The sequence below is a fragment of the Lynx rufus genome, unplaced genomic scaffold (genome assembly GCF_022079265.1).
Source record: "Lynx rufus isolate CCGP_SWC_20201006 ecotype Redwood Valley unplaced genomic scaffold, mLynRuf1.p SCAF_10, whole genome shotgun sequence".
NCBI classification, from domain to species: domain Eukaryota; kingdom Metazoa; phylum Chordata; class Mammalia; order Carnivora; family Felidae; genus Lynx; species Lynx rufus.
In genome coordinates this window covers 80,122,877-80,183,824 of record NW_025814824.1, presented here as the reverse complement: position 1 = coordinate 80,183,824, position 60,948 = coordinate 80,122,877, and the positions used below count along the sequence as shown (strand labels likewise).

Sequence of the window (60,948 nt, the reverse complement as noted above, 5' to 3'; positions counted from 1 at the left end):
GGGACAAACCTTCTCATCTCTTTGGTGGTCTGTAAACAAGGGAGTGGAACATTCAAACGCCTTTCTACAGCTCTAAGAAGGTATCTCATAATCTTATGTTGGGAAACAGAAAACAAAACCACATGGCATGTAAGCAAGGCATGTATTTCTTTCTGGAAGTAGGAAGGGAGCTCAGAGAAGTGAGTGAGTGTGTGAGCTAGAGGGCTTTCCGCGGACCTCCTAAAGACCGGGCGGGATTTGGGTAGGGAGAGGGAGGCAGAAGGATCTTTCTGGTTGAAGGGAAAAGCATAAGGCAGGTTTCCCCTGGAGGCAGTAAGAAGATTTAGATGCTACAAATGAACGCTATTCATTTTAATGGCTAGATGTTTATTTTTTTTTTTAAGTTTTTACTTTAATTCCAGTTAGCATACAGGGTTATATTAGTTTTGGGTAGGTGATATAGCGATTCAGCTATATGTTTGTGTTAACATATATTAGAAAAAATACAACTAGCGCCTCAAAACCACGATATACAATTTTTTTCAAAAATAAATGTATCTGTCAAAAAATAAGTCTATTTAAGGAAAAGTTTTAAGTAAACAAAAGTATAGGTTGTTCTTGGGAAAATCATGAGGTTGGCATGCACAAGATTGACGTTTAGGAAACTCTGTCTTAAGAAAATATGTGGAATTGACAGTGTGCCAAACTTGAGACAGGCAGCCTCACTCCATTTTCCTCAGTGAGGAATCCTGAGCCAAAGTCATGTTCAGTCTTACCTCCCAGCCCCGATGATGCTAATTTATTCAGCAACATCCAACAAACATGCCCTGATTGGTAATTGTAGTCTAAGCCCAACTCTAGGCGCTTGGTACCCAGATCCCCACCCTGATGGAACTTCGATCCCGGATGGAGAGACACATCATGAACAGTAAAGACAATACCTGGGCACCTGGCCCTGACTGTCTGAAGGGGATAAGAACTATGAGGAAAAGAAAAGGAGAACAGAGTAAGGGAGCTGAGGAGTAGCTGAGGAGGGGTTTCCATTATCAATAGAGTGGTCTGGTCAGAGTGGGCTTCAAAGTGAGACGTGAGCAGAGGCTTGGAGGTGACGAGAGAGGGAGCCAGGTGGCCACCTAGGGGAAGAGTGTTCCGGGCAGAGGGAGCACTGAGTACCCAGGCCCAAAGCAGGAGCAGGCCTGGTGTCTTACAGGAAGAGCAAAGAGGCTGGTGTAATAGGAGGAGAGTGAGGCATAGGGGAGGTGGGTGGAGATGAGGCCAGAGACTGCATAGAGACCAGATCAGGCCTGTGACGGACAGGGTATTTGCTTTCCGCTTTACTCAGAGGGAAAGGGGAGCCATTGCGAGGTTTTGAGCAGAGGAGTGCAGCAGGAGGCCACTGTAGTAAAACGGACAAGAGATGTTGCGTCAACCAATCGAACGAGGCAGAGGTCATTGACTCTGCAATGAAAGAGAACACACAGCACGGGAACCATAGAGCTTCTCAGAAAAGGATGTTAGGACTTATTACAGGATTTGGGCTTGTGGTGAATTATTTTAGGGAGGGTTTAAGGAAGGAAGGCTTTGCTCCGGATTGGACGCTGTCAGGAAGCAGGAGTAATCTGCTTTACTTCCATAAGCCTCTGTCTTCACATCTGAAAAATGGGAGCACTCAGATTTCTTATCTAAGTGGAAGGAAAAGAAGTAGCAGTCACTCACATTAGCCAGGAAAGGGGGAGGTGTTTGCTCATTTTTGTGGTTTGGATACTGTTCCTATTTTCTGCTCTAACGTGATTATGGCAAAGTTTAGGCTTTTTTTTTTTTTTCTTTTTTCCCATGTTGATCCATTTTGTGTGATGTTTGTGTTCTGTGACATCAGACACAGACAACAGGGTAGCCTGACTCTGAATACCAGGTCAACTCCTACGGTCACCAAGCCCAGCTACCAATCCAGCACCCAACTGTCTTCTCTCGCATAGACTCTTTTTCCTAGAAAATGCACATTCACAAACAGTGCCCAGATCTGCGTCCGATTCCAGGAGCCCCTGTGAAAGTCCACGCGTGGGCCCGACGCCTGCCTCAGGAGCTGGGATTTCAGCTGCCCGATGGGAGAAGCTCTCAGAGACATAAGGCAGCTCCGTGTCATGTTTGCATAGGTTTCTCTGCTCCTGAAAACAAACTGATTCTGCACGCTTGGTGTCATGTGAGAAATGAGTCACCAGGGACATGATCTTTAACTCTGATGGGGAGATTGAAATGTGGCTTTATGGTTCTGAATCAGAAAGGAATTGAGGAGGAAGGAAGGAAAGAATGAAAGAGAGAGGGTGGAGAAGTGCAGGAAGGGGAAGGGAAGGAGGGAGGGAGGGGTTTGTTTTAAGACAAGATGAGAACTCCATTTCTAAGAACCTTCTGGATTCTTCTCAGCTGGCAGGGTCCCCACCCTGACAGACATGTTGGCAGAAGCAGATCTGTTCCTTGGAACACAATGTCCACTCCTTCACTGTTTCCATCATTATAATCAGATATGTGTGCATAACACACACAGAGACTCACGAATTATATGATCTGAAATGTCCAAGCCAGGAAGGACCTAGAGCCCATCGCATCCAATTCCTTCATTTTCACCTGGGAAAACAGGCCCAGAGGAGCAGCTGCTGGTGGTCAGAAAGCTGTTAAGTGGAAGGCCTGGGACACCAGCCCAGGGCATCCGACTCTTAGCCCAGCATTCTTTCCGCCACGCAGATGAGGGGCGGTTACAGAGAAACTGATTTGGGCTCCCTCCAGAGAAGCATTTTCTTCCAACCAGAGCCCTTCAAAGACAGAGTAGGCTCTGGTGGAGGAACCAAGTGTCCCATCACTAGCCCCTTCCGGGAGTGTTACAGGAACCATTCGGTGTGGGAGGTCTGCCCCGAGGATGCCCACTGTGCCTTCGGCTCAGAGAGGTCATTAGTAGAAACGAAAGCATCTGCTTTACTTCCGTAAGCCTCTGTCTTCACATCTGAAAAGCGGGAGCGCTAAGAATTCACCCTCGGGAGGATTTCTGCGAGACTTCAGCGGGAGAGCGCACAGAAAGTGATGCGCACAGGGCCTGGCATGACGAATGTAACTTGGGGTGGCTAAGAACACATCCCTGGCACGCCACGGATGGTGACGTTAACACGTTTCTTGCCCGGCGCCACACTGATTGCATTTCGTGGAGCATCTATCGACATTTCACGGCCCTGGGATGATTGCCACCATTCTTACTTTTAGGAAGGAAACAGCCGAGGGTCTGGGAGGCTGCGTTGCCCTAGGTCACACACCTTCACAAGTGGTCGGGCATCTTTTGGGCCCCGGGGCCCAGGCTCTTAGCCACCGAGGTACACTCTTCCCTCTTGTTAGGGCCTGGTGTCCCCTCCCACCAGCTGGGCCTCACCGGCCAGCACAGGTCAGACAGAGCCCCCTGTGGGGCCCAGGGCTAACAGTTTCAACAGAGGAGATGTGAGAAGTCAGGACTATCCTAGAAAGAGGGTTTTCTGTTTGGCTGGAGTTGGGGTGGTCAGGTGTGTGTGTGTGTAAGAGACAGACACAGGACCTGTTACTAAGGGGAAGTAACTATGGTGAAGAAGTAGAACTGCTGTTGTTTGTGACCTCGGGAATGTTCCTGAACATTCTTCTGTGAAGACAGAGTAGCATTGTCAGCCTCGGAGGGTTTCGAGGATTAGAAATAGTACCTCAGTGCCAGCCCAGGGAACACAGTCTGTGGTGGCCAATGGCAGGCAGCCGGCTGTGGGGTTTCTACCCCTCGTAACTCTCTGTGCCTCAGTTCTCTCTTTTGGAAACGAGGTGAGCCCTTCTCCTGGCTCAATCTACAGGGTGGTTGCAGGATGAAATCAGATCAAACACATGAAAGAATTTATAAGCTGTAGGATTTTGAATAAATATGGAAATAGCATTAATAATCAAAAGCATCTTTGTGCTAAGATGCCAGAGGCAGAGGCTGCGTGACGTGCTTTTAAAAGGCTGGGAAGCGGTGTGCTGTCTTAAAAAGCCGTCTCCCCCAGGGCCTCAAATTTTCCTGTTTGGGCTTTATTCCTTTGATCCGAGAGGCTGTCTTAGGTCAGCATCCCCATCACCCTGTGGAAATGCAGATTCTCAGGCCTCACCTCAGGCCTACTGAACAGAAACTCTGAGTGGAGCCAAGAAATCTGTATTTTATTTTATTTTTTTTTCCCACGTTTTTATTTATTTTTGGGACAGAGAGAGACAGAGCATGAACAGGGGAGGGGCAGAGAGAGAGGGAGACACAGAATCGGAAACAGGCTCCAGGCTCTGAGCCATCAGCCCAGAGCCTGACGCGGGGCTCGAACTCACGGACCGCGAGATCGTGACCTGGCCGAAGTCGACGCTTAACCGACTGCGCCACCCAGGCGCCCCGAAATCTGTATTTTAAAAAGATCTCCAGGAAAAGCAGAGGCACATTAAAGTTTAAGAGGAATTGTTTTGGAGCTCGTGGAAATGCGGGCTCTGATTCTGTAGGTCTGGAATGGCCCTGAGATTCTGCGTTTCCCAGATGATGCCTACAGTGCTGGTTCTCAGACATAGCAAGGTTCTAGAAGTGTCCCATAAAGTCAGGATTTTTGCATGAACGGAAGCCACCCCTTAACAGCCAACACTTTAGTTAAGAGTAATGGTGCCTGGGTCTTTCAGGAACGGGTTGCAGGAAAGGCTGAGGGATTCTGGCAGCCAGAGAAACATGAGGCAACAATGAGAGATCTTAAGAAAAAAAGAGAAGGGGCGCCTGGGTGGCTCGGTCGGTTAAGCGTCGGACTTCGGCTCAGGTCATGATCTCACGGTCCGTGAGTTCGAGCCCCGCGTCGGGCTCTGTGCTGACAGCTCAGAGCCTGGAGCCTGTTTCAGATTCTGTGTCTCCCTCTCTCTCTGCTCCTCCCCTGCTCGTGCTCTGTTTCTCTCTCTCTCAAAAATAAATACACATTAAAAAAAAAATTAGGGGCGCCTGGGTGGCGCAGTCGGTTAGGCGTCCGACTTCAGCCAGGTCACGATCTCGCGGTCCGTGAGTTCGAGCCCCGCGTCAGGCTCTGGGCTGATGGCTCGGAGCCTGGAGCCTGTTTCCGATTCTGTGTCTCCCTCTCTCTCTGCCCCTCCCCCATTCATGCTCTGTCTCTCTCTGTCCCAAAAATAAATAAAAAAACGTTGAAAAAAATTAAAAAAATAAAATAAAATAAAAAAATTAAAAAAAATTAAAAAAAAAAAAGAAAAAAGAGAAGGTAGGGGGTCATTAAGGGAAATGTAGGCTACCCTTGTGGAATGTGTTCAGGGCAGATCATTCATTAAATCCATTCGCTCACTAAGTGCTGTCTATATGTTAGGCACTGTCTGTGCTTTTTGCATTCATCAACTCACTTAATCCGCTAGGAACCCAACGAGGCCGGTACTTTCATTATTACCATTTTACAGAGGGGTAAACTGAGGAACAGAGAAATTAAGAAATTTGCCCATGATCACTCAGCTCGTAGGTGGTGGAGGCGGGATCTAGAACTGAGGCAGCCTCACCCATTAGCACTAGACTCTTCTGCCTCAAATATAGCGTCTGCCATCAGGAAGCTCACAGTCGTCCCGTGAGGAATAAGAGCTAGGAGGAGTAATGGCCAACACTTGGATGACGCCGACCATGAGCCAGGCACAGTTCTGAACGCCTTACACACATCTGCTATTTTAGCCCTTGCAGCAATTTTAGGAGACAGGGCAGGGCACTGCTGAATGGGCCCGGCTGTGTGCAGAACTGTGCAAAGCAGGTGCACAGATGCCGAAAGTTCCAGACTCCAGGTTCTAAGAAAAAGAGCTCCAATCCAGGAATAACCTTTGCAAAGGGGCCTCCAGTATACCGGGTGCAAGCCCTACTGTGTGTGCTCGGCTTCCACACCCTCTCCGCTTCCTGACCTGGCCTCCAGAACTAGGCCCCGCTGTACCAAAAGGCAGGTGTAACTGCCAGCTACTCCGCTCAGCCTGGCTCCTGCAGCTGCACCCAAGTTCATGCAGCGGGTGAGGCCCCCTGCGTGTGCGGCTCCAGGCAGGTCTGTAGAGCCAGGCTGTTGACCCTCCTGGAATGGGTGGCCCGCTGAATGGTTGGTCCCTGCTGCCGCTGAGGCCTGACCCACCCGTCCATCCCTGCCATCCCAACTTGTGTCTCACGCCCTCCGTCCCTCGCTCCCCCACACACCAAAAATCACTACCTTGGCACTTGGGATTCAAAAAGTTGCCTAACAAATGAAAACTGACCTTACATCTTTGCAAACCACTTCTGGCAATACATTTTATGAGCCAAAATATGTTTCTATCCCTTGATCCAGGAATCCTCCTCCTCTTGGATTATTTATAATAAAATAAATTTCCAAAAGTGGGTAGGGAGAGGGGGAGTTCATACACAAAGATCTCCTGTGCAGGATTAATTATTCATTTGATAAATATTTATTGAGTTCCTCCTGTGTGCCAGACACAGTTCTAGATGGTGGAACCAAGATAAGCAAGGTCCCTGCTCTCCTAGGAATGACATTTTAACTGTGGAAAAAGACAATAAATACCTACATAAATGAGAAAAGTAATCTATTTACAAAATTCTCTGCAGAGAATTAAAATAAAGGTCTGTGGTAGAGAATAACTCGGTGGCTGCTTTTGATTAGGTGGCCAGGGATGGTCTCTTAAATGTCACTAAATAAGATGAGCTTTAAGCTGAGATTCTCAGGACAGGAAGGGGCAGCCATATGAAGGTCCAGAAGAGAGTATTCCAGAAAAGGAGGCCAGTGTTCCAGGGAACTGCAAGAAAGCTGATCAAAGAAAGCAAGTGATCCAAAATGGGTTCGGAGGAGGGGAAAGGGCCAGATCAATATGATCTTGCAAGCACGGGTGAGGTGTTTGAACTTTGTTCAGTAGATAATAAATACTAAGCAAGGGCATGAGACCAGGTTGTGGATGAGAAAGGGGCAGTTAGGAGCTCTTGCCGCTGTTCCCGTGAAAAGGGATCGTAGCTTGAACCGGCATGGTGGAAACGAAGAAGAAGAGAAGTTGATGGATTTGCGATATTTTTGGAGGCAGGGCTAGAAGGGTTTGTGGAAGGAATTGGGATGGGGTGATGAAGGCAGAGAAGTCAGGATTACTCATGGATCCTCGACTTGAGCTGCCACAGGTACCAATTATACCGTTGGGAAGACGGGAGAAGATCAAAATTTGGGAAATGAGAAGGGAAGACGTTATGGGTTGAACTGTGTCCCCCTCAAAAAGCCACCTGGGTGGCTCATTTGGTTGAGTGTCTGACTTCTGGTCAGGTCATGATCTCATGGTTCGCGAGTTTGAGCCCCACATCGGGCTCTCTGCTGTCAGTGTGGAGCCCGCTTTGGATCCTCTGTCCCCCACCTCTCTGCCCCTCCCCTGCTCGCTCACTCTCTCTCTCAAAAATAAACATTAAAGAAAAAAAGAGAGAGAGAGAGAGATGTTGCAATCCTAACCCCCAGCACCGCAGAACGTTACCTTATTTGGAAATCAGGTTATTGCAGATGTAACTAGTCAGGGTAAGATGAGGTCCTGCTGGAGTAGGGTAGGCCCTTTCTCCAACATGCCTGGCGTCCTTATAAGAAGAGAGAAATTCAGACACAGAGACAGAGACACACAGAAAGGAGAAGAGCATGTAGAGACCCTGACGCTTGAGGAGAGCCAGCCACATGAGGAGGGGGCAGAGATTGGAGTGAGGCATCCATAAGTCAAGGGATGCCATGAACTGCCAGCTCGTCATCAGTGGACAGGAAAAGGCATAGCAAAGGTCCCCCCTCAGAGCCCTCGGGAGGAACCAATCCCGCCGAGACCTTGATTTCAGACTTCTCATCTCCGGAACTGCAGGAGAATACATTTTTGTTGTCTTAAGCCATCCAGTTTGTGATACTTGGCTATGGCCCTAGGAAACCATACAGAAGAGAAGTAGGATTTCTGCTTGTTATGTTTACACGAGAAGCCTTTTAGACGCCCACGTGGAGTCACTGAGTAGCCATGGGATATACGCGTCTAAGGCTGTGGTCTGTAAAGTAAGGCACCGGCCTTCATACTTTATACGATATAGCTTTATATTTATATATATATATATATATGTACTTTATACGATAGAGCTACATGACATACAAAGTGATGTCCTAGAAAGGGAGAAACAATTACATAAATGATGGCATACACATTCTATGAAATGGTAGGTCGCCTCTGAAAGAGAATCATTCTAAAGACAGGTAGGAACCTGGAAAATGCTTATGATACTGTTACGCACACAGAGCCGGCGACTGCCATTACGTAACGGCCATCTGCGTGCGGATGAGAAGTGTCGAATTGTCTGATTCAGAGTGTCTACCACAGGCCAAGCATTGTGGCAGCATCAAAGATTAGACTTGGCAAGGGGCGCCTGGGTGGCTCATTTGGTTAAGCATTGGACTTCAGCTCAGGTCATGATCTCACGGTCCGTGAGTTCGAGCCCCGCATCGGACTCTGTGCTGACAGCTCGGAGCCTGGAGCCCGCTTCGGATTCTGGGTCTCCCTCTCTCTCTGCCCCTGCCCCGCTCATGCTCTGTCTCTCTCTGTCTCAAAAAATAAATAAACATTAAAAAATTAAAAAAAAAAAAAAAAAAAAGGATAGACTTGGTGAAACCTCCAGTAAGCCACCCTCTGTGAGCACACCTATGCTGGAACTCTCACCACACACCGAGTGTCCTGATGGCTTATCCGTGTCCTGTCATCGCTATGTGAGCTCCTTGAGGACAGGGGCTCCTCTCTGTATCCCGAAGCACAAGACCTGGCACAGGGCAGATATAAACTGAAGGCTGTTACATTTAGTAGAACAGGAGAATCAGAATTTGATTGTCATACAGGAACGTGCAGCAAAGGAAAATAGATACCGAGTCTGTTGGCCCGTGGACATGAGGCTCCTTAAAATCTCCCTCAAGGTAGGAATCTGAAGCCTGAAGCCCAGCTCAACATTTAGTGCCCGTTAAGTGACTTTATCTAGGGGGAGCACGGGGACTTAACTGCTTTGGAAGAAGTGATAGAAGCAAACGCTGGTGAGTAGAAAAATATAACCGAAGAAGACATCCCACTTTACAATAGCAAAGAGAATCAATCCATTGAGTAAGTAAGACTCACAGTGTATAATCATAAATCAACTTAATTTCATTTCCCAGCCCCCCAAAGGAGGGTCGCCCTTTCTCTGCCCTTCAATGAGACTTCAAGCATCCTCCAAACCTGTCTGCCACTCCCAGGAAATGAAAAGTCCGATGACCACTTCAATCACCAAACAAACGCTATTCCTAAATGAGATGCTCAGTCCCAGACAAAAGCAAAATCCCAAATTTGATTTAAAATTCTGCCTTTTAGGGGCGCCTGGGTGGCTCAGTCGGTTAAGCGTCTGACTTCGGCTCAGGTCATGATCTCGAGGTCCGTGAGTTCGAACCCCGAGTGGCACTCTGTGCTGACAGCTCAGAGCCTGGAGCCTGCTTTGGATTCTGTGTCTCCGTCTCTCTCTGCCCCTCCCCCCACCCATGCTCTGTCTCTCTCTCTCCTTCAAACATAAATAAACATTTAAAAAAATGTTTTTTTAATTCCACCTTTTGTTCCAACAGGGCTTGCTGCAGGTAGGACTGCTATAGCTGGGGACAGGGGCGTGGACAGCTGCTTCTTTTCCCCACTTTGCTAACTGTGATTCTGACTTCTCCAGGGCTAGTGGGGTGGGGAGTGGCGAGGTGAGGAGAGGCAGAAGAAAGGAGAGCAGGAGGGGCGCCTGGATGGCGCATTCGGTCGAGCGTCCGACTCTTGGTTACGGCTCAGGTCATGATCTCGTGGTTCATGGGTTCAAGCCCCGCATCAGGCTCTGTGCTGACAGCTTGGAGCTTGGAGTCTGGAGTCCGCTTCGGATTCTGTGTCTCCTTCTCTCTCTGCCCCTCCCCTGCTCATGCTCTGTCTCTGTATCTCTCTCTCTCTCTCTCTCAAAACTAAATAAACACTTAAAAAAAAAAAAAAGGAGAGCCCTTACCTGACCAACACTATCATAAGATGGCTTTAAAGCTAACTCTTGGGGCGCCTGGGTGGCACAGTCGGTTAAGCGTCCGACTTCAGCCAGGTCACGATCTCGCGGTCCGTGCGAGCCCCGCGTCGGGCTCTGGGCTGATGGCTCAGAGCCTGGAGCCTGTTTCCGATTCTGTGTCTCCCTCTCTCTCTGCCCCTCCCCCGTTCATGCTCTGTCTCTCTCTGTCCCAAAAAATAAATAAACGTTGAAAAAAAAAATTTTATAAAGCTAACTCTTGTGTGGACACATCCATGGGCTTTTCAGACACTTGCCCCACAAGCTCTGAGGACCTCTCACCCTAATGTGGGCATGGCACCACCTTGTATCCCATTGTTCACTCCTTCTGCGACCTAAAAATCCAGAGATAACTTCAGCTCGTGCCCCCCGTTAGACACACCTAACAGGCCTTCACATCAGTTCTTCCAATGCATGGCCCACTTCTAGTCCCTGGGAACAGCATCCTTTGCACAAACCATCTTGGGGCATTCAGGCCGATCTGACAGTGCCCCCTCCCCTTTGTCTTGTTTGCCTAAGATGGTACCCATCTATCATCCCTTGAATCTTTTTTTAATGTTTTTTTTTTTAATTTTTTTGAGACAGAGAGATACAGCCGAGCAGGAGAGAGGCAGAGAGAAAGGGAGACCCAGAATCTGAAGCAGGCTCCAGGCTCCGAGCTGTCAGCACAGAGCCCGACGCGGGGCTCGAACTCACGAACCATGAGGTCATGACCTGAGCCGAGGTCGGATGTTTTAACCCACTGAGCCACCCAGGCGCCCCTCTCATCCTTCAGATTTCTATGCTGGCTGTGAGATGCCAGTCCCCCTGTCTCCCCGTCTCAAACTACCACAGACACATATTAAGCTTTTTGAGTAGACTCCAGGGAACATCTGTCTCTCTCCGTCCTTCTCTCTCTCTTTCAGTATAATTAACATACAATATTATATTAGTTTCAGGTGCAAAGAAGCCCCTCTTTCTTGACTTGAGAAAGGGGGCCGCACAAGAGCTCACTCCAACACAAAATTTGCTCAGCTCTAATCTAAAGGCAGCCCCAAGGGTCTCGGGGCGTTTGCCATTACACCATACCGCTAAGTAGTATGAAGGACACACACACACGTGCTCACACAGGGGAATCAAAGGTGCCTCCACCACTGTTTCTCAAGAGTTCCGGTCTCTGAGGAGAACTGGCACATGTATCCGTAAGGCCAGCCCGAGGCAGCATGGTCCCTGCTGGACGCAGTAGAGAAGGTTCCATGGAGAAGGCAGCCCCTGAGCTGGGTCCTAAAGAAGGAGGAAGACAAGCAGAAGCTGAAACGAAGTCTTTTCAGAGAGGGGGAACTGTGTGGACACATGCCCAGTGGTGGAATCGAGGAGGAGTGTATAGATTACCACTAAGTAGTTTGTTTAAACGGGACAAGTGAAAGATAAGGCCGAGCCAGACCCGACATGAACAAGACACGGGGTTTGGATCTTTGTCTGCAGGAAGTCAGTCCTGAAGGTTTCCAACGGGGCAGGCAGCAAGATGGAGGGCGGGTTGAGAAAGGCAGTGACTAATTCTTGGTGAAATGTGTTCTTCATTTCCTTGAGTCATTAACCAGGGTCCCATTAAGAAGAAAAACAAAACAAAAACCTTCCAGGACTTGCTTTCTTTTCCAGGAAAACCCTTGCCCTTTGGATCTTCTCCTGAGTTCAGTTTATAAAGACACCCAATCCTCTTTTCACTCTTAGTTAAGGGGTCTTGGCACAGCTGCTCGTCCCAGGACCCTCCTTCCAGCCCTGGGGCCCTCAGCTTCAAGCCTGACGGAGCTGCCCAGCCCATTGCCCCGGGGCCCCCAAGCTGCCCTCTGCGAGAGGCCTAGGGGAGGGCCGTCCTTTCTGAGCAGAAGGGCCATAAAAACCTTGTGTCCATGGGCCCAGCCACAAAATCTTCACCCTGGGCCCACTGAAGCCAAATGGGAAAAACCTAGAAGCCTGCAAAGCCAAGAAAACAGCAGGTTCGGATTCAAACCCCAGCTTTGCCCCTACCCTTTCCCTCAGAGACTACCCTCAGCCTCTATGCGTTAACCTGTAAAATGGAGACAAAACCACTTACCTCAGCAACGAGGCTGCTGTGACAATTAAGCGAGAGAGATCTTGTCCACACAGCTACCACAGAGCCGACGCTCAGAGAATGTCACTCCTGCTCCTTCCCCCAACCTCTCTCCGTGTCTTGATTTCCTCGCCAATTAAATGTGATGGGGAGTCAAGGAAAAAGTTGAAACTGACCAAGTTCCCAGACCTCTGCCTTCTGCCCCACACAGAGGCCAGCGAGAGCAGCGAGCTTTTTCTGCCATGTTCGAGCTCTGGAAGCTCTTTCTTCTCCTTCTTTTTTTTTTTTTTTTTTTTTAGTTTATTTTATTTTTAAATATAACTTATTGTCAGGTTGGCTAACATCCATCGTATATGGTGTGCTCTCGGTTTCGGGGGTAGATTCCCGTGATTCATCGCTTACATACAACACCCAGTGCTCGTCCCACAAGTGCCCTCCTCAGTGCCCTTCACCCATTTTCCCCTCCCACAGCCCCCCCCCCATCAACCCTCAGTTTGTTCTCTGCATTTAAGAGTCTCTTAGAGGTTTGCCTCCCTCTCTGAAACTATTTTTCCCCTTCCCTTCCCCGATGGTCTTCTGTTAAGTTTAAAATCACAAAGCCACTTAGTTGTAGCACACATTGGCACATACTTGGAAGCAGCCTACCTTCCCCAACCTCACCCCATTACCACCGCCTGACTCAGTTTCCCCCTCTGTAAAGTGATTGCATCTGAGACAGGTCCCGTCTTTCCCCCTCTGCAACTGCCCACTGGGTTGGGAGGACCGAGCCCGGCAGAGGGCGTGCTGAGCGTAACCTCTTGGCCAAGGCCCTGGGGAGAGGCGTCCAGCCAAGGAAAATTCTAGTGGAAAAAACGAAGAAAGGATTCCAGGTTTATGAGTCCCAGACTTTGAAAAACAAAACTGCTGAGTTGTCTCCTGAGTTAGGGAAAAAGAACACCACAGCCGCCTTGAGATTTCCAGGAAACGATTTGTGAAGGTTTTGGGCGAGGCTGGCAGGGGGGCTCAGGGAGGCCCAGCTCGGTTGGATGCCCTGGGAGGTGGGGGACGGGGGCAGGGGGGTGTTCCCGTGGGAGGCTGAGTGTCCAGGTGTTCCTGGGCATGGTAGAGTTAGGTGACTCTACGTGGGTTCATAGGGACTGTCTATGCACACTTGTCTGTTTGCCTGAGGACAGCCCCCCCAACCAAGTATTTATTGAGCACTTTCTATGTTCCACTGTGCCCTGTGCTAGGGGATGGGGACGCAGCGACAGATGAGACACAGTCCCTGAGCGCAAAGAGCTGAGTTTAGCAAGGGATGCAAATCAGCAGGCTTTCAGTTGGGAGTACAGGCACCTGGGAGGCGGTTTGGGTGGCCATTCACTAGCTTTGTGGTCTGCAGCCCAAGCAGCCAGCCACACGCTAGCTACTTGACTTTGGAGATGACACTCGGTCTCCTTAGCTGGAAAGTCAACAGACTACGATGACGTCGTAGGAGATAGCGAGTGTATGTAAACGTCTGATGACTTCTCTCCATCACGTGCCTGCAAGGTCTGCACCTGGGTAAGTACACAGTTCGTGCAAAGTCTGGGTGAGCTCTGGGCAGGGCTTGCCTGCCTAGGTCACGTGTGTGCCAGGCTCCATCAGGGGGTGCAAGTAGGAGCCCACAGTTTGTGGGGACGCTCGTCCAGTTTGGATTTGTGTTTCGGCTCACGGAGCGTTCTAAAAATCAGGACGTTCTGCATAAAAATCCAGATTTCCAGTCTTTCTTCAAACCTTGGAAGACCTGGCCATCCTGCAAGCCTGCCACGGTCTCTGCTTCCCATGGATGCGTCCTTCCCAGGAGCACCCTCGCTCCTGGCTGGTCTCCAGGTCTGTCCTTGGAGGGATTCCAAGCTGGTTCAGGAGGGCTTGTGTGCAGACATGTTCTCTCTGAAAGGAGAAGCAACACTGCGCAGAGGCTGGTGCCAGGGCCCCAGCCTCCCCGGGCAGCTCCAGCTGCAGGCATCAGAGGGGCAGAGAGAGGCCTGCAGACCCTACCCAAGGCTCAGGCTGTGTGGCCGGACACTGGTTACCAACGATAGTACCCGAGGATGGCAGCCACAAAGAATGGCTTTTCTGGCCTATTCGATTTTTACATTTCCAAAATGCATCAGTTACAGCTCCCAAATGATTAAGACAACGTTTTCCCCCAGAAAGTGTTGCTGAATGTATATACTATGGTTCTTTTTAAATGAGCAAACACGGGACACCTGGCTGGCTCAGTCAGTCAGTAGGGCATGCGACCTTTGATCTGGGGGTTGTGAGTTCAAGCCCCACGTTGGGTATAGAGCCCACTTTAATTTTTTTTAATGTTTATTTATTTTTAAGAGACAGGGAGCTACAGTGTGAGAGGGGAAGGGTCAGAGAGAGGGAGATACAGAATCCGAAGCAGGCTCTGGGCTCTGAGCTGTCAGCACAGAGCCCAACGCGGGGCTTGAACTCACAAACCATGAGATCATGACCTGAGCCGAAGTCAGACGCTTAACCGACTGAGCCACCCAGGCGCCCTGAGCTCACTTTAAAAATAAATAAATAATAGGGGCTTCTGGGTGGCTCGGTCGGTTAAGCATCCGACTCTTGATTTCAGCTCAGGTCGTGATCTCAAGGTTCGAGAGTTCAAGCCCCGCATCGGCCTCTGTGCTGACACTCGGGAGCCTGCTCAGGATTCTCTCCTTTCTTCTCTCGGCCCCTCCCTTGCTTGCTCTCTCTCTCTCAAAATAAATAAATAAACCTAAAAAAAAATAAATAATAAAATAAAATGAGCAAAGAGGCTCATGGTTTAAGCTAAAAGTGTATTTGTTAAAATTCACGCTGGGAGCCTACAGGTGTGAATGGTAGGACGGATATCTTCCTACTATCCCTGGATCCTCTTAAGATGGAAAATAAGCCGCTCATAACAGATAGTTACCGGGCCCCCACTGTGTGCAACATGCAGGCTGGAACAAGACAGGACGGGGTATTACTGAGACATCTTGGGACAAAAGAGCACCAGAACATAGAGGAAGACCCCTCTGGACCTGTGACTTGCTGTGCAAGCTCGTTCCCCTCCCTGGGCCCCCATTTTCCCTTCTGTAAGATAAGAAGGTCAGAAGAGATGAACAAATACCAACCCCACACTCACAACCCTCCCCAGCCCCGAGCTTGGGCATTGTTTTCTTATTTCGACGGAGTACTAGCTATAGCCGTGATTCTTAGCCTCTTACTCCCCATCCCACATTCTTGCTGCCAAGTCTTGGCTTGTGCTGGGAATTCATCTGGCTCGAGCTCTGAAAGAAATTCATCAGAGGAGGTTTTTCACATTGTTTTCTCTTATTAAAAAAAAAAAAAAAGTCTGGAGTCCAAAAAGACGAGGCATCCGGTGGAAGCTTCCAGCATCCGTTATAGAGGTGGTCCTGGTCCAGGTGGGGAGAGGAGCCCCTAGACAGGTGGGAGAGCGGTACCCCTTCTCCAGCACCAGGGCGTGAGTGGCTAAAGGGTTTGCCCTAAAGGATTCCTCTGAGGTCATTCTCCCAGTTCACAGATGGGGGAAAATGAGGCCCAAGGGTGGATGGGACTTTCCCCACAGTCCTGAATCCTAAGCAAAAGTTTTCCCCACTGCCTGATTTTTCTCTCTCAGGCTGAGTCCTCAGGACGGAGTGGGATATGCCCCTCCTCAGCCTGAGGTTGACTGCCGTTGAGCTAAAACATCCAGTTTTCTTGTTTTGCACCAGCCGAGAGCCTGGGAAACCCAATCTCTCAAAAGTATGTGTAAAGGCACAGCAGTGTGTCTGTAGCCCAGGAAAAGGCCTTGGAGGCCCGGGGCGTCCACCTTTAGGAGAGTCTTGATGGCCAGATCCCGTGAAAGAAGGAATTTAACACACGTAAAACCAAGCTTTTAGAGCGGGGTACACAGGTGACCAGAGACAGCGAAGAGAGGGAGTAGGTGACTGGTATTAATCCAAAGATGTTTGCCGTCCTCATTATTGGCCTCTTAGGAGCTTGTCCTTATCAAAGGGTCCATCGGTCAAGCTCTTTGCCTAAACCACGTCGCTATCCCCACAAGTATCACTGGCATTTGTGTCATAAATTGAATTCCCCATTGCAGTTTCAAAGTGGCCAGTCCCACAAATAATTGGGAACCCCCTAGGGACAGCTGTGAAGACTGCAATTCAAGGAACTTCAGAGGCACTTTGTTCCTGACCTTACAATCTGAAACTCTGTGGAGAGTGGAAAACTCACCATTTTAAGATGGTGAAAATCGCCAGACTTAAAAACTCCCTTCCACAAACAACCCCAGATTTCTTATCAAATTTATGCTACCTCTGTCATCACAACACCCTAAAAACGGCCAAGTCTAAGATACTGAAATGTGTTCTGATGATGCATCATTAACGATGCTCGCCTTCCCTGAAAATGTGCACAGATCATGTGTTACACGGTAGTCCCCATGGAACAAATGTTTACCGAACGCCTCCCATGTGCCAGGCACTGTGCTAAGCCGACAACAATAATGAAGAAATCAAATACAATCCTACTTTCATGCATCTAATTTCCTATATTCCCATAACTCCTATACTCTAGTGGGGCCACAAGAAAAAAAAAAACTTGTAAATAGGCACATGTTGTAAATTGCCTCTTATATTATTCCTACGGAGTAGGAATTATAGTGTATTATAATTTTTATATTATTATAAAAATTATATGTATAATTTTTATATTATTATAAAAATTATATGTATTATAATTATTTTTATATTATTATTAAAATTATTAAAAATTATATGTGTTATAATTATTTTTATATTATAAAAATTATATGTATTATAATTATTATAGTGTATTATAATTTTCCTACAGAGTGTTAACGGAGGCTGAGGGAAGGAAACTCGGGGGACATTTTTCATCATCACACCAAAGCAGAGAGGCTATAGTTTTCACAGAATTATTTGGTGTATTTCTTTATTTTGTCGCTGATGTCCTTTGTACAGAAGTTACCCGGGAGAAGTACGGAATTTGGGTGGAAGCACCCAGTATAATTTGGTCTCCTCCTCTCCTAGGTGACCGCTAGCCTGTAATCATCTGTTTAATTACATTTCCTGGCGCAGGAATCAGCAGTTATCAGAGGGGATTAAGATAATGCTAACGGGAAAGCTGTTCACTAACTGTTTTTACTAAACACAGGCTGTGAATATGAGGAACAAGGCAGGTTACTGGCAACGAAAAGAAGGAATATAAGGGAAAAATCGGGAGCCGTCAGTATTTCGAAGCAGAGGGAGGATAGCCCATCCCGGGCTCCACATTTTAAGGGTTGTTGACAAATAGCAGCATGCCCAGTTGGCTGTCATTAGCTGACTGGATTCACGCAGTTGGTTCATGTACATCCAGATGATAGCCATGATGGGCTAGGAGCCATGTCTGTGTCATTCACAGCGGTAGAGTGGGGCCTTGCTTATGGCCTAACACCATGTAAATGTTCAGTAAATATACGCGGGGTGAGGTCATTGAAAATGTCTGCAGCAACTGTGACGCACCTTCTATCCTCCCCCAGAACGGACTCTCTGAGTTCCTTCTCCTCTACCAGCCCGCCCTCAGGAAGATTCCCCCTGACCTTTAAATGGATCACCATGACTCAGCTCCTCTCCTCTCCCCGAAGAAGACATTAAGGTGTCTCTTGTTAAAGAAATGTCCAGAATTAAGGGGCTGGAGGGTGAGCTGCCATATTGGTCTGGATCAAGGAGTCGGGTGGCCCCACTTCACACACCTGTACCCTAGACCTGGATTCTGTAAACTAAAAGTCATGGTGTGCAAAGGATCCCTGAGGGTATCTGTTCCCCTCTTGTCACTGTTATCATTTTTACCATAACCACAGACCCCAATCCTCCAGACGCTTAGGCTGACACCTGATCCTGCCTTCCCCCAGAAGGCTGATGACCCCGTCCAGGGGAACGTCTCCCTTCCTCTAATGCCCTGGGTCACCAGCAGCTGAACTCCATAGCGCATGTAAAGTCACGGTTGTCAGAGTTCGGGGTGAACGGCCTGGGACAGCTGAGGCAAGTCAGACCAGGAGAGAATCCCGGTTTCCGCATGTGGGACCTGAGAACATCTCATTAGGTCCATGATTTTCTAAAGCACATCCCCAGAGCCCAGAGGTCAGGCTAGGGAGGACAGAAGGCCAGTGCACAGGCTCCGGGCCACCTGCTCTGTTTGACACAGTCTCTGCTCCTTGCATTTTTATCTATTTGGGTTCCATGAGAGAAAGCATTCAAAGACACAGTCCTACAGCTAATACGAAGTTTGAAAAAACCCAACCCATTCTATGGTCTTTAAGGTTATTTTCCACTATTAAAAAAAAAATCTATGAACTATTTTTTTTTTTTGGACTATGACTTAAACATTCATTTATTTATCCCAAACAACTGGTTAGAGGCGAGGAAAAACCAAATGGAACGCAAGTCTGACTTCTAATCCAGTGCTCATTCCAATATATAAATATATCCTCCAGCATATCGCTTAGAGATTTCGGGTGGGGGCAGAGAGAGGGAAGATTACAGTCCCTTTCCTCCCAGTACCAAGTTGTCAGAGCGTGGTCAGCTTTTACCGTTTTTCTATTCTCCATCTTGGAAGGGATTAAAAATCTCTGCTCTAGGAAATAGGGCAGGCCAGGAGGTGGTCGGACACGTAAGGGGCTTGTCACATGTGCTCGAACAGTGCAGCACGGCTCACAAAATTTTAATTACCCAGCGTCCTTCTGATCGTTCAGCACATAGCTCCTTTCAGGAGCCACAAGCCACAGGAGGGCAACTTCAATATCAAGAGCCTGGTGGCTGAAGGTTTGGGGTAGAGCGGAGGATGGAAGTCTTTTGGTGCCTCTTAGAACGAACCCAGCAGATACAGATGTGAAAGGAACCGCTGAGGCTCAAACCCTCCCTACTTCCCTTCTCTTTCTTGTTCCTCAGTCGCGGCCTCACGCTCAAACCACCAGATCTTAGGGCTTAGCCAGACGGACTACATTTCTTTTTAAACTTATTTTTAGAAAAAAAAAATTTTTTTTTTCTCTAGCGGGTAGAGATGAGTGGTCTCCAAAAGGTTTCGTTTCCTTTCTGAGTCAGATACAGCCTCATGGGGCTTGGCTTTCAATTTCTTCAGCCTCGCCATTCCCCGAGCACTCAGAGGTCCTCTGGTGAGTCCCCCTCAATTTCAAGAGCCCCCCAGAATAAGCCAAATGACTACAGATAAGTTTTTGGTACTTTCCAAAATTAAACTATTTCCCTTGGTGAATTTCCACCAAATGAGCTCATTAATTTGAAAACAGGAAGTGACACATGAAGAGAGTGAGGTCAGGCTGCTGGTGCACTTACACTGCTTTGTTTTGGGGGGCGGAGAGGTGGTTGGGAGAGAGGTGGGACCAGAGAATGGCTTTCACAGGTCCCAAATCCTTCCCGGATTGGACTGAGTCGGGAATCGGTTTTTTTAATTTAAAAACATTTTTTAATGTTTATTTATTTTTGAAAGAGAGACAGAGACAGAGCACGAGTGCGGGAGGGAGAGAGAGAGAGAGAGAGAAGAGAGAGAGGGAGACACAGAATCCGAAGCAGGCTCCAGGCTCCAAGCTGTCAGGATAGAGCCCGGCTGGGGGCTTGAACTCACAAACGTGAGATCGTGACCCAAGCTGAAGTCGAACGCTTAACCAACGGAACCACCCAAATGCCCCGAATCAATGAGTTTTTAAACCAGAGATGCAAAACTCAATCCTTTCCTCTCAGGATTGAAAGACCCTCCAGAGGACACCACTGGTCAAACGTCCCACAGGCTGCCACTATTAGAAGCCCCTGAGACCCTCCGCTTGAGCAGGTGTGTCCCCTCCAGGGAGGACCCGAAGGCTCGCCCTTCAGCAGCACAGCTCTCTGCCTGAAGCATCAGCTACTCCCTCAGAAGCTAGAAGAAGGTCTGCCCTGGGGAGGAGGCTTAAACACATCTCAGGTTAAAATACTAAACCCCGGGGGCGCCTGGGTGGAGCAGTCGGTTAAGCGTCCGACTTCAGCCAGGTCACGATCTCGCGGTCCGTGAGTTCGAGCCCCGCGTCGGGCTCTGGGCTGATGGCTCAGAGCCTGGAGCCTGCTTCCGATTCTGTGTCTCCCTCCTCTCTGCCCCTCCCCCGTTCATGCTCTGTCTCTCTCAGTCCCAAAAATAAATAAAAAAGGTTGAAAAAAAAAATTAAAAAAAATAAAAATAAAAAAATAAATCACAGGAGGGGCGCCTGGGTGGCGCAGTCGGTTAAGCGTCCGACTTCAGCCAGGTCACGATCTCGCGGTCCGTGAGTTCGAGCCCCGCGTCAGGCTCTGGGCTGATGGCTCGGAGCCTGGAGCCTGTTTCCGATTCTGTGTCTCCCTCTCTCTCTGCCCCTCCCCCGTTCATGCTCTGTCTCTCTCTGTCCCAAAAATAAATAAACGTTGAAAAAAAAATTAAAAAAAAAAATACTAAACCCCGGGCGTGGGGGGCGGACCTGGGTGGACACAGGTGCTTAAGCATGAGGCTGATTTCAGCTCGGGTCACGATCCCAGGGTTGGGGAGATGGGTCGCCTCCAGCTCCAGGCTGAGGGTGGGTGCCTGCTTGGGATTTTCTCTCTCTCTCTCTCTCTCTCCCCCTCCCCCGCTCATTCTCCCCCCCAATAAATAAATAAATAAGCAAACAAACATTAAATTTTTTAAAATAAAAACACAGTTAAGTATCAGACTAAAAAAAAAAAAAAAAAGAGAGAGAGACCCTGACACATAAAGAGAACTTACTAGATGCCTCTCCCAGTAACTAAAACCAAAGCAAACCAACCAAGTGGGCAGCCTCACTCCTCCCTCAGCTAACAGTCCTGCAGCTATCAGAGGCGTGATGAAGAAGGAGCCTTCGTCAAATTCATAAAACCGAAGGCCGTTCGTATCTCTTAAAAATTCCACTGAGTTCCGTAACGATTTTGACTGATGCACCCAAACGCACGGCGGGTAAGTGGCCTGGTGTGCGTGCGTACGTAGGGGAAACCAGACTCGGTGCCTTAAAACATCCACTTTGGTCGCGTGCCTTCGGAACCGCTCTGCAGCACCTCTGCGGACCGCTGCGCGCCGAGCAGCCCGCAGCCGCGCGAGCAGCCCGCAGCCGCGCGAGCCCTGGGCCCGGCTCCTGGCGCGAACCCAGGAGAGCCAAGCTTGGGGGTGTTATTGCTGCTCGTCCCGTCCCCACGCGGGATTTCAGGCAAGCCGGAGAGGGGGGCGGGCAGGGGGGCGAGTCCCAGGTGCGCATTCGTTTCCTCCGCGAATGCTTTTCTGAGTGCCGCATTTGTGCCAGGGGAGAAGGGCCGTGGCCGCGTGCCGGCGCCCACGCTGCAGACCCCGCCCCGAGCCTCAGTTTCCCCATCGGGGAGGCGCCCGCCCCGCCCCCGGGGCGGCCGGGGGCGTCGGCGGGGGCCGCGGGGACCTGCCCCGGGCCTTCCCGGCTTCCGCCTCCCGGGCCACGTCCCCGGCGCCCCACCGGAAGCTCCCGCTGGGCCGCGGGGAGGCGACGGCGACGGCCGCGGCGGCGGCGCCGAGGTTGGTTGCACTGCACCCCGCCCCCACCCCAGGCCAACCCGCCCCGGGGCTGCCGGCGGCCCCCGCCCCCGCGCTCCCCGGCCCGGGCCGCCCCGGCTCCCGCTGGCTCGGGCGGGGGACTCCCCAGGCGCAGGCCTCCCGGCGCGGCGCGGCCCGTGACCTGGACGCCGCGGCTGCGGAGCCCGCCCCTGGACTCCTACCCCAGCCCTTCCTGCGGGCAGCGGGGGCAGCCCCGGGGGTTCGCCCCCTCCTCGAAGAGTGGCGGGCGCCGCTCTGCTCTCGGCGCTGGGCACGCACCTGATGTGGCGGTGGCGAGGCGACAGTCACCTGCCCGGGGGCGGGAGGGATGCACGATTGAGGCTGGGGGGCACAGACAGGCAATCCGGCATCGGCCTCATGGAGCAGGGGGCTGCGGGGGACGCTATGGGACCGAAAAGCCGGGCGCCCAACCCCATCCTGGGGCCAGCCCACGGAGACCCAGGGGTCTGGTCAAGGGCGCCGGCAAGGGCAAGTGGACCGCTGGGAGGAGGGGGTGCATGCGGCGCGGAGAGACTCCAACTGTGCAGATCCCGCGGTGGAGCCACGGAGATGGGGCTAGTGGAGGTTCAGAGCAGAAGAGAAAGGGGGCAAGGAGAAGATAAGGAGTGTCCGGAGAAGCGGGGGATGGGAGGTACACGGAGAGGGTGCGAAAGCCAAAGGAAGGAAGGGAATTTGAAAGGAGAAGCCACCAATGGTGTGAGGTGCTGGCCAGAGGGCAGGTTGGATAGCGGGGACAGGCCCCGGGCATTTGGTGACTCCAACACTGAGAATCTTGGGGAGATGGTTCCCGGAGATTGGAGTGAGGAATTCTCCATGGAGCCAGTCTTTTCCAGAAGTTCTGATAAAGTGAGGAGAGAGTGTCGACGCAGAGGAGGACTTTGGGATAAGGGTGAAGAGCAGTTTAAAGCAGACCATGTGGTTAAAGCACAGGCTCTGGGGTCAGGGGTCCCCGCACACTATCTGCGAGATCTTGGACAAGTCACTTAACCAGTTTGTGCCTCAGTTTCTGATCTGTAAAATGGGGATGATGATGATGATGATGATGGACAATGCCTGCCTGTTAAGGATCATGTGAAGATTCGCTGAGACAGTTCAAAGTACTTAACGTGGCCCTAAAATGCTGTACCGATCAGTTTCCACTTTTATTATTGGAACAACTTGGGCATATTTTGATGTTCGTATGGAAGAGCTGGTGGAGAAGGAGGCATTGGAAGACAGAGGGGAGAGAGAAAGGGGACTAGGAGAGAGGGACCCAGAACTTGGATGGGAGATAAGATCCTGTCTATGCCGAAGGAAGGGAAAGAGAGAATTGGTGGGGATGCCGGGAAGTTTGCAGGTTTGGGGTATGTGGTTAAGGGACTGCCTTTCTCTGAAGTAGGCCTCAAGGTCGTTTGCTGAGAGGGCCAGGCCATGGCTGGCCCTGGTGAAGAGGGAGGTCCCAGTTTACACTGCCGTGGTAGGGTACCATGCCCTCTTTGCCAGGAGCCCCAATGTCGTTCCAGCGAAGAGGGGCAGTTGAATTTTTCTGGGGTCAGAGGACAACATCTGACCTGCCTTGCCCACTTACGAGGCTCAAGTAAAGTTGATGGGTGTGAAAACGCTATATAAGCAAAATTTACCATCTTAATTCTGTTCCCTGATCTTGAAGAGCTGGGAGCACAGTGGCCCTGAGTGGAACACCATGCCAAAGCCTTCCAAGCAGTCCCCTTGGGGCATGCACCACGCCAGGTTCCCACCCTTCACCTCATTCTGCCATCACACCAGACGGGGAAGGTGGAAACTATTATCCCCATTTCACAGATGCACAGACTGACATTCAAAGGAGTTAAAGGCCATGTCCCAGGACCCAAAGCTAGTAAATGGAAGACCCAGGATCCCAACTCCCATCTGTCAGACCTCAAAGCCCATGATTTGAAATCACTATGAAAGTTTGCAAAATCCAGCAGGATAGGAAGATGTGGATCTACCATCCAGTAGGTGAGAAAACAGGCTGGGATCTCTGCCCTCCATCCCAGCTCTGTAAGCGCCACCAAGTTGCCTTGTTTTTTGTCCCTCGCGCTTGGGTAAAAGAACACAGATCTTAGAGTCCCACAGACCTGTTGCTGATGCTCCGCTACTGGGGGCTTTGACTTTGGACCAGGCATCTCGTTCCTCTGTGCCTATATGCGGCCAGTGGATTCTCAGCAGGTTGCTCTATGGAGTAGGAAGGAAAATGTTGCCCAGGATGCAGAAGACATACCAGGGACCATAGTTCCTACACAGCCATGGGTCTCTGTCCCACTTGGCCGCTGAGCCCAACTCCTGCGACCTAGTATTTATTTCGAGCTTTGTTCTCCTCAGAGCCAGGACGCGGTAGTGCCTGACCCAAGTATGTGGCCACCTATGACTTCCTGAGTGGGGCATTGCGGGGGGAGGGCCCAGATCATGGTCCCGAGGCCTAATTTCAAAGGAGGGGAGAGCCCTGTGTCATCACCGTGACTGACGAGGAATGCCACGGGCAGGGCCGGGGCATCAGAAGCCTCTCAGCTGCCTCCGGTGGCTTGGCCACCAGCTTCCAGAATCTCAGAGCCCAGAGGGGCCTTGGAGACAACCTGTTACGACTCCTTTTTTTTTTTTTTTTTACAGATGAGGTTAAGAAGACCCACTGTGAGGAAGTGACTGTTACCTGAGACACTCGGGCCAGCGCACAGCTAAAGCGCCTGGAGCTTGCATTTTTGAACCAGCCTCCAGAACCCTGGGGATTTCCACTGGGGCGGTGAGCACCCTCACCGAGAATTCTAGGCTGCTTCAGGGTGCCAGGGAACACCGGCTGTGACCGCGCCACTGAAGTCCCCAGGAGGAGGAGGAGGAGGAAGCCAGCAGGAAGCAGCCCAAGGTTCTCAGAGAGGGGAACTTTTGAGTGTAGTTCCTGAAAATCCGCGGCACGGTTCTTTTTTCTCTCTGACTTGTTTTCTTTTCTCTCTCACTTTAAAGAATGACTGGACACTCCTAAAGCCTTCAGTCACCATCCAGGGGATTTTTTGCACCACAAAGGGTAATTCCTGCCCCATCCCTGCTGTGACTCAGCCGTGACGTTGAACCACACAAGCCAGCAAAAAGATAAAGTTGTCAGACTCCTGCTCACCAGAGAGAACTCACCTCTTCTCTCAGCACAGACTTTACAGGCCCGGTCCCCGCCCCAGAGGAGCGTAGACGGGCCCCCCAGGCCAGCCTGGGACCCCGGGATGGCCTCTGGCTCAGCCAGCAGCCCCCGCCCAGCCCCTGATGAGAACGAGTTTCCCTTTGGGTGGCCCCCCACCGCCTGCCCGGACCCACCAGAGCCCAGGGCCCTCTGCTGTGCTGCCTGTCTCTCTGAGAACGTGAGGTGAGGGGTCGGAGGAGCAAAGGGTGGGTGGGCAGGGAGGGACCCCTGACAGGAGGAGAGGGTGAGAGGAACCGATGGCTTTAGGCGGTGACCACCTGGCCGGGCCTCAGTTTCCACACCCTTTCCATGCAGTCCATGCCACTGGCCCTTCTGACTGGTGGCGGAGAGAGAAGCAGGCACCGAAAGCTGTCCGCACCCCTGCAGAAGGCCACCCGGGGCGGGGGGCTGGGGGGGGGCGGCCTCTGCAGCCAGCGGGGCTACTTTCTGCCTGTGTGGCCTGTGCAAAGTGCCTAACATCTTGAAGCCTCAGCTTCTCCGTCTGTAAAACGCCTGCAAAGCTCTTTTCTGCCTCCCGGGATTGGTACGAGGCCCAACCAACAACGCACGAGCCAGTGTTCTTGTCAGGATGAGCATAAGCTCCCGTAGCAAATGACAAAGTGCCATAAAATACATCTCTTTCCACGATACCACCCGCCTCCTTATACTGTGTGCTGGCCGTGCTTTTAAAGGGGAAGCAGATGTCTATGTTTATACACATCTATATTTATCTATTTCTGTATAATATATTAGATTGTGTATATCCACATATAAATACAGATACATGTATTTACATAGAATATACATTTTACATATGTATCAAGTACATATAATATACATCATACATGCTGTATATAATATGTAAAAACGTGTATATTTGTAGTTACAATATAAATAATTCAGGTGTGACAATATGATCATCGACATCCCATCCGAGGCAACTATTATGCACCTGCTGTGTGCTAAGCACTGTTTCCTTGGCTCTTCCAAGAAGGCAGGAAAGGTGGATACTGTTATTATCCTGTTTTACAGATGGGGACAATGATGCCTAATGGAGAGATTAGGGCAGCCTGTCCCCGGTCAGCTTCCTGGCCAACGTGCTCCCAAACTGCCTTGCGCCAATGTGACCTTTGCTTGGGGCTTTGCCTGGGGAGGCTGTGAGGAGAGGATGTGGCTGTGGAAAAGCCAGATGGGAAATGGGGGGGGGGAGGGCGGGGAGCAAAGCTTGACTGCTTTTACCATCAAGCTGATTTTGGGGGGGTTCATCTCAGGCTTTTTGCAACGGGTCTCTTCTGCCCAGCTCCTGAATCGGTCTGCACTTGGCCAACTCATACGTCCCCGAGGCCTCGTTTTCTTCCCGTGTAAGCTGGGCCTGACCGGTGGCTCTCACTGTGGCTCAGAACCCCTCGGGAGCTTTCTCAAAGCACATAGATCCGTGTGTCATTGCTCTCAGAGTCTGATACCCACTCCTGGTTAGGAAACCCAGGCTGGTTGTTCTCTGAGGCCCCTTCTTATTCTGACTGTGCTCATCCAGAATTACTGAAAGTAAGAGACCCAAAGCCTAATAGAGGAAGCCGGGAAGAGCAAATATAACCACGCTTCCACAAATCCCTACCGGAACCCCTGGGCTCAGGTATATTTTGGAATTCGGGACTTTTTCAGATGTTAGAAAAGGCAGTCAGTGCATTACTATGTAATTCTTCCAGCGGGGACATGTTAATATTTCTGCCGTGAAACAGAAGGGCTTCCACTACGTGGGGTAGGTAAGGGTGATGATAGCCTCCAGTCACCCCAGGGCAGGCGCAGCAGCTAACTGAGCTCACTGCGAACTATGGGAAGGTACCGGGTGCCCAGTACTTTTGAAGTTTGGGAATGGTGGGTCTGGGGCTGTGGACCTGCCTGCACGCTTACTGAAATCAGCTGCGGAACCGGGCACGGCCTGGGCGTTTGCAGCGACAAGGGTGGAGGTTGGTGCCGAGAAGCCATGAATGCTTCACTCAGCAGGCTTTGTTCATGTGTCCCCAGGAATGGCGAGGACCGGATGTGTCCAAAATGCAGAGGGGACGACCCCCAGTCTGTAAGCCCAGGAAGCCTTCTGTCTCAGGAGAAGGTACGTGGCACGGCCTGGAAAGAGTGTTTGTACTTTTTTTTTCCCTTTTGTCGAGGTTGAAGCCATTGGGCAGCGGCCTACAAAGTCTCTGGAAGATACCTGCCCCCTTGTCTGGAGTCTGGACTGCATCAGTTTGTAAGCAGTGGGGGGACTGACATTCACAGTGGCAAAGGGACTTACCCAAAGATACCTCGCCGATCTGTGACAGATTCAGGGCGAGGACACCAGTCTAGACCAGAGGTCTGCAAGCTACGGCCCATGGGCCACATCTAGCTTGCCACCTGTTTTTGTTTGTTTGTTTGTTTGTTTTTTGTGTGTCCCACAAGCTAAGAATGGCTTTTATATTTCAAATGGTTTTTAAGAAGCCAAAGGAATGGCATCTTGGGACACGTGAAAATTTTATGAAATTCAAACTTCTGTGTCCATAAATAAAGTTTTATTGGTTTGCAGCCACTACCTGCTCATTTATTTACCTATTGTGCGTGGCTGCTTTTGCCCTACAACAGTAGAGGTGAGTGGTTGCCACGGAGGCTTCAAAGCGCTAAATATTTGCCATCTGGCCCTTTATGGACAGGTGCATCACTCTTGATCGAGACACTTCTTTCTGCCCCTGTATCCAGGGACAGGGAGAGGCATTCTCAGCTTCTGTCTCAAGTTCCGCTGTGCTTCTAGGAACAAGAAATAGCATTGGACGTGTGAGGGGCCAAAGACACATTCTCAGGCACCGCAGTTTAGAACTCTGTCCCTACCAAGCTGGAAGAACCCTCACCCGGCATGTCTCCAGGGCAGATTCCCGCATGCCGGCCGGATCTGGTCCAGTCCCCCGGTATTTGACAAAGTGATAAGAATAAGGAAATCATAGTGAGTTTGTGGGGTTGTTTTTTTTTTTTTATATATAAAACTAGAATCTTTTCCACTTATAGAATCAACCTTTACCCTGGGATTATGCCCTCCCTGTACATGTCTTTGTACAAATGAAATGAGAGTGATAGTAGATGGCGGGATTTTTGATAAAGTGTTTACTTGGTAAAATTTTAAAAAAAGTGGCAGTCTTTATGTTAATCTTCTGGCTTAAAAAAACAAAACAAAACTTGTATTGGTCCCAAGCTGTAAGAACCATAGCTCTAAATCCACACCCCTGGTCTTACACGTAGGGCCCCAACACCCACTGGGGAGTCTTGGCGTGAAACGCCCTAGTGACCAGGGTCTCACCGTTCGGCCACCCTCTCTGTCTGCGAGACACCTGGCTTCTTTCAGCCCAAGTTCCCTCCTTGTCCTGAAACCACAGCCCAGCGGTCAGGAGCCTGGTGTCCAGGGATGTTGTAGACTCAGCGCGCGGCCAAGATAATGCCCGTGCCTGCTTCTCCATCTGTAAAACGAAGAAGCGAATTTGGCTTCTGCCAAGCCTTTCCAGGACCTGTGATGTCCAGAGTACCTGTGTGGGCGGCTCTCCTTCCCTCCTGTGGAAGCCAGAGGCCGACAAGTCTCCACACCTTCCTCTCCCTTCTCCATCCTGGCCCCCTTCCTGCAGAGAGTTGGAGGAATTTCCTGCCCCCGACCAGAGCTGGTTTTGAGGGCCCCCCCATCCTTTCCTCAGCAGCCCCTCCCCTGCAGGCCCTCAAGGAAATAAGAGTGAGGACCCGATGCATTTTTCTAGAACTGTACACCTTGCAACATGGTATAAGAGCTAATTGGATACACTGAGGCAGGCCTCCCCGTTGGGACGTGTTAGTGAGCTAACCCTGAGACCCCAGCAGACCCCTGGCTCTGCGGGGGACCCCCCACTCCACCCGCAAGGAGGAGGCTGTATGCTACATGCCTTCTGAGGCCCCTGCCTGCTTGAGTGCTCCAGGAAGATCGTTTCCAATTTGGTTTATGTTTGCCTCTTAACAAAATTAATACACACGCCTTGTAAAATCTCGGATAATATAAGTGAGAGAGAGTTTAGATCTCTCCAGAGGCTTTAATTTCTCATCTTTGTGAATCGGACTGAGGGGGAGCCTGACACCCCGTAACCTTTAGTTGTCCCCTTTCCTTCTGTCCCAGCTCCCGAGGAACTTTAGGGGCTCCTGGCGTCCTGCAGGGCACAGTTTGAAGCTTGCCGCCTTAAATCCAGTGAAATGACTCTAATGGTGGAATGATAGGAACCATGACAGGCTTCCAGGTGGGAGCGGGTGCTGCCTGCGTGGGAGGCCTTTGCCTCTTGGGCGCAGGCAACGGCAGACCCCATCCCCACCCCCGCTTCCCCGCCTGAGGAGGTCGGCACTGCACCCCCAGTGGAAAGCTGGGGGCCAGCATGAGCCAGAAGTCTCACACCTGCACAAAGCCACGACTGGAAAGACCAGAGGTTCCTCTGACCCCTCCTGCCCCTGATGGGAACTTTGGGGGACTTTTGACCAAAGCAGCTGATTAGGAGTCAACACTTTGCATATGTGGTCATCCTGAAGTTTGTGCATCTGGGGAAACCTGGGAGATGGGGTGCGGGGTGGCCGGAGCCCGGCCGAGTCCAGCCCAGAGGTGCCCCGCCTTGTGAACACTTTCCATGCCATCTGCTTATCGGCGTGTCCTTGTCTTCTGACTTCATTAGAGTAACATCTGTCCCAGAAATGCTCACGGCCACGGGCTGATCAGCTAACGTAAGACGCAGATATTAAAGGATCACCATTGGCCTAGTTAGAGGCTGCATTCTTGCCTGGAATGACGTTCCTATAGAAGTGACCGTGAAATAGGGGGCAACGCAGTGGCTGGAAAATCACGTTCAATTCTGCCTGCCTGCGACACTGTGAATACGATAGCGTCTCTCACTCTCTTCCCTTGGAGTCGGCTCAGGAAGGCCAAAAGCAAGCTGGCATCTGATGCTGGTGGCTTACAGTAAGCCACGGGCTCGTTACCTCCTGAAACAATCACTTCTACCTCATGGTTCCTCTTTGGACTGAGCCGAAGTCTGTTTCCCTTACGGCCACGAGAGGCAAGTCAGTCATAGGCTTCTGTCCCCCAAAGCAGGCCTGCATCTGTGAGAAGACACTGACCGTGTCCCTCTGGAGTCTGTCCCCAGTCTCTATGCGTTTGAGGTAACTCTTTCTCCCATTTCTCGGTGTCCCTTGATGTGTGATGCCTGGAAATGAACCCCTGCACCCTTACACTTCTAAACTTGATAGTTACATCTGTAACCTTGTCAACCCCATGACATCCTGTGTCATGGGTGATGGTAATATTCCTATTTTACCTAGATTTTAGGTAATATATTGAGGCTCAGTGAGAAGACGTGCCTGAGCCAAAGTCATACAACAAGGGGGGGGGAAGGCAAACCTAGGCCGATGGCATCTTCTCTTGGGGGATCACCCCAAGTGTTTTATGCAGGTTTAAATAACACAGTTGGCCCTAAGTACTGGAATCCACCAAGTGCTGTGGAAAAACAGGAATAGGCAAGGCTGCTTTCTACTAGGAGACTCAGGGAGGGCTTCCTGGAGGAAGTGGTGAGCTGAGCAGAAGGTCCCAAAGAGGAAACTGGCTCGGGTACAGAGGAGGGCAGGAACTGGCAGGTAGACAAACACTGACCCGGCCCGCCCTGTCGCCATAAAGTGCCTATCTCTCAGCTGACACCAGAGCAAGACCTGAGCCAGCCTCTGGGTCTGATGCAACAGTGTGGTCAGTGCCTGGCCCGCCGCAGGCCCTGTGTTCTGTGCAGTGGCTTCACAGAGGCCCTTCTTCTGCTCTGGAACTCTCTTAATGCTCTCACATTCTCGGAAGCCCACAGGCCCCCAAGTGGGGGGGCCTCTGGATGACCCCATCACAAAGGGCCTGGGTAAGCAGGGTGGCTGGGAACACCACACGCCCCCAGACTTCTCGGATACAGACAGAAGGACAAGTGTTCCCTCAGGGCTGGGGTTTTGTTTTCTGTTTCTGTTTCCTCTTCAGAGAAAATTCCACTGCGAATTTTATTTTTAGCAGTTTGCAGGCGGTGAGGCCACTCACACAGGGGCCGCTCATGGCACCAGACATATACCAGGCTTGGCCCAGGACGGATGCCCCGTTCTTCCTCTGCAACCCCAGCCTGATTCCCTCTCCTGCCCCTCAGTCCCCAGCCTTCAGGTGAGGCCACCCTTTGGTGAGAGGAGGGACCCTGGTCATGGACTCCAGGCCCCTGGCTTATACCTCGTCTTTGCCCTGAACTTGCGTCACCCCCTGCAAATCACTGGTCGTCCCTGAGCTTCAGAGTCCCTGCTTGGACGACAAGCAGAACCTCAAAGCCCCAACCTCCTCCTCATGATGCCGTGAGATCCGATGGGGCGGGCGCTCACACAGGTGCCCGGAAGGCAGCAAACCCTTGCAAGGTCCTGGAACTACGGGACAGGAGACCCAGACCCAGCCTGGTGTGACCTCAGACGCGCCATGACTCAGTTTCCCCATCTGTATGAAGATGAAGCTGCTGGCACCCTGCCTGCCTCCAGAGATCACTGCAGGGATCCCACGAGCTAACACGCAAGAGTGCTTTGGTGCAGTTTCAAGACGAATACGCCGAGGATGTTCCTCGCCTCCCCGAGGAAATCGAACGGCAAAATAGGGCTTTACAGGATTAGTTATTAAGAGTTCGAGAGGTGATAAGTAAGTGAGAAGCGTGTATGTGACAGCAACGGGAGAAAGGAAAAAAACGTCCTAAGGGCAATGCTTAATCCATAGGAATAAAAATACAAATAATATAATACCACTGCTACTAATGGGGGCTAACATTTATCGAACACTCTGATGGGCAGAATGGTATCCACAGATGTCGACATCCTAACTCCCGGAATCTGGGACTGCGTCATCTTACATGGCTGGATTGGTCTGCTCAGCCTGCCGTGACGAAACACCACAGACCACGTTGGCAGAAACAATAGAAATTTGTTTTCTCATGGTTCTGGAGGCAAGAAGCTGAAAACGGGGTGGGTTTCACCTGAGGCCTCTCTCCCTGGCTTTGTCGATGTTGTTTTCTTCCAGCATCTTCAAATTGCCCGCCCTTGGTGCCCAAACTTTCTCTTGTTACGAGGACGGCAGTCCTATTGGATTAGGGGCCGATCTAATGCCCTCATGTTGACCTCTGTAGAGACCCTGTCTCCAAACACAGTCATGTTCTGGAGGTTAGGACTTCAACGGATGAATTGGCGGGGTCAGGGGAGGGCGGTGGGGTGGGGGGTGGGGGGAACACAATTCCGCCCATAACAGCGGCAAAAGGGACTTTGCAGGTGTGATTAGATTAAGGATTGAATTGAAATGGAGAGACTACCCTGGATCGTCTAGGTGGCTTCAGGGTCATCACAAGGGTCCTCATAAGAGGAGGGCAGAAGAGTCAGAGTTAGAGAGTTTGGCAGCTGTTGTGCTGCGGACTTTGAAGGTGGAGGAAGAGACCGTGAGCTGAGGGATGCAGGCTGTGGCTGGAAGAAGCAAGGGAACGGATTCTCCTCCTAGAGCTTCCGGAAGGAACTCAGTCCTGCCGATACCTTGAGGTTAAGGCTTCCGATCTCCAGAACTGTCAAGAGAATAAATTTGTGTTGTTTTAAGCCGTTGCGCGTGTGGTATTTTGTCACAGCAGCAGCAAGTAACTGATACCACCGCTTGTAAGCATCAGCTCATGTAATCCTCACAACTCCATGAGGCGGTTGGGGAGCGTACTATGATCATCCCCGTTTTGCGGATGAGGAAACTGGGGCAGGGAGCGGTTAATGACTCTCCCAGGGCTGAGCAGCCAGTGTGTGAGGTGACTGAAATGGGCTTTGCACCCCCACGGGCTGACCCCAGAGCCCGCTAACCCGTGTGGCAGTCCAAGGAGCGAGAGGCGGACTGTGGCGGGCCTGTGGACAGCCTGGCTGGCCACCTAGGCCTCGGAAGGCCTCCCCCTGTCAGCCACGGGAGGCCGATCACAGGCCACGCCCATCCGCACATCCTGATACATCCAGAAGGTGCTTTCCATGCCGCAGCGCGCTTTGCCTGCACAGACCACACCAGCAAGGTGCAGCGACCAAAAGAACACGTGCTCCTCCACCTGCGGGTGATGTCTGAAATTCCACCCTTAGTTTTGTCACTTTTGCTTCGGTATCCCTTCTGTGACTCACTTCAGACTTAGGGGGCGAGAGCTTACCCCTGGTCCGTACCTTCACTCTGGAACCAGGTCCACTTCTAGCCTCAGGCACTCCATTGTGGCCAAGTGTTGAAAGCTACCTGCTGGGAGAGGCCCTGTCGCCACAGGCTGGGTCTCTGCCAAAGCTGCCCTCTGCCCCCGCCCCGGTGAAACATCTGTGTTCCATTCCTTGCCGGGAACAAGTTGTGCTTGGAGCCCCGGGGCAGGCGGTGAAGGGGAGGGCGGCCCTTTGCTGAGCTGTGTTCTGTGCCCCACACCAAGTATACTCAGTAAACCCACAGCTCTTGTTTATTTTACTCTTAAAGAATAATAACTAGTGTGGCCTTGTATTTGCTTAGCCTAAAAGACCTCTCCTTTCCCCCCGCTTTTCTCCGTATCTCCCTTCATTTTGCCGCATAACATTATTCTTTTTTAAAAACAAACAAAGCTCTTGGAAAAACCAAGGTATTACTTCTACGCAATAAAACTCACTCAAGTGAATTTCGCTCGAGTTTGACGAATGCCAAGCAATGTATACATCGTGTGACCATTACAGCAAAGGTGGCGAATGTTTCCACGCCTGAAAAAGCTTCCTCGTGCCCCCCGGCTAGTCAGTCTCCCCAGCTGCGGCCCCAGGCAGCCACTGAATCCACTTTCTGTCACTAGCGTTTATTTTTTTCTAGAATCTCCTAAGAATGGAATCATAGTATGTAGTCTTTTCTTGTAGTGTTTGACTTCTTTCACTTAGCGTAATGCTCTGGGGGTTCTTCGGTGTCATTGCACGTATCGGCAGTTCAGTTCATCTGATGGCTAGGGAATGTTCCAGTGTGTGGGCACAGCACACTTTGTGTATCCATTCACCCCTTGATGGATGTTTGGATTGCTTCCAGTTTGGGGCCATAATGGAGAAAGCTACTCTGAACATTCACACACACAGGGATGTGTGTTTCAGGTTCTCTTGGGTAAATTCCTAGGAATGCAATGTGTGGGTTGTGCAATAACTTTATAAGCGTGCTTTATAAGAAAGTTGCTTTTTAAGTACCATTTGACTGTATGATATACTTGCATCAATTTTTCCAAAGTTGGGTGTACCATTTTTCACTCCCAAGTTCCTCCACATCCGCACCAAAAACTGATATTGTCGTTCTTTTTTAATGTTGGCCATCTAGTGAGTAGATCGTGGTAGTTCACTGTAGCATTTCGTTATAATTCGCATTTCTGGGATGATGAGTGATGTTGAGCATATTTCCATAGGTTAGTTAGTTCCTTTTCCAATGTATCTATTCATTATTTTGCCCATTTTGTTAGGTTGCTTGTCTTGTTTATTGAATTGTGAGAGCTCTTTATATATTCTGGATGTATCCCTTTATAGAATATCTATCTAGGGATAGATATTATCCCTTTATAGTTAATATGTTTTGGAAAATTTTTTCTGCCAAGCTCCCATGAGTTTGTTATTTTTTTCTAATGTTTATTTATTATTGAGAGAGAGAGAGAGAGCACAAGCAGGGGAGAGGCAGAGCGAGAGGGAGACCCAGAATCCCAAGCAGGCTCCAGGCTCTGAGCTGTCAGCACGAAGCCCGATGCGGGGCTCAAACTCACAAACCGTGAGATCATGACCTGAGCTGAAGTCGGACGCTTAACCGACTGAGCCACCCAGGCACCCCCTCCCATGGGTTTATTCTTGATAAGAGATGGTGATATTGTGTGGAAAGAGCTCTGTGGCTCTGCTGCTCCATAGCTGTTCCTTCCTGGGCAGACTCTTTCCCCTCTATGAGCCTCAGTTTCTTCATCAGTAAAACGGGAACCAAAAAAACTATTCTGCCTTCCTCACAGTGTTGTTAGGGGCCCTGATCAGAATCATGATCATGAAAGCATTTTGTAAACTCCTCAGGTGCATAAGTTGGTTAACAGTGTTGTCAAGTTGCTGTCGCATCCTGTCTGCGTCCCTCCCCTCAGGGCACACATTATCTGTAAGGGACAGCAGTGCAGAGCAGACATGCCTCAGTCAGTCAAGGATGGATTGCCAAGGAGGGGTGCATTTGGGAGCAGAGGCCCCCTGGGCTTCAGGAGGAGGGAGGTGCTCAGTCATGCAGCCCAGCATCCTCCCAGTGTCTCCCCTGGGACAATGCTGGGAGCACAGCGGTGACAGACCCCCAGACCCTTGGGGCCGACCAAAGAGCGAATGACGACTGTAAGGCTGGGTGGAACATGCCCCAGTGCAAGAAGTAGCAGCACTGCCCAGGATCATGACAGAGGCCTTGACCCTGTTGTGAAGGACAGTCCTGCAAGGGCTGATGCTCGAAGGAGGGCAAAGAGTCATCCAGGCAGAAGGAACAGCCTGTGCAAAGTCATGTGAGCCAGCCCAGCTCATGCCCTGACAGATCCCAGTGCTTTGCAGGGAGCCGCAGTGGTGGCCACTGGGACACACGTGACACCTAATGACCTGGTTATTGTTTCCAGGATCACCCCGAGGTGGCTGAGGCTGAAGTTGGGTGCCCCTTTGCTGGTGTTGGCTGCTCCTACAAGGTAAGCATCTGGGTGTGAGAAAGGAGACCTGCCCACTTCAGCCCCTCCCAGATTTTCCCACGACATCAAGCTACTCCTCTGGATGTCCCTTACATTAATGACTTCCCCGAGCAACAAATCCCACTAGTGAATCATCCCCATACTCAGGAAAGTTCTTAATGCCTCACCTGGGCCCCGTAGCATCGCTAAAATACACCCCCTCCCCCACCCCCCACCCCCCCCGGCCTCTCTCCGTGGTCCTGAATTATCACTGCACTCAAGGGCAGGGCAGAATTGTTGCTCTAGAGGCTGGGGTGCACATGGCTCAGCCTGGGCGTGTCTGATGCCAGGATCCTCATCCAAATCCCTCTTGCTACACACACAGTGTCTTCCCTTGTGCTGGGTGAATGGATCTGACTTTCCTTGGCAGCCGTTGGGTGGCAGGTGTCTCCCCTGGTCCCTGGTTCTCCTCAGCCTTCTCTGTTTTCACTGACCAGCCCCGCTCTCTCGACAGGGGAGCCCAAAGCTCATGCAGGAGCATGAGGTCACCTCCCAGACCACCCACCTAAACCTGCTGTTGGCGTTCGTGAAACAGTGGAAGGCCCAGCTGGGCTCTGGCCTGGGCTCTGGGCCCCTGGCCCTGGAGCAGAATCTGTCAGACCTGCAGCTACAGGCGGCCGTGGAGGTGGCTGGGGACCTGGAAGTTGACTGCTACCGGGCACCCTGCTCTGAGAGCCAGGATGAGCTGGCCCTGCAGCACTTAATGAAAGAGAAGCTCCTGGCTGAGCTAGAGGAGAAGTTGCGTGTGTTTGAGAACATCGTCGCTGTCCTCAACAAGGAGGTGGAGGCTTCCCACCTGGCGTTAGCAGCCTCCATCCACCAGAGCCAGCTCGACCGTGAGCACATCCTGAGCTTGGAGCAAAGGGTGAGCATGGGAGGCAAGCTTACCTTCAAGGCTGGCTCGGGGGTCCCCTTTGCCCCATCTTGTCTCCAGAACAGCGGACCAGCCGCCTTCCTTCTAAGCATTCTCCGCGCGCAGAGCAATCACCCCTGCCCATCAGAAATATCTCTCCCGTGCTCAGGAAGAGCACTGAGTCTCAAGTTGTAGTCCAGGGCAAACTCCTCCATCCAGTATGCTTCATTTCCTTTGCCTGAACTTCTTCCGTGATAGGATAGTCCCTTCCCAAGCATCTCATTCCACTGGTAGACATTGTTCACTATGAGAAAGTTCTTCCTTATGCTAAACTAAAATCAGCCTCTCTGTGTCTCCCCTGCGTTGTTCAGGGCCCACAAAACAAATCTGCCTTCTCGTCCCCATAGAAGCCCTTCAGATATAGTGTTTCCTTCTTGAAGCTAAACACTTCTGGTGTGTTCACACCTTCATCAAAGCACATTGCTTCATGCTGTCCTCATATGCTCTGTCTCAGTCTCTAGAGAATTCCCCACACTCAGAGGGTGGTCCCAGACCAACTCCAGATAATTCACCTATCTGATAGTTCTTGGTTGAGCAGGACTATGCCCTCCTTTGTTCCAGAGCTTATACTTCTCTTGATGTAACCAGTCACCATGCTAATGTTGTTTTTTGTTGTTGGGTTTTGTTTTTGGGGGTTTTTTTGGGGGGGGGTGGAGGGGTGATGGTCCAGCAATACTATATCATTGTCTCAAGTTGAGTTAGACCTGGATTTTAGTTTCAGCTCTACCATTAACTTGCTGGGTAGGTCTGAGTAAGTCGTTTCCCCTCTCAAGATTTTAGCTTTCCCATCAGTAAAATCAGGGATTCAATTTCCTTAAAGGATACTCACTTCCATTCCTACCTTCCCTACCCGAGCATACCCAAGAATAAATCTGTATTTTTTTCAAATGTCAACGGGCGAACCCACCAGAAAAGCAAGACACTGGGTTCAAGTGACCGAGTAAAACCTCTCTTCATGTAACTCTTGCCCCAGTTAGAAGGAGGGCTCTCCGAGGGCAGCAACCATGGCTTCAGTTCATCAACAGCCTTCCTGGCTCTATTCTTACATGCCAGGAACTTTGCAAGGCCTGGACACAGAGAGAAAAATGCGCATGGGCCCAGCCTTCGTTAGGAGAAATCATCTATCTGGTAGGAAGGGCAGAAAGATGCATCTTATAAAACCTGCTGTAAGGGCTCTGTAGAACACAGACGAGAGAGAGAGACCAGCTGAGCGAGGGCAGTGGTTGGAGGCTTCCCAGAAGAAAGGCTGTGTGTGCCAGATGCCTGATGGGTAAATAGAGGTGGCCGGTGGAGAAGAAAGGCAGGGGGATTCCAGCCGGGAGGGACAGCATGAACAGAAACAGATACTTGAGGGAGGCACGGTCAGGAAGGCATACTTTCAACAGATCTGTCTCTCTATCCTATCATCCCCTCCCCATCCCCAAGCTGCGTTCTGGTGTCCCTGGCTGAATGGGCTTCCCCACAGGTGGTGGAGTTGCAGCAGACCCTGGCCCAGAAAGACCAGGCCCTGGGCAAGCTGGAGCAGAGCCTCCGCCTCATGGAGGAGGCCTCCTTCGACGGCACCTTCCTGTGGAAGATCACCAATGTCACCAGGCGCTGCCACGAGTCGGCCTGTGGCCGGACCGTCAGCCTCTTCTCTCCAGGTACCGGCTCCCCCCCGGGGCACAGACCAGCAGGGGGAGGCAGGCTCTCCTGGACCCAGGAAACAAGCAGGGACAGCAGCCCAACTCTGTGACTGCCATGCTGTGACCGCTGAGGCCACACTGGGACCGTGGAGGAGGCAGGCTCCCCGCCCAGCCACATGGAGCTCGGGCTGTTTGAACCGGGCACGCCTTCTGCCTCCCTGAGATCAGTCACATTCTGCAAATAGGAGTAAGATTGTTGTCTACTTATGTGGCTATGGGCTACGAGAGAGTGCTGGAGCCAGAGCTCGAGGAAATGAGAGGGGTGCAGAGGATGCTTTCCACAGGGGCATCCCGCAGGCCCCTGCCGTCAGAGAGCCAGTGGCCTGAAGTCAGGCCAGAGGAGAGTTCAGTAAAACGTGCCTTCATAGGTTGTGGGTAGCGGGTGAGTGAGTGCTTTGTAAACCGGGCCACTTCGCATTCATTTCTGGGGCCCCTGGGCCTGGCTGGTTACTCAGTAGACTTTTCTCTGAATTAACCGGTGTCCGTTTCTGTAACAATGTGTATATTTGTGCACAAAGTTCTGGACCTATGTGCTTTTCCCGACTCCTAACACACATGCGTCTAAGTAAGGGGGTGGATGGTTAGGAGGATTTCTGCAAGTTACAATCTTATTATGGGTTTTTTTTTTTTTTAAGTTTTTAATGTTTATTTGTGAGAGAGACACAGAGACAGAGCGCCAGCAGGGGAGGGGCGGAGAGAGAGGGAGACGCAGAATCCAAAGCAGGCTCCAGGCTCTGAGCTGTCAGCATAGAGCCTGACATGGGGCTGGAACTCATGAACCACCAGACCATGACCTGAGCCGAAGTCAGACACTTAACGGACCAAGCCACCACGGTGCCCCTCTGCAAATTACAATCTTAACAGCCTCTCACGTTTGCCCCAGCTTCATACCTTCCCTGTTCCTCAGCTCCTCTGCACCCGCGAACAACAGGGCTGGGAGGAAGAGAGGCATTGGCCTTTGCTCCACAGCACAGAGCAGGGCTGGCTCCCAAAGCTGGGCCCCTTTCCTCAGGGGCAGCCCCCTTCATGGGGTGGCCTCACCTCCTCCACGTAGGCCTTTTTTCCTCACTTCTTTCCAAAGGGGGGGAAAAAGCAAGCAGTGTCTCTGGCTTCCTGTTTTACCAAAATGTAAGGGGACAGATGAGTCAGCCTGTCAGTCTGTCCCTCCTCCACCTCTTTCTGCCTGCCCCCGCCCACCATCTTCCATCAGCCCCTCCCAGAGGGGCCCTCGTGGTGACAGCCACTGGCACCCACGCTTGGATGGCCCCTTCGGCCACCCACGGAGAGAGCCCACAGGCCCCTCTGCGTAATCACCAGGGGATGATGATTCATCCCTCAGGGGCCTTCGCCGAGGTGGCGGGCAGAACTGTGAGCTGCCCCAGTCTCCCCCAGCTTCTAGGGGACCCCCACCACTTGGCCTAGGGCAGCAGAAAGAGGTCAGTGTTGTGGGGTAGGAGCCCTGGCCCCTAGTCCTGGCTCTGCCCCGGGCACACTGTGAGACCAGGGCCAGCCCACTTGCCCTTGCTGGGCTTGGTTTCCCCATTGCAAAATGCAGGTTAGTTAAATCAAAAGTGTGGTCCGGGGGCCAACAGCATCACCATGCCCCGTCAGAGATGCACATTCTCAGTCCTCGCCCGGCACTAGTGCATCAAAGTCCAGGCCCGGCAATCTGTGGTCTGACGGCGGGTTAACAGCCACTGAGCTAGATGATCTCCAAGAGCCTGGTTCTCCTTGATGCCCTGAAATGGAGAAGAGCGCTGGGTTCCAGCCCCAGACGGCTTAGTCGTAAGCCGCTGACCTTGGGCATGCCTAGCACAGGTCCCAGATTCCTCCTCTGCAGGTGCAATGCCCTCCAGCTACCCCTGTGCTGACTCTGGCTTCCACATTTCAGCTTTCTACACTGCCAAGTACGGCTACAAGCTGTGTCTGCGGCTCTACCTGAACGGGGACGGGACGGGGAAGAGGACCCACCTGTCTCTCTTCATTGTGGTCATGAGAGGGGAGTATGATGCTCTGTTGCCCTGGCCTTTTCGGAACAAGGTACGGGCTGGGGGTGGGTGGGGGTGACCGGGCGGGGTGGGGAAGCCTGTGCCCTGGTCCTCTCTGCATTTCAACTTCACCTTTTATAAGAGAAGAGCCGGAGTTCACGTCTGGTATCCATGGCTATCATGAGGGACTAAAATGCCTGGACCAGCTCCCCGGGATGGCACGCAGAAATGAAATTCACATGCTGGGGTGAATAAGGAGAACTTCCTGGTGGAGGTGCTGGGGGGCTAGCCTGAACTGGCAGCATTTTCAGAGAAAAGGGAAGGAGGCAGTTAACCGCTGCGCACCTCTCAGAATGGCCGCAATCCAAAACACTGACAACACCAAATGCTGGCAAGGACTTGGAACAGCCAGAACCCTCATTCGTTGCTGGCAGGATTGCAAAATGGGGCACAGCCACTTTGGAAGGTAGTTTGAAAGTTTCTTACAAAATTAAACATACTCTTACCATATGATCCAGAAACCACACTCCTTGGTATTTGCCCAAACGAGTTGAAAGCTTTTGTTTTCAAAAGCCTGCACACAGATGGCCCTAGCAGCTTCGTTCATAATTGCCAAAACTTGGGAGTAGCCAAGATGTCCTTCCGTAGGTGAGTGGATAATATTATCCGTGCTAAAAAGACATGAGCCACCAGGCCATCGAAAGACGGAGAGGGCCCTTAAATGCAAATCACTGAGTGAAAGAAACCAGTCTGAAAGGGTCTCTACGGACTGGTTCCAGCCATATGACATTCTGGAAAAGGCAAAACTATGGAGACAGTGAAAATATCAGTAGTTGCCAGGGGTTGGGGGCAGGGGGGAGGGGGGCGACGAAGAGGCAGAACACAGATATTTTTAGGGCAGTGAAACTATTCTGTGTACTATTATTCCGGGTGCATGTTATTGTACATCTGTCCAAACCCAGAGGATGAACGCACGGCACCAGGGGTGAACCCGGAGGTCAGTTGGGGACTTTGGGTGATTATGATGTGTCAGTTTAGGTGCGTCAGCAAATGGACCACCCTGGGGTGGGTGCTGGGGGGGAGGGGAGGCTGGGTAGGAGCAGAGGGTACGGAGAGATCTCTACATTTTCCATTCGCCTTGGCGCTGCACCACAAACTGCTCTAAAAAATAAAGCCTATTAAAAGTATTTAGAAGGAGGATGGGAGCAGGGAGGTGGGGGAAGGCTGGGCACTCCCTGCAGGCAAACAGCAGTGGCAAGGAGGCAGGGTAAGGAAGGGGTGGGGTCGAGCATACAGACCTCAGCTAGGGTGGAGGGAGACAGACGGAAGACAGGTGGGGCAGGGGTGGGGACGCCACAGCGGTCTGGGTATGAGTCAGTCAGCAGGTCGTGGTTCCCATGCCTGTCAGGCAGAGTTTTAAAATACCAACGGCTAGTCTCACTACTGTAAATGGTGAGGCCTGAGCATCAGGGTTTTTAAAGCTTTCCCAGGGCTCTCTAAAGTGCAGCCAGCGGCACCTGGGTGGCTCGGTCGGTTAAGCGTCCGACTCTTGGTGTTGGGTCAGGTCACGATCTCCCAGTTGGTGAGTTCCAGCCCCGCATCGGGCTCCACACTAACATCAAGGAGCCTGCTTGGGATTCTCTCTGCACCCCTCCCCCGCGCCCCTCCCCCCCCCCCCCCCCCCCGCCAAATAAATAAATCCACGTTTTAAAATAAAGTGCTGCCAATTCGAGAGCCACTATGGTAGGCATGTGTTTCAGTGACATGTGCCGGAGAAGGGGGTGTGTGTCACACGTAGATCATTGGCTTCTGAGGGGCCGCGTATCTGTGCATCCCAGAAACTCCATTCACATTTCAGGGCATTGACTAACAGCCCCTCTGCAGAAGGCCTGTGTGTTCTTGCCCCCAGCCTTGCCCCAGAAGATTCCAGGCGTAGTTGATGGATCAAACAGTTCCCAGCAGGAAGGGGCGCTGGAGGCCATGGAGTCTGGCCTCCTCGTCGGTGCTTGGTCCCGCCTTTAGCACCCGACCAAGGTTGACCACAGCTCTGAATTCCCTCCCTTCTGATCCCTACTCATGGGGCAAGCCTTGAAGACTGCCCAGAGACCAGATGCTTCCATTAACCGGGTCTTGCCGCATGCCAGGTGTGGTCCCCACATTGCGTCTTTGGCTGCCAGTCTGCCTGAGCTCAGGGGCAGAGGGGCTGTACGGGTGTCCCTCGGTGCTGCCGCCCAGGGCCTGACCTCCCACCTGCCCCCTGCCGCACAGGTCACCTTCATGCTTCTCGACCAGAACAACCGCGAGCACGCCATCGACGCCTTCCGGCCCGACCTGAGCTCGGCATCCTTCCAGCGGCCGCAGAGTGAGACCAACGTGGCCAGTGGCTGCCCACTCTTCTTCCCCCTCAGCAGGCTGCAGTCACCCAGGCATGCCTACGTCAAGGATGACACCATGTTCCTCAAGTGCATCGTGGAGACAAGCGCTTAGGGCGGGTAGGGACTGTGTGAACCACACCTGACTCCCGAGCGAGCACCACTGGGGGTTTAGTAAGATGACTGAGGTCCTGCCCTTGGCGCCCAAGGTCCCAGGGCACGATGTTGGGCCGGGCTGGCGGGATCTCAGCGGGCCTGCCAGACTGACCGTGGCTGGCCATCAGCTTAGGTGGCGGGGCCTTGGGCTGGGACCACAGGGGCAAAGGGTCCAGGAGACGGCAGCCGGGTCGTTCGTTGCCCTCTGCACGGAGCACACAACCCTGCAGGCCTGGGAGCCACTCCAGCCCTGAAGGTTGAGGCGGACTGTGACCAAGGGAGGGAGGGACTACGGACCAGGCCTGGGGCATGGATGGTGAGCGTAGGGAGGAGCGCCCGAGCAAAGAAATTCTCAGACAGGAAGATCTCTGCCCAGGGCGGGAAGGCATCAAGTTGGGGCTTGGATTTAAAGACCTTCAAGTTCCTTCCAGCCCAGAAAGTCTTCAGTTTTGGGCCTCTGGCCCAGAAGAGACCTAGGACTTGAAGGGGTTCTGGAAACGTTCAGGAACCTCATGCCCACCAGGCTTCTGACTCTCCTTCAGTACCACCAGGTGGGCCGGGCTGCCCCGCACAGCACCTGCCATGCCGGGCCTGGCATCTCCGTTCCCCACTGTGCGGGGGCCCGCGTAGGTCCTGAGCCCCGTGCCCGCCAGCAGGACTCCCCTGCACCTCCTCCAGGTGAAAGCTCCCAGGATCAGCCGGAAGAAATGTGGAGAAGGAGGGGGGCCCAGACTCTCTGCTCTCCTTCCCTTGGAGGCCCCACCACCTTCGCACTTTCCTGCATCTCGTGTCACCTAATTAAGCAAGGTATTCACTTCTCTCAGTTGACTGATCAGGGCCTCTGAGCCACTGAGCAGAGGCTGTCCTTTTCAATATGTGTAAAACCAAAGAAAGAAATTTTTGTACATTTCTGTTGAGGTTTCCATGAAGTGCATATCCAACCTGGGCCCAAACCAGGTACCCCACAGCGCCTGAGACTCTTTATTTGAAAATGGGGGGCAGCGCCCTCGCTGGCCCTGCCCCGCACACGGGGTTTCACGAGGCCCAAATACAGCAAGGAAGCACTCATGCTTTGTATGTTCGACAGCACCTTGCGTGAACATGCCAGGCTTCCTTCTCTTGCCCCCTCGGCGGACAGCTGATCGGTAGTGGAGACTTCCCTGCTTCCCCTGGACAAGTGGAAGCAACAAGTAGAGGTCTGGCCCAGCAAGTTCTGGGGACTCCTGCCTCAGCACCTGTGTCCTGGCGAATGACATCTTCGTCCCTCCCCCCTGGGTGCTGAGCTGACGGGATTGAGGGCAAGCTGCTTCTAAAGACAACTGCTGTTCTTGCCTTTGCTCACACATTTCTGATGGGAAGAGACACATCCTCGCTTCTTACAGCGTGAGCGGCAGCCACTGTTTCAGCAAAGCCTCACTGAGCCCCGCCTGTCCTCCCCTCGCCAGACACTGGGGAGGAGGGGTTAAGATGTGCGCCCTACCCTCGAGAGACTCTGAGTTCAGTGGGGGGAGCAGGTACATAAGTAGATCTTTGAAACTGATGTGGAAGAGTAGCTCAGAGAAGGCCCAGGATCCCAGGTCCATTGGGTGAAGCAGGAAGGGAGGGCTTCATGGAAGAAGTGACATTGAAACTCAGCCTTAAAGTATTTTGAGATGCAGAGGATAGGAGTGTCGGGGAGGGGGAAGACACCAAGGTGGGAGGCAGTTTTGGCTGCAGGGAGGGAAGGTGTGCGAGGCAGAAGCACGGAGGGGAAGGGAGGGGAAGGCTGTAGCACCCAAGGCAGCAAGGCAGTCCCAGCTGTCTGAAAGCAGCACCAGGAAGGGGGGGGGGGGGGGGAGGTTCTCAGATCGCCCGCAGGTGATCCTTTGGGCTGTTAACAGCAGGATGAGACGATGATTTAAAACATTCAACAGGGCGCCTGGGTGGCTCAGTCAGTTAAGCGTCCGACTTCGGCTCAGGTCATGATCTCACGGTTCGTGGGTTCGAGCCCTGCGTCGGGCTCTGTGTTGACAGCTCAGGGCCTGGAGCCTGCTTCAGATTCTTGCCTTCCTCTCTCTCTCTGCCCCTGCCCTACTTATGCTCTCTCTCTCTCTCTCTCTAAAATAAATAAATATTTTAAAAAATTGAAATATTTGACAACTGATGCAGGGCAAGCAGTGGTAAAACCAAAGGACAACTAATAAGTCCAAACAGACAATTGTTGAAAATAACCAGAGTAGGCTTACCATGCATACTAAATTATTCATCAGAGATTAATCCCCTTCATCTCTGTTGAAGAATATAAAATGTTTCAGATACAAAATGTTTCAGATAATTAAAAAAAGAAGGAGAATTTCCCACATTAGAAAGAGGCAAGAGGGGCGCCTGGGTGGCTCAGTCAGTTAAGCGTCCGACTTCGGCTCAGGTCATGATCTCACAGTTCATGGGTTGGAGCCCCGCGTCGGACTCTGTGCTGACAGCTCAGAGCCTGGAGCCTGCTTCAGATTCTGTCTCTCTCTCTCTCTCTCTCTCTCTCTCTCTTTCAAAATTAAAAAAAAAAAAAAAAACATTTAAAAAATAAGATAAAACATTCACCCATGTGGTTTCCAGCAAAGCCCTGAGATTAGTGCCCTGTCACCTCACTTGTACCCTCACCTCTCCTCTCTCAGGTGATTCCAGGGGAGGGAAGGCAAGGTGGAGGCAAAGCCACTGTTTCTTGGGTCCCCACAGCTCCCCCGTGAGGCGGGCACCATGTCACCCCGTCTTAAAGATTGGGAAGCTGAGGCCAAAGAAGCCAGGTGCCTTGTGCAAGGTCAAGTGGGAACGGGGGAGTCGAGGAGGCAGCTGGAATTAGGAGTCGGGTCTTTGGTTTCATGTTATTTTCCTTCCTCTTCAAGCTTCCCTTTGGCTGAAGTATGTGTCTTCTGCCGCGATGAGGTCACATCCTCATGGAAGGCCTCAAGAGGCAATGGGTCCCTCCGCTGCCAGCCACAGGGGCCAGCCCTGTGGGCACACCCCGACCCTGATGCCAACCCCGACCGCCCCTAGGAGGAGAGGGTGAGCACGGTCAGCACCGAGAGCATTTGCCCACAGCTGGGGGCTCACCAGCCGTCTCCTCACTGTGGTCCGCTAACAACCCTGAATAGTAGGGACAGCTATTTTTTAGGGCTTTAATTGCTCATTTCTTACTGGAAGAGACACACACTCATTGTAGAAAAACTAGAAAAAAAAAAACAACTACAAAAGTAATATATAGAAGGAAGTAAAAGTCACCCATGAGCCCAGCGTCCAGAGGGACTAGGGACGTTTTAGTACATTTTCTTTGTCTTTTTTGAAACAGTGGATGCAGACACACGTAGACTTTTAATTATGCAGCGAAAATCATAGCAATGACAGCTTTATGCCCTCCTGTTTTCATTGACATCCCACTGTAACATTTTACCATTAGCCTCTTTTTATAGGCAAAGGCACAGAAATTAAGAAAAGGGAAGTAACTTTCTCAAGGCCACTCCAGGTAAGTGGTGGAATAGGGATGCACCCTTTTGATGGGACTCCCACTCCGATGGAGAAACAGAGGCACAGAGAAGTGGAGTGACCCACATGAGGTTGCACTTCTGAGGGGTGAGCCCCCAACTGAAGGTCTGGACTCTTCTCTCCTGCATGGCGTGCCAGCGGGGCTCCGGGGGGAAGTCCCAGGACAGGATTGGCTTTGTGGGTCTGGAAGAGACAACACGTCCAGAAGCTGGTGGGCGGACACCACACCCACAGCCTGGGCCAGGGGACGGGGATCTGTCCTCTGCCTTCTGGGATCTGTCCTCTGAACCCCAGCACAGCAAACAGGACGTGCTCTCCCCTACTGACCCTGCCTCCCTGCTGAGCTCGAGAGCAGACACTGATGAAGCCTCAGTTTTCACTTGTGCCACGTGGCTGAAAATTCTAATGTCCCAGTGTTGTGGCCAGGGTGCCAGGGTCGCAGAAACCACTAGCTTTGTACACGGTGGAGTCCCAGTCTGATGAAAACAGAAACAAGGATCCCAAACAGCCATGGGCACCTCGCCGAACAGCAGACTCTGTGCCGAGGGCTTGCGTGCGTCCCTTCAGGAACCTTGCGTAAAACCCCACGAGGAAGTGTGGTGATTTTCTCCCGTTTCATGGAAGAGGAAACGCAAGCTCTGAGGAGTAAAAATCATCCACTCAAGGTTACACAAGGGCCAGGAGCCAGAACTTGGATCCAAATCAGTCTATGCCAGGTCCAAACCCTACAGTCCAGTGACTTGATCCACATAATGATGCGGAAATGACACAGAAGGGCGAGATCCGGTTTTCGTTCTGGGCAGACCACAAGTTGATTTTTTAAACAGCCGTAACAAAATGATGATAGCTTATTTATTGAGCACCTACTTTACTTGGCTTTACTTGCAAGGACCACACTTAATATTGATAACTGGCTTGGGAGGAAGGTTATCATTTCCTTCACTCTACAGATGAAGGTACAAGTTCAGAGAGGCCAGGCAAGTTCCCCAAGGACACACAGCTGATAGGCAGGTTTCTGCCCCCACAACGAGAGGTTTTACCCACTGTGGCATCCTCTCCAGTGCTTTGGGGGATGGTCAAACAAATGAGAAGTTTGTCCAGCAGTCTTCTGGGCCGGCTGCCATCCCTTCTTCTCCAGGGGAGATGCCCACACCCAGAGCACCACGAGGATGGAATGATGCAGGCCATGAGGAAGGATGAAGTCAGGGGAGCACTGGCGTGCCAGTGACCCTTTGCCAGGAGCTGGATCTCATGTGCCACCTCAGCATCTGGGACGTGTGTGTCTGTTTAAGCAAAGCACATTCAAGTGGCCCAGACTTTGGGGGACCATTCCAGAAGGGGTTATCACACTCAGCTGGGCCAAGGGGAAGGACGCCCACTCTTCCTTTTCGGGTCCTTTCCTCAATCCCCGCCCATCTCACAGCGTTTTCCTCCTCAGAAAAGCTGGGGAGCACGGTGCTGGTGTTGTCATAGCTGTTACATGACCACCGTCCAGGCAGGGAGACCCAGAGCACTCGGCGGGTTGGGGGCTCCGGTGGTAGCCTGAGATTTCTCTCCTGGAGGTCAGCTGAGCCATCGTCCCTCCCCGCCCGCCGTCCCGACCCTCTCCCCTCGCTCTGGGGCGGTAGGCTCCACTCTGGGAGAAGTGCAGCCTCTGTTCTCTGCGTACTGATGAAAACAAGGAGCTCAGAGGAGAAAAGTGACTCACCCGGGAGCACCCAACTGCCAAGGGGCAGAGCCTGCCTGGGACCGGGGTCTTTTGCCACAACGCCCGGCCCTTCTCCCTGCACCCTGTAGCTTGTTGGTATGGATACTAAAGAGTCTCTTTCTGGAAACAACGGATTTCTACCCCCCAGCCCACCCCCAAGCACAGCCCCACCTGTCGGGAAATCCCAGGGCCAGCAGTGGAATGGGAGCATTTGGGACAGTGGGTGAGAAAGCTCCCCTCTGCTGCTACTGTCCTCCCACATATGGCTATAGGGGGCCAGGTGGGCGGGGTAATGAGGACACTCTGAACCCCCAAGACCATCACAACGTCCCGTGTTCAGCCTACTCAGGACTCTATACTCTTGCTGTGGGATCTTGGGCCAGTCACCTGCCATCTCTGAGCTCATTTTCCCTCTCTGCACAGTGGACAGGTGGTTGGCGAGAGTTACAGGCCTCCAGCACTGACCATGTTGGATTCTGAGTGCAAAGAGTCTGACAGAGAGAGGCCCTCTTCCCATGGGAATCTCCGGTGATATCTTTTCTCAGTCCTGGCCCCTGCTCCTTGAGGAGGACCTAAGGCTCTGGCCCTGTCTGCCTTCACAGGGCCGCCAGTCACGGCCTCCCCACAGTACACGAGCTGGATTCCCTCTGAGATGGGTCAAGGGGCGCAGGTCACTGAAGACTGTCTCCCCAAGCCTTACACTTGCATTTGGTCTGGGATCCATGTGTTGGAGTCCAACAGTCCAGTTCAAGCCACGCCTCTGTCATTTAGTAGCCGCGTGTCCTTGGGCATGTTATTGAACCTCCCCGTGCCTCAGTTTCCCCATGTGTGAAATGGTGATATTAAACTTCTCCCTCATAGGGGCGTTGTGGGGTGAAGCAGGCCAACGTCTGGCAAGGACGTGGTGAGCACATGGCCTGCACCTCATATTACTACTACAATCCTCATTATAGTCTTTTTTTTTTTTTTTAATTTTTTTTCAACGTTTTTTATTTATTTTTGGGACAGAGAGAGACAGAGCATGAACGGGGGAGGGGCAGAGAGAGAGGGAGACACAGAATCGGAAACAGTCTCCAGGCTCCGAGCCATCAGCCCAGAGCCTGACGCGGGGCTCGAACTCACGGACCGCGAGATCGTGACCTGGCTGAAGTCGGACGCTTAACCGACTGAGCCACCCAGGCGCCCCAATCCTCATTATAGTCTTAACCCTCGGCCTCCAGCCCCCCGAGGATCCATCAGTCAAAGCCATAACACCCTCTTCCCTCTTCCTGCCTCTGCCTCCAAATCAGTGAATGACTTTAGACCAGCCCCTTCCCCTCTGTGGGCCTCGGTGACCCTGCCTACAAAATGACCCTTGAACCTGAGGAGGGCAGGGCCACCGTCTCTCTCCAGGGGTCTCCCCGGGGGGGGGGGGCACAGGACGCAGCACAGGGTCTGGCACTCGGGGGACCACACAGGTGGATATCCAGCATGCTCAGCACCGTGCTGGTTCTGCCAACTCTTACGTCGCCAGGATCCCCAGGAAGAACAGGCATGGAACCTGGCTAAAGAGCGGATTAGGTTGTTAATATCTGGAGCATTCCTTTCTGAACTGCCGCCGGCTGTTTTCAGAGCCTTACCACCCATGCCCACACCTCCTTCTGGCCCAGGGGTCTCCCTGCAGCTCGAAGGACAGCCCCGCCCCATGCCAGGTTCAAGATGGAGCTGGAACACTGGTCCGGAGGGGGAACCTGACACAGACCACAGCCACCTTGGGGTTCCTGCTCCACTGGCTTTCCTGTGGTTTCCACTGCTTCCTGCCTTTCTCCCTGGCTCCTGCCAGCTGGCCGGCCCCGCCCACTGGTGCAGGGGAAAGTTTGGCCCCGGAATAGGCTATCTGTTGGCCCCCAGAAAGACAGTGGAGGGTGCCCCAGAATGCAAGCACCTCTGGTCTAAACCCCAGCCTCCCACTGTTCAGCTGGGCACGGAGAGGCCAGGGCAGGTGCCCAGGCCAGCAGGGCGAGCCAGCGGGAGAGCTAGAACAAGAGCCCCGGGCCTCAAAGAGCACTTAGCTGGTCCCCTGCTCCCAACCAATCCACAGCCCGCACAGGAGCAGAGCTAGGTGAGAGCCGAGCCTCGGGGAGGTCACCTGCCAGGAAAGAGCTCCAGGCCCCTTGTCAACAAGGAGAAAGCCAGCTTCCTGCTGCTCCCCAGACGTGGTTCTAGAAGGTGGAGAGGAGAATAGACAGAAAGACAGGAAGAGCTTGTGAGGATGCTCAGCAGGCCCCTTGAGGTCCTCCGAAGTATCCAGAGGCCTGAGGCCAGGGAGGCAGAGGGCACAGCCGCCTTTGCCCTGGAGAGATACTCAACGCTGTGCCCAGGTGTCATCGAGACCTTCCTTCACACAACCCTCTGTCCCCAGAGCACGTTCAAACCTGGACACCCTGGACAAACCTGGACATCCTTTGACCTTCACCAGAGCCTGTTCCGAGTTGCCTTTTACAGGTGAGGAAACTGAGACTCATAGCGGTTGGGCAATGTGATATGGATGGGAAAGGTTCCCACTGGGTCCCCTCCTTGGCTCAGGTGCCAAATCACTAGGAACCTTTTGCAAGCCTCTTCCGGCTCTGGGCCTCGGTTTTCCCATGTGTAAAACGAGGCCGCTGTACCGATGGCCTCGGAGGACCCTCCAAGCAGTCAGGTGTCCCGGCACGGGGCAGCCCCGGGCTCCAGCCTGCCGGTGTATTGCCACCCCTCTTGCAGTTGAACAAGCACTTATATGCCCGGTAGCTTGTTGCATTTTCTCAGGCGTGGGCATCATCAGCCCCATCTTATGCACGAGGCAAGTAGAGTCAAGCAGGCACATGAAGTGACTCGCCCAAGGCCCCACAGCGTGTTAGTGGTTGGGCTGCACTGTGAAGCTAGGAGATCTGACCAGACTTTCCACCTCGATTCCCTAGAGCTGTGCCATCCAGCCTGGTAGTCACCGATACGTGTGGCAGGCTGACCTCCACATCCTAACCCCCGAAAGGGTGCCTACGCTGCCTTCCATGGCAAAGGGACTTTGCAGATGTGATTAAGGATCTCGGGACAGGGAGGTTATGGATCATCTGGGTGGACCCAATATGATCACAAGAATCCTCATAGGTGGGAGTCCAGGGGATCAGAGTCAGGGAAGGCAAAGCGACAGACAACCAAAGCAGGGGGGAGAAGATGTGCCCACGGAAGCAGGGGTTGTGATGATGCCCTTTGGAGGTGGAGGAAGGGACACATGGACGGCATGCAGGTGGCCCCCAGAAGCTGGAAAAGATAAGGAAGGAATTCTCCCCCGGAGTCTCCAGCGAGAACCCAGCTCTGCCAACACCTTGATTTTATTTTTTTTTAATTTTTTTTTAACATTTATTTATTTTTGAGACAGAGAGAGAGCATGAACAGAGGAGGGTCAGAGAAAGAGGGAGACACAGAATATGAAACAGGCTCCAGGCTCTGAGCTGTCAGCACAGAGCCCGACGCAGGCCTTGAACCCACGAACTGTGAGATCATGACCTGAGCCGAAGTCGGACGCTTAACCGACTAAGCCACCCAGGCGCCCCAACACCTTGATTTTAAAAGCCCCCATAAGACTCATTTCAAGACTTGCGGCATCCAGAATCCTAAGATGATACATTTATGCTGTTTTGAGCCACTGAGATTGTGATAATGTGTTACCGTGGCAACTCGGAACTAAGGCCGCACTTGAAATGTGGTCACTCCAAATTGAGATGAGCTGTACCTCTAATACACGCATTTTGGGGCGCCTGGGTGGCTCAGTCGGTTGAGCGTCCCACTTCAGCTCAGGTCGTGATCTCACGGTCTGTGGGTTCAAGCCCTGCATCGGGCTCTGTGCTGACAGCTCAGAGCCTGGAGCCTGCTTGGGATTCTGAGTCTCCCTCTCTCTCTGCCCCTCCTCCACTCACACTCTGTCTCACTCTGTCTCTCAAAAATAAATGTAGGGGCTCCTGGGTGGCTCAGTCGGCTAAGTGTCCGACTTCAGCTCAGGTCACGATCTCCCGGCCGGTGAGTTCAAGCCCCGCGTCGGGCTCTGTGCTGACAGCTCAGAGCCAGGAGCCTGTTTCGGATTCTGTGTCTCCGTCTCTCTCTGACCCACCCCGTTCATGCTCTATCTCTCTCTGTTTCAAAAATAAGTAAACGTTAAAAATAAATAAATAAAAATAAATAAATAAATAAATAAATAAATAAATAAATGTAAAATACACGCATTTCCAAGATTCACTGCAAAGAGGAGAATTTATTTCATGACAATTTTTATATTGACGACACGTTGAAATGACCCGCATTTCAATATATTAGATTAACTATATGATGAAAATTAATTTCCCCCGCTTCTTTAAGTGTCGATATTGGAAAATTCAGAATTACACACGCAGCTCGCACTGCATTCCCATGGGTCAGCGCTCTCGAGGTGGACTTTTCTCACTGCCTCGAGCTGGGCTGGGCAGACCGGGCCCCACCCCCTGTGCTATAGTTGGGGATGGGGCGGGGGGCTGGTGCTGGGGAGAAGAATCAGCCCCCCACCCACCCTGCAGGTGGGGGTCAGATCAAGACCCTCCTCTCCCACGCCCCTCCCCCTGGGGCGAGTCCCGCTTCCGGCCCGGCCCACGTCCCTGCGAGACTTGACTTTTATTTTTAGCAGCCTCAGCGGCGCTGGCTCTCAAGCTTGCTGGGTGTGGGCCAGCCCCAGGCCACCATTTCCCTGCCAGCGGCGGTCTCCGGGGACCGGGCTCTTCGTTTGGAGCCTCTCAGGGCTGGTAAGCAAGCCTCTCAACATCCCACGGCAAGTAAAGAGTATCATAATCTGCGCGTTTTCCATGTCGAGGCCCAGGCCAGGAGGTCTCTACAAGCGAGGAGGGGGCTGAGCAGAGTCTGAGCCTTTCCTCCCAAAGGCCTGACCCTGGGGACCCAACGCGGGCCGCTTGCCAGGTCTCAGGCAGCCTTTCTCTGGGGGCATTTTATACCTTGGAAATCAAGAGAAAAGGCCAGAAGCAATTTGGAAGGAGGTGGGGGTGGCTGAAACTTAGCTTCAGGCTGTGCAGGCAACATCTTCTAGAATAAAGTGGGTCCGAGTAGTTAAAAAAAAAAAAAAAAAAATCCATGCAAACATAAAGGCAAAGCTACATGAAAACCAGAGTGCCTGATGGCTCAGAACCCAGACTCCAGCATCACGAATACCTGGCTTCCAGTCCCTGCCCCATCCCTTAGAGAGCTCTGGGTTGGCCTGCTCTGGGCCTCGTGTCCTCCCCTGCCCAGTCCGCACACATTAGCACTTGGAAGAGTGCTGACCTCATGCAGGAACCTGCCTAGCGGTGCCCGATGCTGGTGCCCAGCCCTTGAGAATGTTCCATGTTGTTAGTATTCACCAAGGGCTCCAGGTGTATCCAGCACTGTGTGAAACAGTTAAGTAATTCTCATTAACACAACAAGCTCGTGAGGTCCCCGCTGTCACTATCGCCATTGAAGAGAAGGAAACTGAGGCAGAGGCAGGGGATGTCCCTCCTCCAGCTATTGTGAGGGGCAGAGCCAGGGATTTTTTTGGTAATGGCTTTATTGAGATACAATTCACATGCCATACAATTCACCCCTTTAAAGTGTACAGGTCGGTGGTGTTTATATATATATATATATATACACACACATATATATACATATATATATACACATATATACATATATATATATATACACACACATACATACTGGTGTATTTTTTTTGTTTCTTTGGTGAAATCCTAACTGATACCATCTAGATTCGTTTTTAGTTTTTTTTTTTTTTCAACGTTTATTTTTGGGACAGAGAGAGACAGAGCATGAACGGGGGAGGGGCAGAGAGAGAGGGAGACACAGAATTGGAAACAGGTTCCAGGCTCTGAGCCATCAGCCCAGAGCCCGACGCGGGGCTCGAACTCACGGACCGCGAGATCGTGACCTGGCTGAAGTCGGACGCTTAAACCGACTGCGCCACCCAGGCGCCCCATAGATTCGTTTTTAGTTTTAAATCACGTTCTATTTTCTAAGTACACATTTGTTTTTAAGCGGACAGATTATATAGTAATTTAAAAATAATATAAAGGTAGGGTATATTTTATGGCGAATAAATGATACTTCAATAAAGCCATTGAAAAATAATACTATAAAAGTGATAGCTGCTCATTACTTTTAAAAGGGAAGGGGAAATACAGAAAAGCATCCGACTACTCAGAGATGACTACTATTAACATGGTGGTATATTTCCTTCCAGACATAGATATGGGGTATAGGTACAGATATGGATGAACCAGACACACACACAATCATCAATATTGGGATATGTGTACATCATTCTTTACCTTGCATTTCCTATTTCCTATTGACAGTTTTCTATACCATTAAAAAAAATATAGGGGCACTTGGGCGGCTCAGTCAGCGAAGTGCCCAACTCTTGATTTCAGCTCAGGTCATGACCTCACGGTCCATGGGTTCGAGCCCCACATCGGGCTCCGCGCTGACACTGCAGAGATTGCTCAGGGTTGTCTCTCCCCTTTCTCTCTGCCCCTACATCACTGGCTCTCTCTCTCAAAATAAAAGAATAAACTTTAAAAAAAATTAAAAAGAAAAGAATCTAGGAGCAACTGGGTGGCTCAGTCGGTTGAGCATCTGACTCTTGATTTCAGCTCAGGTCATGATCCCAGGGTCGTGGGATTGAGCCCTCCAAGCTGAGCTTGGAGCCTGCTTAAAATTCTCCCTCTCTCTCTCTCTCTCTCTCTGTCTTTTTTCTCCCTCTGCCCCTCTCCCCCACTCGCACTCTCTCTCTCAAAATAAATAAACGTTAAAAAAAATTAAATGGAATTGTATTTCATATTGTGTAATATGTCCTCATCCAAGTAAGTTCTGTGGTTTGTTAATAGCATTGTACCAATTTCAATTTCCTGGTTTTGAAAATGTCCCATAGTTACATAAGAAGCTGTCGCTGGGGAGAGAGCTAGGTGATGGGGTACCTGAGGATTCTGGACTATTTCTGCAACTTCCAAACAAAAGGGTAAAATGTAAAACCAATGTAGAAAAAGAGTCATTTTGATTCTCTTTTCATTTTGATGGACTCATTTTTTTATTTTATTTTTTTCAATATATGAAATTTATTGTCAAATTGGTTTCCATACAACACCCAGTGCTCATCCCAAAAGGTGCCCTCCTCAATACCCATCACCCACCCTCCCCTCCCTCCCACCCCCCATCAACCCTCAGTTTGTTCTCAGTTTTTAAGAGTCTCTTATGCTTTGGCTCTCTCCCACTCTAACCTCTTTTTTTTTTTCCTTTGCCTCCCCCATGTGTTTCTTTTAAGTTTCTCAGGATCCACATAAGAGTGAAAACATATGGTATCTGTCTTTCTCTGTATGGCTTATTTCACTTAGCATCACACTCTCCAGTTCCATCCACGTTGCTACAAAGGGCCATATTTCATTCTTTCTCATTGCCATGTAGTACTCCATTGTGTATATAAACCACAATTTCTTTATCCATTCATCAGTTGATGGACATTTAGGCTCTTTCCATAATTTGGCTATTGTTGAGAGTGATGCTGTAAACATTGGGGTACAAGTGCCCCTATGCATCAGTACTCCTGTATCCCTTGGGTAAATTCCTAGCATTGCTACTGCTGGGTCATAGGGTAGGTCTATTTTTAATTTTCTGAGGAACCTCTACACTGTTTTCCAGAGTGGCCGCACCAATTTGCATTCCCACCAACAGTGCAAGAGGGTTCCCGTTTCTCCACATCCTCTCCAGCATCTATAGTCTCCTGATTTGTTCATTTTGGCCACTCTGACTGGCGTGAGGTGATATCTGAGTGTGGTTTTGATTTGTATTTCCCTGATGAGGAGCGACGTTGAGCATCTTTTCATGTGCCTGTTGGCCATCCGGATGTCTTCTTTAGAGAAGTGTCTATTCATGTTTTCTGCCCATTTCTTCACTGGGTTATTTGTTTTTCGGGTGTGGAGTTTGGTGAGCTCTTTATAGATTTTGGATACTAGCCCTTTGGATGGACTCATTTTTTTAAACTCTTTCCTCCATCAGAAATTTATTTTATATATAGTGAGAGGCAAGGCTCTGACTTTTTTCCAGATGGCTGGCCAATCGTACTAGCCTTCCTATGGAACCATTCTTTACCTGGTGATTTGTGCTGCTATCTTTATCATATACTGAAGCCTCTAGGTGATAAGGACTGTTTGTGAACTGGTTGTGTTTTTTTGATTTTTTTTTTTTTTTTTTTGCCATTTGTTACATCCTTTCCACTCTGTTTTGATTTTTATAGCTTTAGTATGTTCTAAAATGTTCCAGGACAGCTGTTATTTTCCTTCACACATCGAATTACTCTTCTTAAAAAATGACTCTTGGGGTGCCTGGGTGGCTCAGTCGGTTAGGTATCCGACTTCGACTCAGGTCTTGATCTCAAGGCTCGTGAGTTCAAGCCCCGCCTTGGGCTCTGTGCTGACAGCTCAGAGCCTGGAGCCTGTTTCAGATTCTGTGTCTCCCTCTCTCTCTCTGTCCTTCCCTCACTTGTTCCGTCTCTCTCTAAAATAAACATTAAAAAGAAATTTTAATGACTTATTTTTCAACATATTTTGATTTTGTATTCTTCCAGATACAACAAACGTTATTAAATATTTCAAAGATTTCTTGTTGGACTCTCATTAAACTTGCAATGTAACTCGAGGGAAGCTGACAGCTGTACAATATCCAGTCTTCCCATCCAAGACCATCGTATGACAGAACCTCCCTTTATTTCTTTGTGTGTTTCTCAATAAGAATTTGTCGTTTCTTCTTGTAGATTTTCCAGATTTCTTGTTCAGTTTCGTCATTGGTATTTTACGACTGAGATCGTCTTAATAAAAATTCTATTTTCTAGTTGGTTTTGTTGGTACGTAGATGGTACAGATATACAGGACTGTGATCACCTTTCCTATCCAGTCGCTTCACTGAATCTCTTATTAATCCTAGTAGCTTTTTCAGTTAATTCTCTTGGTTTCCAAGGGGCACAAACAGATCCTCTTTAACTCAGCTTCATTTTGCCTCCTTTCCAACAGCAGTAGCACTCGGGAGCCACAGGACCATTGGGTGGATAAACACAAGCGAGTGATTTATGATCTACGAAGTTTAATTCCCTTGCACGTAAACTACGAAAAGAATACCGAGATACAAGTAAGCATTGCCCGGCTTGCTGAGGTGCTACAAGAATCAGATAAAATAGTTGATATCAACTCCAATTTCAGAGTCCTTAAGCAGTAATAGTGTCTTTTTCTCCCCCTCACCTTCTTGCTTCACATCTTACAGGGGTGGCTTACACTTGCAGATCAATGTTGAATAACAATGGTAACCGAAGTCCCTATTAGGTTCCTAATTTTAACTGGAGCGCTTTCAGGGCGTTACCAAAGAGCCTGTTAATCACGTGATCATGCTCCTATAGCTGGAGCAGAAACACAACAGGAAAATCACAGACCCTGTTTAAGGCCATTGGGCTCCCTTAAATTTGAGAGCTCAAAAACCTCCCACAATTTTATGTGTCGACTATACATCAATGAAGCTGAAAAAAAAAAAAGATTTTATTGAAAATCTTGCTGGAGGTTGCTATGCTTTGTTTTCTTTCTTTCTTTCTTTCTTTCTTTCTTTCTTTCTTTCTTTCTTTTTTTGAAAGACAGAGAACAGGCAGAGAAAGAACAGAGAGAGAGAAACAGAATCCAAAGCAGGCTCCAGGCTGTCAGCACAGAGCCCTAGGCAGGGCTCGAACTCACCCACCGTGAGATCATGACCTGAGCCAAAGTCAGACGCTTAACAGACTGAGCCACCCAGGCGCCCCTGTTTTGTTTTCTTAAGGAGTCAATTCCTTTATGAGTTTCAGCAACTCTGGAATCCAAGTGAAAAAAACCCCCAGGATGCCAGGGTAAAAAGTTTCAGCAGGGCCTGTCTCCTTGTGGAGCTCAGACAGAAAGAGCACTGGACCTGGGTCCTTTAACCTAGCTTCAGATCCCGATGGAGTGGGGGAGGGAGGGGGAGAGCTCCTTGCTAGCTGCGTGACTTCGGACAAGTCCTATTAGCGGCCCTGAGCCCAGCTGTCATCAAGGGCGGAGCTGAATATCCAAGCCCCGGGCCATTCCCTGGGATCACACTCGGAGATCCTGACACAGGGAAGCTTCCCCTGGGAATGGTAGGTGGGAGGGAACTGAGCGCTCTGGGGGACTGTGGGCTGGGTTTAAGGGGGAAAATTCCTAAAGCCTTCTCCCAATACATTGTCTATGAAGTGTTGACTCATCAAATCCTCCTAACGTCTACTAAGTTCCTGGCACCGTGCTAGTCTCGGGAATCAGTGGTCAACAGCCCCGCGCCCCGGGTGGCTGGGGAGACAGACAACACATGAGCACAAATAAACGTGCTTTCTTGCAGGAGGACGGGGCAGGGGCGACCCGTGCAGCGCCCGGCCGATCGATCGCCGCAGTCGGCTTCCTCCCTTCGGTCCGCTCGGGCCGGGCCCAGCGCCGCCCAGCACCCGCAGCCAGAAGGAATGCGTTGAGCGACGCTTGCATTCCAAGCACGCGGTTCTGCTCTCCCAGGAGCCGGTTCCCGGACCGCGCCAGGCCCTCCCGGGCAGCCAGGGCCTCTCCAGGCCTCCGGGGCCTCCTGCCCCGCCTTACCCACCCCCTGCCTGAGCGCCGCCCAGGGGGGCGAAGGGAGGGCCTGACCGGAGGGAGCGAGCTAACCTGTGTAGGGGGGGGGGACGCTGGGCGCCAGCAGGTGCCCTTCCAGCAGCCCCATCAGGGACTTGCCCGGGACTGCAACGTGGTCTAGAAGGACAGGGGCAAGGCGGCCCCAGGGGCCTCAGGAATCCCAAGGATCCTGTTTTTCTGTTGCAGAAAAAAACCAAACATTTCAAATAAAAATCCTAAGGTTGGCATTTAGGGGCCCAACCAACCCTTCCAATCAGGTTTCCGGTAACTTTGTCTTCTTTTCTCCTCCCTGCTGAAGCCCTTTGTCTTAGGGTCTGTGACTGACGGTGCCCGTCCCCCAGCAGCACCAGGTGGCAATCAACACTCCAAGGTTGGCTTGATGCTTGACCAGGTGAGGGGATTGCTCGGCACCCACCGGGTGAGGCCCGATTCCCACATCAGTCTCATTTCCCTGACAGACTCCTACTGTAGAAGCACCGGCCTTCTTTACAGATGAGGGAGTTCAGGCTGGGAGCTGAAACCCAGGCTCTACTCCACTGGTCTACAAACGGCACGTGCATCCAAATCACCCTGAGGGCTTATTAGAACACAGAGTGCTGGGCCCACACCCAGGTTTTGTGACTCAGTAGTTCTGGGGTGGGGTTGGGTGATTTGCATTTATCACACATTCCCAGTTGATGCTGATGCTTTTGGTGCCGGGACCACACTTTGGGAACCTCTGCCCTCCACAACGATGCCCCCTCTGGATCAATTTTTGGCATTTAGGCAGACCTTACGTTCCCCATAATGCCACCTCCCGCGGCGAAGATCTGTGATGAATTTACCTAACCCAACACGATACTACAGGGCTACGTTCCTGACTGTCCACCTGATGTTCCGTCCCCAGAGGACTGCCCTCCCTGTGCTCCGTTCAGTCCTCGGGAAGTGCTCCCCCTGAACACCAACAGGACACAAATTTCCTACAGTGGGGGTGCGGCCATCAAGCAATGAGGGCAAATGACCCTTCATGATGAATTTGCTCCTAAGTGACCACTAGGAAAGGGGCCGCTCAGGGCCAGGGAAGGAGCTGGAAAGCTTGGGGAAAACTGCCAGAGGCTTCCAGAAAAGGGGTGTTCAGGACTCGGGCTGGGGAGCTGAGTTATGCACGGGGCAGGACAGGGTCTTCACCTGAGCACGCTGGAGAGTGATGCCCGCCCCCCTCACCCCACCCCGCCATCCCCCCACCCCCCCACCCCCAACAGGAAGCGACCTGCCATCACTGCTGTAACCACGGGGGCCCTGGGCGTGGTAAGCAGAGGCTTGGGACAGAGAGCTGAGGAACTGGAGACCTTCCCAGAACTCATTTCCATTTTATTCCCCAGCATGTACATGTGGCTTCTTTGTCAGATTCTAGCGGGCTTGAGCAGAGCAAGAGTCTATTCTCACTCATGCTGCACCTTATTAATTAGGCTATGAAAGAATGACATCATATATGAGGGAGCTCTTATTAATAGTCACAGCCGGTATTTATCAAGTGCCTGCTATGTACCAGGCACTTTACATACATAATCCCACTCAATCCTCCAACAGCTCTGATGAATAAGGTGAGTGCTGAGATTATCCCCATTTTACAGGTGGGAAAATGAAGGCTAAGAGAGGTTAAATAATTTGTGTAAGGTCCTAGTGGCTGGGAAATGACAGACCTATTGTCTCTCCATCTCTAAACTGTCGCTTTCCACCCTAGCATCCTGCCCTCGTTTCCTGAACACCTGCTGTGCAAGGCTCTGGGTGGTTCTGCAAGATGAATCATTTAAGCAGTCACTTACTCAACAAACCTTTTTTTGAGCACTTGCTACTTTGTATGGGCTTATTTATTTATAGCATGCCTTGTTCCAGAAAACACATAACAGAACTTCTGTATTTGAGAGACTAAAAATTTAAAGGTGTGGTCACGGGACGAGTGACAAATGGAAAACAGAAGTTGAAAAGGTCAGAAGAGCCCAGGAATGAAACAGCGATCCAAAGTACAGGCCTTGAGGTCCTACGTGGTACAGAGACAGGCTACAGGTTGTCCTCTGAGCTTTCCAGCAGCCAAAACCAGATCCCACGCCGTTCGGGATCCATGGACCAGTTGCAAGAGGAGAAACATGACTCACGTAGGTCCCAGGACCAGAGAGGCCTTTT

The 60,948-nt window shown here is 51.3% G+C and overlaps 1 protein-coding gene across 4 annotated transcripts; it reads left to right on the top strand.

Annotated features, from left to right (window-relative positions):
• The first annotated feature begins 20,951 nt into the window (after positions 1-20,951).
• On the top strand, positions 20,952-44,808 carry TRAF1 (TNF receptor associated factor 1). 4 transcript variants are annotated; one of them, XR_006960229.1, is made up of 10 exons: positions 21,651-21,725; positions 24,390-24,639; positions 24,738-25,128; positions 26,971-27,055; positions 35,616-35,681; positions 36,175-36,585; positions 38,099-38,276; positions 40,210-40,358; positions 40,449-40,772; positions 42,575-42,662. XR_006960229.1 is itself a non-coding variant. In XM_047068802.1 (9 exons), exons 3-9 carry the CDS (start codon positions 24,989-24,991, stop codon positions 42,791-42,793), a joined length of 1,248 nt encoding a protein of 415 aa, XP_046924758.1. In that variant the 5' UTR covers positions 20,952-21,143; positions 24,390-24,639; positions 24,738-24,988; the 3' UTR covers positions 42,794-44,808. The 4 variants fall into 4 exon arrangements, 3 of the variants coding, with proteins under 3 accessions (XP_046924758.1, XP_046924751.1, XP_046924766.1); XM_047068802.1 differs by lacking the exons at positions 21,651-21,725; positions 40,449-40,772 and adding an exon at positions 20,952-21,143 and having other exon boundaries at positions 42,575-44,808; XM_047068795.1 differs by lacking the exon at positions 40,449-40,772 and having other exon boundaries at positions 21,659-21,725; positions 42,575-44,808.
• The last annotated feature ends 16,140 nt before the right edge of the window (positions 44,809-60,948 follow it).

What these genes read in the sequence shown, in the direction of transcription:
- TRAF1 (XM_047068802.1), top strand. Translation starts at nt 24,989, where the DNA reads ATGGCCTCTGGCTCAGCCAGCAGCCCCCGCCCAGCCCCTGATGAGAAC. An exon ending in GTGTTGGCTGCTCCTACAAG is followed by an intron (nt 35,682 to 36,174) that starts GTAAGCATCTGG and finishes CTCTCTCGACAG; the next exon opens with GGGAGCCCAAAGCTCATGCA. An exon ending in CGTCAGCCTCTTCTCTCCAG is followed by an intron (nt 38,277 to 40,209) that starts GTACCGGCTCCC and finishes TCCACATTTCAG; the next exon opens with CTTTCTACACTGCCAAGTAC.